A 72,089-nucleotide genomic window follows, 5' to 3' on the forward strand; every position below is an offset into this window, starting at 1 on the left:
ATAGGAGCAGTGCTGGCTGGAGATGCCCGGCAATTTTGGCATTGGCTAAAAGAGAGGGATTCTGCTACGGGAAAACTCAGGCAGAGGTTTTTTTCACCAAAACACCTTGTCCCACCACAGTTCGCATTTAAAACCACAGTATTCAAGGCTCTTCTGCCCTGTGCCGGCACAGGATTCGGGCAGCACTGTGTGAGAGCCTCTGTCCCACCGAGTCAGAAGAGGGGAGCGATGCTCAAACTGGGAACCGCCGGCCCGTTTGCGTGTCTGTTCTCTGCGAAAGGGTGACTTGGCCTTGAGCAAGACACGGAGCAACTCACAGAGTTAATAATATATTGTGCAAAATAAAAAATACATCAAAAAAGAAACTAGCCTGGGCTGAAGAGATGCAGTGCAGGGTGCAGGGGTGGAAAGCTCAGCCCGGAGAAGGGTGGTCCTGCCTCAGAGGCCGGATCCAGCCTTGCAGCATCTGGGGCTGCTCAGAGATGCACCATGAAGCTGCATTTATAGAATCATAGAATCATTAAGGTTGGAAAAGACCTCTAAGATCATCGAGTCCAACCGTCAACCCAACACCCCAATGCCCACTACACCATGTCCCTAAGCGCCTCATCTACACGTCTTTTAAATACCTCCAGGGATGGTGACTCCACCACTTCCCTGGGCAGCCTGCTCCAAGGCCTGACCACTCTTTCAGTAAAGAAATTTCTCCTAATGTTCAATCTAAACCTCCCCTGGCGCAACTTGAGGCCATTTCCTCTCGTCCTATCGCTGTTACTTGGGAGAAGAGACCAACCCCCACCTCGCTACAACCTCCTTTCAGGCAGTTGTAGAGCGCGATGAGGTCTCCCCTCAGCCTCCTCTTCTCCAGGCTGAACACCCCCAGTTCCCTCAGCCGCTCCCCATCAGACTTGTGCTCCAGGCCCTTCACCAGCTTTGTTGCCCTCCTCTGGACACGCTCCAGCACCTCTGCAGCAAGGCCAATGAAGCGGGAAGCTTTGCAGGCTTGAAAAACAGGAGAAAACATCTTTCAATCCAGAAACCAGTGGATATCAAATCCAAACGCGCTGCTGCCGCCGTAATGAATTCGTCTTGGAGCGCATTGGGTGAAAGGATAAGTAGATGCAAAGTGGGGATGATATTCTGGCAGCCGCGTGCAGCTCATTAAATCGATTGGCGGGAGCCAGCGTGTTTCATGCAAAGAAGTTTAATTTCTGTTTGGGCAGACAGATGCTCCGAGGTATCTCGGCGTGCCACAGACTGTGTTCATACTCTTGGCTTATCCAAAACAAGCGTGGATAGTTTTATCTGTGAGTCAGTGGTGACTCAGCCATTGAGATGCTGGATTTTTTACAGCTGTCTTACAAGGAAAATAGAGAAAAGAAGTTTGAATGCTTGTCAAATAACTGTGAATCTTAGCTAAGATAATTTAAAATGTATTTATGCAAGCTGTATACTGTATTTTGTGTCTGCATATAAACCTGTGTGAAGATATTGGTGTGCCAGCTCAAGGTACGAGCTGGATTAGCTGAATTACTGTAACACTGGAAGCCTTCTTGAAGCCCTCTTGTTGCTTGTCCATGAGATTATAAAAATAAACCAAGCTTGAGAAAAACTAAACAGTGGATAGATTTTTCTGCCCCAAATAACCTGACAGTGATCGAATAGCTTCTGCTAAACTTTTCTAGGATAACTCACCTCCAGCCATGGACAACCATAGCCAGAAATTGGCTTGAGGAATACAATCCACAATTAATATGTTTATAACGGTCATTGAAAATTAAGTTTAACTATGTGCTCTGATCAAATTGCACATACTTCACTGACAATAGGGTTTAAAAGACACCGTGAGTCAGATTTAGCAACAACTAAGCTGAAGAGCATGGTGTTTAATTTAGGGGATGAAAGGGGATGCCGAGCACGTCGTGGATGCTGCAGCGGTGCTTAGCTGAGCGCAGCTGCAAACGTGGCCCTTGGCAAGCCCTGAGAGCCCGAAGAAGTACAAGAGGTGGCACACAGGAGCAGCAAGAGGTGACACACATGAAGTCATCCCTGGAAAAGGGCTCCTGAGCCCTGTTGCCTACCTCCAGCTTCCTACAGGGCAGTCTGACTCCCCAGGCCGTTTTTATCTTAAGATAACAAAAATGGGACACTGAAAATCTTCCCTCCATACATATGCACATACACGAGCTTTACGTTGCAATCTCCAGCAGACGTTTGGCTTAGCTGAGCTCAGCTGCACAAGTTATGCTCTACAAAGCACTAGCTGGGGAGATGATAAGACACACACCAGCCACGCACCACCACTATAAAAACAATAAAAGCCGAAGCCTGTAGCAGCTGGGTGTAAACTCCTGCGGTGTGGTACCTCCTGCCACGTACTGATTAGTAATGCATGAACCTTGGCTATGCACGCTTGGGTAAATGACTATCTTTTTGGCAGCATCTTTTCCAAACTCATCCTCCAGCTTAAGCATCGCCAGCTGGGATTCTTGCTGAAATTCGGGGCAGGGATATGATGCCAAAAAAACAGGGTTCTTGCCCCAAACCCGCAACCTGGCCCCACGGAGCACTTTTGGGAACACCAGGTAGGAAACCATCGTCAGGGATAAATTCAGTTTTCCTCTGCAGAGAACTGCAGGGGCCGTGCACGAAGTTATCGGGGCACGTTATCCCCGCGGGAAGGCTGGAATTATTTTTGTCAGCTTGTTTCAACCTGTTCATTACCTTTAGTGAATTTTTGGAAATATTTATGACGCTGCTGAGCAGAACTGCGGTAGCTCTTGCTTTGTGCATCCAAGAATAGTATATAAAGTAATAAAAGCAATTGTAAGCTAACACTGCTTTTGTTAACCAGAGTTGTATTATTTCTGTAAAATGTTCTTATTCTATTTTTGCCTTCAAATGGAAGTGTTTGTTTTCTATTTCATGTTACTCTTCTATATAATTTTATTTCACTGTGATGTTTGAAATATGCGTGCACGACAATTGCTGTGATTTCCACCTTGAATGAGCTTTTTATTGGACTTCTCCTCTCAAGTGTTGTTAAATCACCACAAATTGGAGTCTTCAAGGTACTTGGTCAGAAAATAGATTGAATCATTTATTCAAAAGACTTCCCAAATAGAAGGATTATTTCCATTTTTCAGCAGAGCCTCTGGTTTACACATGACCTTGAGCTCAAGAAAACAGATCTCCAGAGATGTCTTGTTTTTAGACAAGGGCCTGGTAGTCTGAAGAATGCAAAAGTATTCTTCAGCTAGCAGAGCAGGAGGGATTGATATGTAGATGTTGATGCTATCCAGGCCATGAAAGCCCGAGTGAAGAGCTTTATGTTTTTCTCCTTTCAATTAATGTGATTCCTACACCTCTTCTCAAGGACAAAATCTTTAAATGCAAGCAAAGGACTGTTGTCATCTTCATGTTAAAAACCATCACATCTGAAAACATGCAAGAAAAAATATTTTAAGGATAAAATTTAAAATGGGAACAGGTTATACACGAGCTGCTGATAACCTCATGCTGCATCGTGCCACACAAGGCACCCCCGGAGCGTCTCCCTCTACCAGTTTTGCATGAATAGATAAATCTTTCTAAACAAATACGGAATTAAATGAGTGTTGTCGCTGGTTGTGAGTTCAAGAAACTGTCTGAATGTACTCGCACAGAAGACGTTTGAAAGGAACATTTTCTTGGATTGTTTCCTTGAAACTATCTGAATAGAAGTCTTTGTGCTGCTGAACAAGTCTTCATAAGATCACATTAATTTGGGGGTTTGGAAAGCTCAGCTGACTGCAGCAAAGCAAACAAGAGCCGCTCACCACGCAATGAAACGCCTGTGCCCGTTCGTAAACTCCTCGTGAACAATGACACATACGTCTCTATTTACTATTGATTCGAGAGCGTTAGACACCCTTATTCCTCATAAATTAAAACCAAACAGAGGTGGATACCCTCGCGAAGGCTTTATCTCCGCTGAGAGGTGAACAGGTCAAAATCTGTGTGCGGAGAGTTCTTCCAGAACATATGGTTTCATGAAAAGCAAAGATTTCTCTTGGGAAAATATCAGGTCCAGCCTAATACTTATATATTTTTTTCCTGCAGGAGATGTCAACACAGCCATTTTTACTTAGCTTTTATCTGAAACCTTGTGCTGTTGCGGTTGTTCAAAACTGGAGTCTGAGGACGTGCAAGAACTCTCATTTGTGGTCAATGAGGAGAAGAACCAGCAAAATGAGGAGGACGCTGCACACACTCACTGCCCTAATTCTTCCAGAAATGGCCTGACAGTTGCGTGTGGACTTTTGGTGGGAACCAGGCTGAGAGTTGCATGTGGACTTTTGGTGGGAACCAGTTTGAGGGTTGCATGTGGACATTTGGTGGGAACCAGGCTGAGGATTGCAGGTGGACATTTGGTGGGATTCCTGTAGCTCAGCACCCTGCCCAGCAGTGTTTCACCGTTGGGAGAGGGCTTTTGGGGAGCCATCTCCTGTCCTGCAAGGCAGAACGCCAGTGATGACGCAGTCCCTCTTGTGCCCAGTGCACCTTCACACTCCCATGCCAGTGCTCCATCCTGCAGTGGGAAAGTCTAATGTAAAGCCTTCTTTGAAGTTTTAAATTATTTGATTCATCTGCTTTAATGTTACGGCTCTCCTGGCCGTGTGGGCTGCGGGAGTGCGGGCATCGCTAAAACACACCAACATTATTTGCTGTTAAGGACAGTTAACATTGAGGTCCACAAGCTGACATTATACAAGAATGCATCAGTGTCTTTTCATTAAATTTGCATGTTATTTCTTTCCATTAAGTCTTAAAGGCCAAGTTTAAAAATCTCTTTTCTTTATCTTATATAGGCCTCCTTTTTCTGCAAGTACCAGAAACACATAAATGCAGATTATTTCTCCCTATGGCGGGAATTAGTAAAATCAGTAAAAAAAAAATCTGGAAATGATGTGTGGGTGCAGCATCTCTATCCACTGTATGTATTTATGCGCTCGTGAAAAAAAAAAAAAGGGGGATATTTAGTGCAATTGGATGTAAACCCTTTACACTAATAAAAGCAAAGTGGGAATCGGTGTGCCGGAAACACAGGAAAATGTGGCATTGCTTGGGACGGCTTTTGGTGGCACACCGAGATATTATTATTACAGTTGCACTTTGCACAGTTCTCCAGGAGTTGTTTTCTATTAAAAAAATCAGTTTTCTCCAGCCTTGATTTAGCTGGAGACAAGTGTTGGTTTTCCTCTGGAAGAGCAAGCGGCGGTGCTCGCGTTAGTGCTTCCTGATACGGAGATCGCGGGTCAGAGTTAAACCTTGTTGGAAGTGGAGGGGAAATGTCTTTCCCGGTGCCAGATCCGCGCTATCTTTAGCTCCTACCGGTCTCTGAAGTGTTTAAGGCTGATGAACTGAGTCCATGTTTAATGTTGAGATTAAATACGCTTCTGTGTATATCTCAAAAGTGCAAATAATAGTTTGCATCTCTCAGAAAATTAATATCAAGACCAAGTATGACAATCCTAATGTGAAAATTATTTAGCTCCACTTTATATTAAAGGCAGTCGAGCTACAATCACCAGAGCTGGGAGTGAGTTTGCTGTAGTTGGGGCTGATGCAAAGACCCTTTCTCATTCATCTTATGTGTTTAATAATTTATTAAAGGAAAAAAAATGGTATATTTAGTAAAATTTTGGCTTAGACTCACGACACTCGTTTTACTCACACTCACATTTCTAACTCACGAGGAGCAACCAGCAATTTTTCTAATGCTGTTAGAAAGTTCAGATCTGTTTCCATATCCTTTCAAAGTCCTTATCCTATTATAATTAATTAAGGGTTGATTAACTGTTATGTCTTTTATTGTCTCTTTGTCCCAGCTGCAGTCAGGAGAGACGTCTGGGCTGGTGTGGTCGGCGTCGCCGTGGCTGGGCGTGAAGCCAGTGGCACCACAGAAGGTCCCATGTCATCTTCTTGGGGTGGCCTTTCACTTGATCGCCATCAGGAGCTCGCTCACCTCTACTGCAATTTGAGATCTTTTGGGGGGTCTGTGAGCCTTCCTCTTCACCAACGGGGAGCTGAGCAAAACTAGGCAGGAGCACCCCTGAGAGCCACCCACTTCTCTATCCATGGGGTAAAGATGTGTCGAAATACCAAAACTACATTTTCTGAAAAAAAGAAAAAAAGTGTTACATTTAGAATTTGTTGGTCAGAAGCAGCTTTATCTCACCCAGATAAACACAAAACTGGTTTGCTAATGTGATTGTTGAGAGATGGGAGGGATGAAAGTTACGGTCCTCTCACCTGAACTCTTCCAGGCGAAGAGTGAAAAACCTTGCCCGGTAAATTTAGCATCAAACTTACAATGTCGGTTTGGGCTATAGACATCTCTTCTACAGCAAAACCTGGCACGGCTTGGCCAAAAACGCTAGGGAATTGACTCAGGGTCTCACCTACCCTCATGACTGAAGACGTGTGTCACCGGTAACTGGAGCGTGCCCAGCTTCCAACTCCAACCGTTGGACTTTGTTATTCCTGCTACCGACCCTCCGCAGGAGGAAGCCCCATGTGCAGCATCCCTCCTAAATCCCGTGGGGACCATAATGGTCCTCACCCAGCGAAGGCTTTTCTCGAGGCTTGGCGGCCGGCAAATAAAATCAATAGAAAAGCAAAGGGTTTACCAGGAGGTGGGAGGGAATTGGTGACCTTTGCCGTGCAGCCCCCTGCGATCGCCTCCCCCCGTTCTATGAACCCCAGGGTTAAACTGAGGGTTTTAATAAAGTTTAAAGGAAAGGATACAGCATCCAGGATGGGTAATTTTTAATGCGTTGGGGTTGTTCGCAGACAAATTTGTGTAATGAGCGCACTAGAAATGGAAAGAAGAGATTAAAGCCCTGTTTGTCATGTACAGAAGTGCTTATCAGCCCTTCCCAGCTGAGCCCGGCTCAGATTAAAAATGATCTGAGAGAACAAGGGCTGACTGCAGCCATGGGTCTTCCCTTCCAGGCTAATTATAAAGTGCATATTAAACACGAGGCCGACGATGGAGCAGCTGCAAAGGTCTTTATCTATATTAAGAGACTGTCCACCTACATAATCGGAATAATTATTAAGAAAGGAAACTTAAAAAGGAAATTGCACATAACGGCGCATTATACATTTCCCTAGTCCCACGCCTCTCTGTTACAGCACACGCTGCAGCACAGCTTTGGTTTGCATCGTGGGGCGATGCTGCGGGGCTTGTCCAGCCTCGCCGGGTGCTCCTCAGGGCTGCAGCCCTGCTTCTCGCTCCTGCCAGCAGCCCAGGAGGGACGCCTTTTTCCAGTATTGTTTTCCAGCTTTTCTTTTATTTTCATATGAGATATTCCTAACCAAAATCAGAAACTGGGGCTCAAGCACTTCTTTTGCTCAATTTGTAAGAGTTAAGTCCCCTGGATCCTGCAGTTCAGAGCTGCAAAGCTGTCCAAAGAGACACTAAAAACTGAAGGCTCTAATTAATGACAAATTAATATATTACCCTCTCAATCCTAGAAGGCTTTGCCAGCCCAAGACAATCAACAGAGAGAAAGATGTCGAAATATAGCGAAAATAAAAGAGGAGAGAGACCTACACCCCTCTCTTTCCTACCTGTTTTAGGCATTTTGGGAGCCCACTGACTCTAGCCCCCGCCTTTCCAAGGGGCTGCATGTGTGCGGGTCGGGATGTTGCCGGTTTATTAAGCCTGGGCGCTGCTGCACCCACTATATGTCTTAAGGAGCCCTATTTATGCGAGTAAGTCCGAGCCCTCTGGTTCATGCCTGTGTTTGCCCCCACATCACACAAGGACAGTCCGACCACAGCGATGTTTGCAGGAAGGGGTCTCGGACCAGGGCCAGGGGCATCATCTGCAAGAACAAGCAAAAGAGGGTCTTTCAGGGTAAAAGTTAATTTCTGCTGCATTGCACCAGCAATCAGATTTGTTTCAAGACAATTGTGTCTCCTAACAGTGCTCACCTCCATCATCTGGGGGAGAGCAGTTGGAAGCGGGATGAATTACACATTGACACGGGTGTACCAGCACATTCTGCAGAGGAAATGGGGATGGACTGGGATTTTCCCAGGTCTGGCTCTGCTGAGTTCCCCTCTCCACCCCATGGGAAGTACCCCAACTATTTTTGCCCAGATGCCTTTGCCACAGATCTTCCCAAGCAGTTAGGCATGAAGGTGCACGCTCACCTTTGCTTCTCTTCTCCCCCGGCGTAAATCAGGAGGCGAGTGAAGGCGGGGAGGGTGGCAGAGCCCTGACGGACACAGGATTTATCGCACCGCTCTGCACTTCATCCCGCGAGCTCTGCCTCCGTATATGGGGTGTGATGGGGGCTGAGCCACGAAGGGAAATGTTTCGGCTGACTTTAGCTTCTCCTTCTTCATGATCTACCTGGATTTACATCCCTCCAGGGCTGCTCAGCAAAGCCCCGTGCCACATAGCCCTGATTTTTGCCCAAAACCAGGGTGGTGAGGAGCCCCCCTGAAAGGCAGAGGGTCCTGGGGAGCCCCAGTTCAGCTGCTGTGGGGCAGTTTCCCAGGGCAGGTGTCTGCCTGGGGTGGCTTTCCCCAGGTGGCTGTAGCAAGAATGGCTTGTTTCCCTAAATTGAAGGGAAAGAAATGTTGTTTTGTTCCCATGAAAAAAAAAAACAAGCAACGGCTGTGGGAGCAGGCAGCGCTCCCGTCACATAAGCCCACTCACATTGTCCAGGAAGCCGCTGAGGCCAGGTTTCCTGCTGGCTTCTCCATGGATGTAAAGGAGGATGCTCTGCTCCTCCAGCCAAAGCCGGAGCACGAACACGCTCCAGGCCCAGATATGGACCATCAACATGCTCAGATGACTTTTAGGCACCCCCTGCCCAGGGCAGTGCCTTCCCCGAGATGGACAGTGCAGGGCTGGATGGGCAGTGGTTGCTCTTACCACTGCCCTCAAACACATCAGGGGTTTCGGACCAGGAAACGCAGCCCACGCTGCAGACGGGGCTGCCAAAGCATTTAAAGGCAATGTAAGCTCCCCCATGTGAGATGTGACCCAGTGCACATGTTGCAGGATGAGCATTTAAAGAAATGCCCCTGGGGTCATTATTTGCAGTCCTTGGTCATTGCTACATCACGCCGGTGTGTTTTGGGTGCCTCCGCTGTGACGGGCCACCAAACTCTTGGCTGAGGCTCTTTGGCCAAAATCAATCACCCTCTGGCAGAGGAGCTGCAGAGAATCGCGCCCGGCCGCATCCAGGCTGCCTTGTTTTTTCCAGGTGTGAGAGCCATGCGTCTGTCCTGGAGCTGTTCCTGGCAGCATCCCCATCCCGCGTGTGGCTGATGCTGCCTCTAGGACCCATGTCCCATTACCGACACAAGGTTACCCATACGGAGAAGCCCAGCACCCATGCGGAGAGCTCTTTACAAGCACAATTCTGCCTTTTGAATACAGCACCGCGCTGCAAATAATTACCCCCGAAAAACCCAGGGGTTTCGAGTGATGTTCGTTACCAGTTGCATTTTTGCACTGATTTATCTGAGTCGCTGCGTGGTACCAACTCCTACAGGCTGCTGCACTGAGTGCATTTTTTTGGAGGGACAAGCTGGCCATCGCCATCACAAGGCTTGCAAATAGCTGTCTTTTTTGGTTACATCCTACATGGCAGAATTTGCCCCCAAATCACCCCTGAAACCTAGAAAATATGCTTTTGCCTGAACCATAAAATGTGTTATTAGACTACAAACCCTGGACGTACTGATCCTTCAATCCTGAGTGTTGATAGTCCATAAATAGGGTAAAACTGGACTCCTGATGGGAGAGCACAGTGATGGGAACCGGGCGTCACCAATGCTGCATCCTTTAAAAGCAAAATTGCCAAATCCCTAAGACAAGAATAACTTATTCCTGCTCCTATGTGTGGCATAGACGCACCTTGACTTCCACTGGTCTAAGTACCTATACATATGTGTTTTGACCAGGTGTAATATATATAGAGTATACATTTATATAATATATATCAAAGTATACATTTAGCTTTGTATTTAAGTGTTTTTGATTTATCCCCAGATCACCACATTCCCTACACTGAGACAAATCTTGCTATCAAGGGGAAAGCCAGAATATCCCAGCTTTCCCAAAAAAACCCAAATCACACTGTCATAGGTCCATGTAAAATATGTAAACTGTTTTAAGCAAACAAAAATGTCTTTTCAAATGCCACATAAGTGGTGACCCTGCTCGGCATCAGGTGCTGAGGCAGGAGCGGCAGGGCTCGGAGGCTGCCCTGCCACCAATGTTTTGCGTGGGCCAGCCCTTACACACAAGAGAGGGTAAAAAAATATATGAAATGTTCTAGAATATCCGTAATTTCTAATATTTCAATAAAAATAGCCCACCAACCTGACTTGTATGGTACAGTTCCTTGGTTTCGTCTTGATGCCAGCATTTGCAGGGCTCTGAATTTACTAAAAATATTTTATCCTGAGAAGAAAAAGCCTTTTCTTCCCCTCTCCTGGAATATTAACATATTGCTGGGGTCCGAGGACACCATTCCCCACCCCAAGGTACACCCTGCACATCGAAGCCACGGCAGCAGCGCTTCGGGATGCCCCGCGGTAGCAGGGAGCGTGCAGCCACCCCGGCTCCCCTGGTCCCAAAGCTGCAAAGTGGTTGGGAACGGCCGGGGCTGGGAGAAGGACTGCGACACCATCCTCTTTGCTCCCCTACTCCCACCGGTGCCTAAAAAACAATGAATTACCAGCAAAAAAAATAAAAAAGAAATCTAAAAATCAGGCTGCACAAGCAAACACCAATCGCCACTCATATCTGATGTGCACATCGCCAAGAGGAAACTTGCTTGGTTTTGCAAAAGCTGCGAGAGAGGGAACTGGCCTAAAACTGCAATATTTATACAGTCTTGTTCATATATCCTCTGCTGAAACCAGACCAAGCCTAGGGGGATTTTCTTGGCAGACCCTGTATTGCAAATGGCAGATTTATTGGCACGCAGTGAAGCAATCCCAGGCTATCAGTGCCTGCACAGTATCTCCAGCGTGAATTGAAAACAAAGATTTGATTGTCTCTGTTTATCTGAAATGATTTATAAAACCGTTCTTCGCTTGGAGCTGGGGGAAGAAAAATATTTGTGTCCTTATCTGAGATCTTCTCTTTGGGGTTTTTTTTTGTGTTTTTAAGGAAAAAAATGTCGCATGGTTGAATCAAGTATCAAGGCAGCGCTGGCTCTCGTCCCCCGTCCCTGTGCCACAGGCAGGGCCGTGGTGGGGGAGTCCCCATCCTGGCCACGCTCCACACCGGCATCTCCATCTGGGTCATATTTGCAGATAACAAACTCTGATCCAGAACCTGCTGCAATTAATGAGAAATTTCCTAACGAGCTTGTTACGCTGCGGAGCCCAGCCCCGCTGCAAGCAGCACGTGCATCCCAGCGGGCAGGAGGACGGGGTTGTGCACTAGGGTTGTGGATGCACTTGGCAAAGTGGAAACGTCCTCTCCTTTTTCTCACTAAAATGAAAAATTAGCTGTGAGTGCGATCCCGGCGCAGTCCCGCTGCCGCCCGAGCATGGCTTTGGGGTCTCAGCCCTGGCAGCTGCTCCAGCACGGCTTTGGGGGGGTCTCGGCACACCTGGGTGGCTTTGGCAAACAATAGTCTATGGGCCAAAGGCTGGAAAACCCAGCAGGAAAGGAAATTACAGCATTCACGCCAAGGAGGGTTAAAATAACTTGCTAGCGGCAAACATCCTGGAGTCCCTGCACGTGGAAGCACATTGTCTTTAAGGGGAATTGTTCTCAGGTTGGTATAAAATGAAGCTGGTGCCCGCAATGGGCTCACCTGGCCAGGCTCCGCCGGTGCCACACGGGCAGCAATAAATACCCAGAGGAGCTGGCAAGAGCTGGAGGTAAATTATTAACACACAGCCCATAATGTTCCTTCTCAGCTGGGAGAAGGTTGCTGTTTGTTTATTTTCCCTGAGCACAGGTTAGTGAGTATATTTATTCATTTATTTATCGATGCTGCACAAATCTTAGTCCTATAATGCGTCTGCGGGGCAGCCGGCAGCCCGGGGAGCTCACGGCAGGGTCACCGGCCCTACAGCCGAACCTCCTCTCGGACTGCCCTCCCTATTCCCACACCACCTCCACACCACCTTACCTTTGGGTTTACACCTGAAAAAGCAGATGACAGAGGTTAATTAGGTAATAGGCTATTAATGCTGGTGATAAGCTGTTGAGGAACGTGGATGGAAGCCCCACCATGCAGCGCCAGGGCTTTGCATCGGGCCACGAATTCAGGCAAGACCTGGGGAGGTTTGCAGAAGGAAGGGTGATGGAAATGTTGGCTGTGCTGCACCGCAGCCTCCCGGTGTGCCCCAGCATCAAACCCCGCGGTTTCACAGCGGTGTTCCACAGCCTTCCTGAGACAAGTGCAATTCCCAGCAGGTGACCTGCAGCTGCTCAGCTCCCCCTGCCTGGATCTGGTCTCAAAACAGGATTTAATGCACCAGCCCAGCTTAACATCACCGCAAAAAAAAAGTCTCTCTGAAGCAGACTTGCTCGCGGGGTGCACGTAACAGATTTATACCTGTTAATCCCAGACCCATCCCCTCGCCCTGGCACTAGGCACGTCCTTCAAACTGTTTTTTATTGCCCGCGCAGAGCTCCAAAAGCAAATCACAACATTTGAACGCATCTCCAGAATTGCTGAGGAGCATCCAGCGTCGCCCTGGGCAGCGGCAGCCCCGGCGGGCAGGCCAGCCCCCTGTGCAAGGGGCATGCATCGTCTTCCCCGGCTCCCACGGGGCATCGGGGCTGCCCCGGCATCGCCACAGCCCCCGGCCTGGGCGGGCAGGGATGGTCGGAATGTGCTTCCTTCCTCCAGGGAGCAGCTCCGTGCCCTGGGGAGGGAGGATTATTCTTCTTCCTTCCTTCCTTCCAGGGGTGAAGCAAAGGGTATTTGCTGGCTTTTGCTGTGCTCCCACAGCCGCGGATGCTCCTGGCATTGCAATAGAACAAAACTTGCATTGCTTAAAATGTCCTCATCCCTCCCCGGGGGCTGGCACATCCCTGGGGCACGCACCCTGCTCGGTCCCTGCCCCACCACAGAGCCGGGAGCCAGCGGGGAGGGATGCACACCCCGGGGATGCCTCTGGCAGCCCCTGGGAGGAATGAGGACATTTTAAGCAATGCAACTTTTGCTCTATTGCAACGCCAGGAGCATCTGCAGAATATTGCACCTTTCAGGTCTCTGGAGCGTGCCTGCGACCCTGCTGTGTAAGACCAGGAGGTGGTCCTGGACCAGGAGGTCGTCCTTGATGGTCCTTCTTTGGACCACATGTGAAGAGTCTAGAGCACAAGTCTGATGGGGAGCGGCTGAGGGAACTGGGGGTGTTCAGCCTGGAGAAGAGGAGGCTGAGGGGAGACCTCATCGCGCTCTACAACTACCTGAAAGGAGGTTGTAGCGAGGTGGGTGTTGGTCTCTTCTCCCAAGTAACAAGCGATAAGACGAGACGAAAGGGCCTCAAATTGTGCCAGGAGAGATTTAGATTGGATATTAAGAAAAATTTCTTTATCGAAAGGGTTGTCAAGCCTTGGAGCAGGCTGCCCAGGGAAGTGGTTGAGTCACCATCCCTGGAGGTATCTAAAAGACGTGTAGATGTGGTGCTTAGGGACATGGCTTAGTGGTGGACTTTGCAGTGATAGGTTAACGGTTGGACTTGATGATCTTAAGGGTCTTTTCCAACCCAAATGATTCTATGATTCTATAAGCTCGATGTTTTCTTTGGTGCAATTTTGCCTGATGAAAACAGTTAACAGAAACACAGGGAAGTTTCTGAATTCGGCGAGGAAGAACGGCTGTTTTGCAGCAGCGTCCTGGCCGGCTGCTGAAGCTTCACGTAACGCCGTGCTCGCTCCAGCAGGATTTAGCTAATGGAAGGCTGAAGCCCCATTCCAGGGTTTTTTTTTTTGGGTAGCAAAACAATGCGAAATGCGTTGGTGGACGGAGGTTTATTTGGTTTTAAGGTGGTATGAGGTTTGAACCTGTCATTCTTTTCCAGCTAATGAAAGGTGAGAAATACCATGTGTTTCTTCATAGAAGCGATGCACTTACCAGAAATTGAATAAATCCCATTAAAAACACAGACGTGAATAGGCTGTGTGTGCAGACCTTTGTGCTGGCTTTGCTCAAGCGCTTATTTTTATACTTTTTCCCATCCCATGCTACTTCCACCTTTAAAATTCCCTTCCATAAAGCCTCCTTCTGCCCACCCCACAGAAAGCAGACACTTTCTATTAATTCATTAGTGCTGTGCCACTTCTGAAAACAAATTACCAGTGCAAATTATTATCTACCCTGATGCACTGTAGCTGCATTCAATTACTCCCAAGCATCATTTTGTTGCCTTGTGATCAAAGTCCATTTTCCTGAACGATCCCGAGTAATAACTTCCTCTTAGGATATATTTCTTTTTGCAAAAAAACCTTGGCACTCTGCCCCCAGCGCTCCTTGGCATGGTCTTAAGGCAGGGACAAGTGATAAAGCCATGTCCTCAGCCCATCCTCGTGCTGCAGAGGTCAGAGGGAAGTCTCACGGTAAGCTAGGTAGGGTAAAGCTACTCCGAACGTCTCCCCAGCATCGTATGAAAATCGATGTTTAGTGCAGAAAAACACAGGAGAAGAATGTCAGGAATGGTTCAAATAAAAACATCACTGAAAACACAAGGTAGTTAAAAGCCACGTTTTCTTTCAGACTGTATCCACTCGTCATAAAATGTTCGTTTCTGAAGTGGGCTAGCTTTTTAATGAGAAGCAGCCAAAATGCCAAAGCCCTGGAAATGTGGGAAGTGTGACGTGGTACAGAGCAGCATCAGGGGGAACAGCGAAGCCCCCTCGCTGGGGAGCTCTGACTTCTAGGGTCAGCAAAACCCTCCACATGTTTCAAACCCAAAAGAGCAGTTGCACAGAAGCCCTTTCTGTGGCTCCAGGAGGTGAATCGCACACCCTCAAGCACAGCTTTTTCCCCTTTACTCACACTTGTGCTCAGGGATGCTCAGAGGCACCCACACAACTTAGACACGCAGTCATGTTTGCATATAAGTGGCCTGAAATAGGATGTTTGTCCCAATATAACCACTTGAGCACATCACGATGTCCTTCATGTCACTGCTACCTATTCACCATGGCCATCTCCATCTCCATCACCTCTATCTGGGTCAATGGTTCCCACTCTCTGGCCAGGGATGCCACCGCTGATGCTCCTGGGCGGTCCCTGACGCTCTCCTTACCTGCCTTGTCTGGGGCTGGGTTATTTAAGATCATAGAATCATAGAATCATAAAACGGTTTGGGTTGGAAGGGACCTTAAAAATCATCTAGTTCCAACCCCCATGCCATGGGCAGGGACACCTTCCACTAGACCAGGTTGCTCAAAGCCCCATCCAATCTGGCCTTGAATGTTTCCAGGGATGGGGCATCTACCACCTCTCTGGGCAACCTGTGCCAGGGTTTCACCACCCTCATAGTGAAGAACTACTTCCTTCTACCTAATCTAAATCTACCCTCTTTCAGTTTAAAGCCATTAAAGCCATTACCCCTTGTCCTGTTGCAAGAGGCCCTCTAAAAAGTCCCTCTCCAGCTTTCTTGTAGGCCCCCTTCAGGTACTGGAAGGCTGCTAGAAGGTCTCCCTGGAGCCTTCTCTTCTCCAGGCTGAACAACCCCAACTCTCTCAGCCTGTCTTCACAGGAGAGGTGCTCCAGCCCTCTGATCATCTTCGTGGCCCTCCTCTGGACTCGCTCCAACAGGTCCTTGTCCTTCTTATGCTGGGGGCCCCAGAGCTGGAGGCAGCACTCAGGTGGGGTCTCACCAGAGCAGAGTAGAGGGGCAGAACGACCTCCCTCGACCTGCTGGCCACGCTGCTTTTGATGCAGCCCAGGGTACGGCTGGCCTTCTGGGCTGCGAGCCCACATTGCTAGCTCATGTCGAGCTTCTCATCAACCAACACCCCCAAGTCCTTCTCCTCAGGGCTGCTCTCAACCCATTCTCCGCCCAGCCTGTTTCTGTGCTTGGGATTGCCCTGAGCCATGTGCAGGACCTTGCATTTGGCCTTGTTGAACTTCATGAGGTCGGCACCTCTCGAGCCTGTCCAGGTCCCTCTGGACGGCATCCCTTCCCTCCAGCGTGTCGTCCGCACCACGCAGCTTGGTGACGTCGGCAAACTTGCTGAGGGTGCACTCGATCCCACTGTCCATGTCGCCAGCAAAGACGTTAAACAGCGATAAAGATATGCTCAGCTGCCTGGAGAGGGGCTTTTATACCCTTCTGTGTTCGGGAGAGCGTGCCCCCAGGATACCAGTGCTGGGGAATTAGTCTAATGCAGTCTTCCAAATTCAGTGCTGAAGTCAGCTGTTACAATTAATTAGCTGTGTTGCTTAATCCTACTTTAAGTCCCTAATGATTCGGTGCTTCATTGGAAATCTAGTAATGTCCCCTATTGCTGCTCAGCCTCAACTGCAGCGCAGAGGAAAGCGGAGAAGTAATGCAAGCGCAGCATGGACCGAGGACGCGCGTGATGTGCTCACTGGTGGGAGCCGCTGCTTCCCAAATTCCCATAAAACAGGTTATAAAACCCCGTGCCAGCCTTCAGAGCGTGCCTGGCCACGAGGAGCTGCCGGTTCTCGCTGGAGGTTTTGGCTAACCCTTGCGAGGCAGGAGGATGGTGGGGGTGCTGCTTGTCAGCACCAGTGCAGCCGCTGTTATTTAAGGCGACCTGCGATTTGGTCACAGGGCTCAGCAAAATAAATGCTATAACATAAAAGTACATTTCCCAACCCATCAAAAAACTCCTTTCCCAACATTTCTGTTTTATAGGTACTGGTTTATAGAGCTATATTTTAACTTCACCTTTCTTCTTTTATTTGTCTGGCTATTGTGTTGTTTTATTGTGGGGTTATTTTCCAAGTGAATTAAATTCTAGCTGGCTGCCCAGGGGTTTACTCATGCAGGTATTTCTGTTGCCTACCATGGCTCTGCCCTGAGGAAAGCTTTCCTGTATAAACAAGGATTTACAGATGGGTGAACACACCTGAATCTGGCATCTCCTGGTATTTACGCTCATGCAGCCCTTGCTCTGCTTTTCAAATCACTCGTGGAGGGGCAATACCCAGCATTACAATCTCAGAAAGCCTTGCTCAGGCATAAGCCCTTAATCAGGCTTTTATTTAGCAGAACTGATTTTATAGGTATTTACCAGACTTACTGGACTGCAAATGTATGATTTAAAGATGCTGGAGCTGCCCATCATTCCCAATGGGGGAAAAGCCTGTCATCCCCTGCGTGGCATCCCAAGGGGAGATGAACCCAGGATCTACACCGTGCTGGGAACCGGCTGGTTAAATATGTGCGTATCATGATATTAAAAATATGCCAACCTTCCTCTCCTCACTAGGAATGAAGACCCCAAAAGTAGGTCCCAAGAGCAGCAATGGTAGGAGAAGACGGGTCATGGTGTCCTGCGAGCCCAGGTCTGTGTCTGTGCCGGTGCAGAGCATTAGCAGGCGCTGAGCAGCTTGAGATTCAGGTGTTGCATCAAGAAACAGCTGCGGACAGATAAGAGAGAAGGTTATAATCATATCAGACAGCGGAGGCTGGTAATTCTGCTTGGAAAACACCATTTAAACCTGCCCTCGCCTCCATGCTAAAATCAGCATTTTGAAAACGGAGATCGTGTCGCCCAAACTGTTTCTCCCCAAGACCTCCTCCTCCCAGCACGTCATTTCTGAAGCCAGAGCATCCCGCGGGCGAGGAGGTACCTCTCGTAACCTGCGCTACATTGCAGCTGCGGGTCGTGGGGAACGCTTTCGGCGGGGGGCTGATTGGGCACTTAATGCTCACAAAAATCACACACCCCTACCCCAGGGCACTTCTGCAAACCTGCTCAGCGTCTTCCAGGCTAAGCGTCACCCACGGGTGGGAGCCGTGTTACTACCGAGCTGCGCTTAACTCCGACCCTGGTGTAACCAAAGATGAAACACCAACATATGCACTGTATTAATGATGTCAGCTGAGTCTCAGGTCACACTTAACCGGATTTTAATATAGAGATGGGTCACAAAGTCTCTCTGACCTGAGGCTAAGAGAGATGAAATGAGATTTTTCCTTTTTTTTCTCCAGTATTTTCTTAGCTGCGAAGCTGAGCTGCCAACGGCCCAGACCCGCTGGCGGGGCTGAGCATGGGTAAAACCGCAGTTATTATAGTGATTTAACTTTTATTAATGGCTAAGAAACATCTCCATGAGCCCTGTGCCTTGTATAACAAGACAGGCTATACCACAGCAGCACAAAGAAGTATGAAAAGGTGAATGGGTTGCCCAGCTCCCCCAGCTTCCCTCAGCACCTGAACACATTTCCATAGGTGGCTGCATTTGGGTGGGTATTTGTGTACATATTTTTGTAATGCATAGGTTTTTTCAGCCTTGGCTTTGCTATTGCACTTCTCTGAGGAGCAGCTCGAGATGATGCTGAGCCCCGGGAAAGCCGGCACGGGAAGATGCCGCGGCCCCGGGGAGCCTGTGCTCCCAGCTGTACCTGCCACAACTTTTTTTCTTTAGCTTTTTACAAATGGCTAAACTGTTGAAAACGCAACAAACACTAAAATCTTTCCCATATTCTCGGGGTTCGTGCTACCAAGCCTCTCATTTCATCTTTAGTATGACTTTATTAACTATCCTGCTTAATTACTCCTTAGTGAAGGTAGTTTTCTGAGCTCTCCAGAGGAAAGCAAAGCGTCAGGAATGGTCAGCAGCTCTCCCCAGCTGTGCGCTTTGCCTGGTTCCAGATGTGCAAATAAAAGGAAAGGCTGATGACAATGTGCTGTCCTAGCACAGAGGAAATGAAATGCACGGCCCGTTTCCGAAACCCGACCCCGGCCTTCCATCATCCAGCACCAAAATCAATATTTGTATTTTAAGCCTTGCTTAATTTTAAAGATTATGTGTTGGATAAAAGATGGAAAACTTTGTGGCGTCCTTTGAAGTTGATTTATTTTAATGAGATACCTACAAGCTCTTGGTATCTCCTTGCACATCACAAAAAAACAGCCGCATGCCAGGGATAATGATGCTGAACCAGTGCCATGCACATGGAGGTAATTCCTCGTGTTTAACACACTCATGACGGTGAAATGTTCCTGCAGAAGCGTGGGCAGGTATTTGTAGAGCAGGTGAAGTCCACGGTGCGCCAGCTGGGCTCCAGCTATCAAATCCCACTCATGCAGCCGGAATTAGGAAGCAGAAACATAAAAACTGGCAGGAAACCACATAAAAAATCATCATTCTGAAATTAGGACCAGCACCTTCTTTGTGCAGGTTTAGGGACTCCTCACAAACCCCTTTAAATTTTCACCCTTTGCCAGGAGGTTAAATCCCTCTTTACTCTACCCCAACTGTCTGGAAACCTCAAATTTGCGTTATCCCAGGCTTTTTACTGTGACCACCAAGATTTACACCTGACTTAAAATGCAGCGGTGAATTTGGGTAATTTGGACTCAAACCCAGTGTTGGGTTGTCCTACAAGACAGGAACAGGGATGTGGCTAAGGGCAAAATCTCGCACGTGTGTTTTTTATACTGCTTCTTGCAGGGAGAGTAAAAAGCTTTGAATATGAGATGTGCTGTGAATGAAGAGGACTATTTTTTTTTGGTAGGAATGGGAGGCTGAGCAGAACACGTAGAAATCGCCGGGAGCTGCCCTGACACATCATCACGAGTGCTCCCTGCAAATAATGTCCCGCGTGGGACTTTTTTCCCCATGTCTTCTGGAAGTTCCTGGTGGGGAATTCAAACATTGGGGTTTCAAGGAAGAGGCAACCTCCTCCTGCCTGTGCTTCCCTGGCTGGCGGGGGGGATGACGGTGCTCCTGAGCACCGCGGGGAGCCCCGGCCAGCGAGGTGGGAGCCAGCGGGTACCGGTGCTGCTGGAAGATGCTGCCCTGTAGCGGTGCATTCAAAGGAGATGCGCTTCAAGAAGGAAGGACGGGCACTGCCTGCATCCAAGGGAAGAAGGAAACCCACTGGCTCCGCGTGCTCCAGCCACCGCACACAAGCGTGTGATCCCGCCGTTGCCATGGTTATCTCTCCAAAATTATTGGCGAGCCAGGCAATTAGGCTACCACAATGCATCTAATTGCTTGTATATTTTCCAGCATGCTCTCCCCACTTTTTCAGTGGGGATTTCCCCCGGCAGTGCTGAGGCGCAGCCGTTTCCCCACGTCCTGCACCTTCCCCACCACTGGCTTTTGACAGTCCCCTCCCCACGAGGAGCCTCCCAGGATAAATTGCTTAACTCCAGGTGACAGATGCTGCAATAAACCCACTCCTAATTAGCTGATATCAGAACCCGCTCATTCATAAAATGTTGATATTACCAGCAGGACAAATGTGCTTCCTTTAATCACAATGTATTATATTATGGGCTCAGAGCCAGCTTTTAATAGCCGCAGACTGGGAACGACACTTGATATTGCCGGTGAAATCCTTCCCAGCACACCTGAGGATGCTCAGGGTTACGCCGGCGGCACCGCAGGGATGATGACCTGTGCTGTGTAAGTACAAGGGGCAAAGCAGGACAGCACTGAAATCCTGCACCCCACCACCACCTCCGCAAACCCCAAAATCAGGGATGGAGGTAGCACTTTCCCACTTGCCAAGAATTTTATCCCCAGCGCTGAAAATGGCCGTGCTGCAAAAAACCACCATTCCCGAGCTCGGCGCCGGGTACCCACAGGGTTAATGCAGCCTGAACGCCTCTTTCAAGAGCTGGCAGGAGGGGATTTGAAGTGGAGCAAGGGGAGGATGTGAAAAGAGTTGGAGTTTCCACCATCTCACATCATGCCGGAGAGAAAAGAAAAGAACATCTTTTCTTAAAGCCTTATTTCATTGTGATTTTAATGAGCATTTCAGGTCAATTCTTTCTGCCTTTGAGCCATCTCTCTGCCTGTACGGTTGTTAGGGTATGAAATATTCAAGTCAGCTAATTTGAAATGAATTTCAGGATTTTTACATATTGCTTTAAAGACGACTTTCATGATCAGAGTTTAGCATCCATTTCAAATAGATGGGACTTCTGTGACTTCTGGCTGTTTTTCCTGCCGGCACAATACCTCCAGATTTCACCCTGGTACATTAAAAAGCCTCGTGACACCACATAAAATACAAATAATTACTAGCGAAGGCACCTATTCAGGTCATAAATTTATTAAAAATAAAATTATTTAACACTAAAATTCCCAACCTATTAGAAAACCTCTGTGCAGTTACCTTTCCTCTCGCATCCCACTCCTGTTTAGGGTGGGCGCACCTGAAGAAGAGTTACCCCGGGAAACCTTCTTCTTCTTGGGAGGGAAATTTGCTGCAGGGAATCTGTCTGTTCGGGAACGTTTTTGACGGCGGTTTCCCCATCATGGGTTTTGGGGTGCTGGGAGCAGAGGGGGACCGGGGCCTCCTGCATGGCTCAGGGTTCTTGCTGCATCCCAGCAGCAGCAACATCCAGCTGTAAAGCTGTAGCGCTCGGGCAAGGAGCGGCCCAAATACATCTGCTTGAGCTACTTCCATTCATAGTAGTGGAAAAATTAAATAAGATGTATGATTCGAGGCCGATTTATGGGCAGAAAAGGAGTTTTTGGGGTGCGTTGGTTTCAGAGAAGGGTTCGCCTGGTAATTCCCCTGGTAAATGGTGAGCGGGGAGGCAGCCAGACACTGGGATGTGCTGGGGGGACCAGGAAAAGCAAGAGCAGTGCTGCCTTGCTGAATAATTCATGGACACCCAGGAGAAATGGGGCTGGTGCTCTCTTGCACAGCTGGCAAGCCCTGCCTGCCCTGCCTGCCCTGCCTGCCCTGCCCTGCCTGCCCTGCCCTGCCCAACCGCAGATGCTCTGGCTGCATTTCGGACCCAGGTTTGCCCCGCCGAGGGGTTCCCCCACTTCACCTGCTCCCAGCCCCGTGGATTAACACATCCCCAAGAGCAAAAGCCCTGGGATGTAAATGAAAAGCCGGGCGACAGCGACATATTTCTTCTGGTCATTGGTTCCGCGGTGCCAATCTGCTCCGTTAGTGGGCAGGATAATAAGGGTAATGGCCGCGCTCCTCGTCAGGGCTGGCACCAATTACCAGCTGGCTTTTTAATATTACAATGGTTATTGCTGCTGTGATTGTTCATGAGTATTTGCATGCCATCTATGCATCCTTCGCCAGCCCACGTGAAGGATAAGTCATTTGGCACATGAAAAAGGGTGTGCTTTGGATGGAGAAAAGCTCCAAATCCCTGTGGCCAGTTCCACCTGACTGCTTCATCTGGGGTCTTACGAGCCTGAATATGGATAATGCCAAAATAAAAGTTATTACCATTCTATGTTGGCTTTGCGGTTTGGGAAAAAAAGAAATCACCTCCATGAACTCATCCATGGGCTGGCTAATGGACTGATTGAGGACATTGGCTGCACTGCACCGCGTACAGTTTTCAGACCAGGAAAGCGATGTTATAAAAACCTTCCTCTCCAACGGTGAAGGATGTACCATCATTTCTGGGCCATCCTGCTACCCCTTAGCTCAATGCTGGGAGGTAGGAGGTTGTTCAGCCTGCACCACGCTTTGCAAAGGCAACGACACATTTGATGCAACAGGCAGTCTGACACCGCTCACTTTCGGAGATGTCTTGTCTTGAAAATTCGTTAAATATAAGCCATGGGAAATGCAAAGGAAGCAGATTTACTGTATGTACTGATGCTCCTAAAAGTCTCAGCACAGAGGCATGAGAAGAGGAGTGTAGCGCCCACTTTTTTGGCTTGCAGCACACGTGCACCCCGGATTCAGTAGGACCAACATCAGAGAGGGTGGAAACAACAGGGCTGGGGCAGGACAGGGCGGCCAGTTCCTCAACATCCCTGTTTTCAGCCGTCATGTAGCGAGAGGCAATACCCAGCAATGCAAACCCAGCATCCACAAGGCAGCATGGGGAGAAAACCTGGGGGAGTGATGAGAAAACCAATATATTTTCCTTCCTGGCAATATTTACTTCATGGTAGCAGGATAAAATACAAAGGAGCAGCAGGCATGGACTTTGCTTTCTCCTTTCCTGCAGCAGGGTCTGGATTTCACCCACACGAAGCATTTAAATTGCTCGTTTCCCACCTTTGGCAGGATCACCGTTAAAAATAACAACAGCCCGGTATTTTCATTGCAAGCCAAAATTGCGCAGCTGGGTTGGCACCAAGAGTTTTGCCATCCAGATGTGATGCTTCTCCTCCGGCCGCTCAGCATCACTCCTGGAGCCGCAGTGTACGTGAACAAACACACAGCTGGATGCTCCTGGGTGTGCAGCATCCCCCGGCCACCCCCCGTGGTCCTGGGTTTTTGGGGGGGAGAAAGCACCCAGTGGGTGCCCCGGGTGAGAAGGCACATTGGTTTGTGAGCAATTAGAAGGAATTTGAAAGTGATCTGGTTTCCCAAACGAAAACCTGTTTCTAATTAGAGGTAAATGTGTATCCTGGTAATGCTGAATTTTAAACACCGTTTTCAAATGTTTATTGATTAATCATTACTATGGGAAAACACGAGCTCTCACACATAAATCTTTTGACAGGAGCTGTCCGTCAAAAATAATGATCCTTTTACAACTCATGAATAAATAATAATGCAAATCTATTTTACACAAAATACGTACTGCTTTCTATCCCAGCCACTGGGATGAAATACAGTTATTTAAAATAATGATTCTACAATGCTTCAATAATGAGCTATTACGCATGTAATTCACATGACTCTTTTTTTTCTGGCCTCTGGATTATTACTTTTTCAAATTAAAAAATTACATTCCTTCAGATTCTTCTACCCTAAACGCCTCGCCTATGACATTTTTTTCCAGTAGGTTAAGGAGAAGATGGCTTAATTTGCCATGGAATCATATCACTTGGGGCACACTTCCCCATTGGTCCCCCAAAAGTGCTGTGGCACATGCAAAGCCCCAAGGCTACCGGACGACTGAGAAAAAAGTGCTGAGAAATTTTACTTTTGGACCACTTCAAACATACAATTTGCTGCAAAGTGCTGAGTCAGCACTTTTGCTTGGCGCCAAGGTTTGCACGAGGTGGGAGTCTGGCATCTGTGGGCATTTGGGTTGAGAACTAATTAAAGAACCCCTCCAAAAAAGTTAAATTTTATTAGTGTGGAAAGAAGTTATCTATGGGTCCAACTGGTAGGAATAGGTCCGCCCATTTGAAATGTGCAAGTGGAAAAAGAAAGAGAAAAAGAGAAAAAGAAAAAAAGAAAAAGAAAGAGAAAAAGAAAAAGAAAAAGAAAAAGAAAAAGAAAAAGAAAAAGAAAAAGAAAAAGAAAAAGAAAAAGAAAAAAAGAAAAAGAAAAAGAAAAAGAAAAAGCAAAAAAGAAAAAAGAAAAAAGAAAAAGAAAAAGAAAAAAGAAAAAGAAAGAAAAAAGAAAAAACAAAAAAAGAAAAAGAAAAAAGGAAGGAGAAGGAAAAAAGGTAAATGGAAAGGAGAAGGAGAAGAATGAGAAGGAGAAGGAAAAGGGAAGGAGAAGGAGAAAGAAGGAGAAGAAAGAGAAAGAGAAGGGGAAGGGGAAGGAGAAGGGGAAGGGGAAGGGGAAGGGGAACGGGAACGGGAACGGGAATGGGAACGGGAAGAGGAAGGGGAAGGGGAAGGAGAAGGGAAGGGGAAGGGGAAGGGGAAGGGGAAGGGGAAGGGGAAGGGGAAGGGGAAGGGGAAGGGGAAGGGGAAGGGGAAGGAGAAGGGGAAGGGGAAGGAGAAGGGGAACGGGAAGGGGAAGGAGAAGGAGAAGGGAAGGGGAAGGGGAAGGGGAAGGGGAAGGGGAAAGGGAAGGGGAAGGGGAAGGGGAAGGGGAAGGGGAAGGGGAAGGGGAAGGAGAAGGGGAAGGAGAAGGGGAACGGGAAGGGGAAGGAGAAGGAGAAGGGAAGGGGAAGGGGAAGGGGAAGGGGAAGGGGAAGGGGAAGAAGGGGCCTCGCAGAGATGCTCAGGGCAGTGAGGGGGGCTCCTTCCACCTCCCCCAGCAGGACCCGCCGCCTGCTCCCCGGGGCCCCTCCCCAGCCCGCGGAGGGGCCGGGGTCTCCCCAACCCCCTTCCCTCTCTGGAGGCGTTCACCTGGGCACGAGGGGGGTTGAGGCAGCCCCAGGGGCTCCCGCAGCCGGCGCCTGCGGACACGGCGCTCACCGGGGACCTGCCTTTGATTTTCTCTTCAGAGGATTCCCTCCCTCCGCTTGAAAGGGTTGTTACTTTGTAAAGAGGGAGTACGAGCAAAGCTTAAACACAGACTTACATATGGAGTCACTCCTTAATGAGCGGAGATGTGAAAAATAAGCCGTAGTCTGGTCACAGAAGGTCTCTGTTGGCTTTTTCTCTTTTTTTTTTCCTTTTTTAATTGCAAATCTCTCCAGTCCCAAACCTTCAAATAATTTTGCGTCTTCTTCCATCTTCTTCCATATTTAAACTGAGTTGCTCTCGTGAGTATTTGGAGGTGGAAATGTGCCACTGGGGCCCCAGCATCGTGTCGTGCTGTGCTGCTGGGGACACGCACGGTGGGATGTGGCACTCCTGGGAGCTGCTGCCCCGCTATCACCCGGCCATGAGCATTTCTGCAAATATCAAACAGCAAAAAAACCAAGAAAACAAATGTTTATAACTCTACCAGCAGCCCTCTTCCCAATCTACAGTGAATTTCTTGATTACAGCCTTCCTACATTTCCGCTGGGAGAATTTCTTATGGTTGAAGCCTGTGTTTGAATTCCAAGTAATAACATTTTAGAATAGGCTCCTACTGAAAAATTGGGGGAAAAAATACAAAGAAATCATTTACACAAATTGTTCTCCTGAGCTATTTTCCAAATGGCCTCACTGCAGCTCTTTCAGATGTGATTTCTTTGCCTGACATTAGGTACACTTACCGCTCACTTGAAAGCCAGGAGAAGAATTGCAGATGTTAACAGGCACCTCCAAAAATATTAAGATTTCCTTTAACACGTGCAAACCCTGGGAGAAGGCGGGGGAGAGTTTGTTATATCCTGGCTGCACCCATATTCAGATGCCTAATTACGCCTTGAGGGATAATTATGCCAGTGGGACTGGAGGTCTCCCCTTGAGAGAGGCTTTTCCAGACTCCTCATGGTTTTCACCCCGAGCCCACTGACAAGGAGGAGAGGGAGGGTGAAGGCACACGTGTGCCAGACCCAGATTTTATTTATACGGGTGTAAATCCAGGGCTGCTGCATCGCTTGTCACTCGTGTGCTATTGTCAGCTTCACGTGTGCGTTTGTAATCTGCTCAAGTTACAGCTGACCGAAAATCTGCTGTTAAACTACTTTTTGAGGAAAACGGTAGGGCAGGCGTCCCCGTGCAGCCCTGGCCCCGGAGCCGGGGATGCCGCAGAGCATCGCACAGTAAATCCCCCTCCCAGCCCGTGCCTGGCAGCCCCGTCGATAACCCCCCTCCCTCGCTCCACCTCCCTGCCCAGAACCTCTTATTTCTGCCATTTCCCAAAGCTATCTTTCCACCTTTATCCCCAGAAATGGCTCGAAGGAGACACCAAGGTTTACACAGTAGCGCAGTATTCAAGCCACCGAGTCTAAAAAAAGTCCGTAAGACGGATTTGCTGTTTCCCCCTTTCCCTGGCCAGGCACTTTATTCTGCTCCTTTGCACGGGCAGACGTCAGCCGGGGATTAACTGCTCTTCCTCACGCTCCTGCTATTTGCAGACGCTCCCGGCACCTGCTCCCGAGGGAGTAAGTTAAAGTTCCCATCGTATGGAAGCGCTGGCCGGCAGCAGAGACGCTGAAGCATCCCGCCATCCCTTTGCAAACCAACCTGCAAGCCCGTGGGGTATGAAAGCTCCGATTCTCCGGTTACCAGCCAAATGCCACAATCCCTCTCAGGAAAGAAAACATGTTCTGTAAATAGAAAAAGGGGACAAGAAATGATATTAACCTTGGAGAGATGGAAATCTGGGATCAAGAGAGAGAGAGAAAATGTATTTCAGAATACCAACAGCAGAGAATTGCCTCCTTGTTATTTTAACCAAGGGTTTAACCAAGCCAGATTTCCTTTTTGAGGTCTCTTTTTGTGGCCGTTGCTCCCAGCAGAGGCTGTGGGCTTCACCACGCTGCAGGCAGCTCCTGCCCGCTCTCACCCCTGCACAGCCACCCTGAATGAGATGAGAAAATAGAGGCTCATCCGCATCGCTGCGAGCTGACGTCAGTCTGATTGCAGTAATAATTTTCAGACCGTACCTTGGGTTAGGTTCACTCCTTCCTCCTTGGCTTGCTTTGAGCTGGTTGTAAGGGTCGGTGCTGTCTGGGATGGCTCTCGAGGGGAAGGAGCCACACCAAGCTTGAGCTTGCCATGGAAATCAGCGCTGCCTGCTGAAAGCGTCGTGCGTGAGCAAAACATGACAGGTCTGGTGGGAAAACAGGAGGTACTGGGGGCAATTCTCTGGCTGGGATGCTCCCGAGCGGTTGGTACCAAGGCAGAGATGGTGGCAGGGGCCATGGGGAGGCACCAGGTCTGCGCAAAATCCTTTGCATGCAGAAGCGATATCCCGCTGCACAACCACATTTCCATTTCATAGTCATAGAATCACGGAATAGTTTGGGTTGGAAGGTGTCCTGGTTTCGGCTGGGATGGAGTTGATTTTCTTCCTATTAACAGTTATAGTGCTGTGTTTTGGATGTAGTGTGAGAATAATGTTGATGACACGCTGATGTTTTGGTTGTTGCTAAGTAATGTTTACGCTGGTCAAGGACTTTTCAGCTTCCCGTGCCCTGCCAGGTGCACAGGGGGCTGGGAGGGAGCGTGGCCAGGATGGCTGGCCCAGCTGGCCAATGGGCTATTCCATACCATATGACGTCATGCTCAGCATACAAGGCTGGGCAAAGAAGAAGGAGGGGACGTTCAGAGTGGTGGCGTTTGTCTTCCCGAGCAACTGTTATGCATGATGGAGCCCTGCTTTCCTGGGGATGGCTGAACACCTGCCTGCCGGTGGGAAGTGGGGAATGAATTCCTTGTTCTGCTTTGCTTGCGTGCGCGGCTTTTGCTTTCCCTATTAAACTGTCTTTATCTCAACCCACGAGTTTTCTCACTTTTACCCTTCTGATTCTCTCTCCCATCCCATCGTGGCGGGAGTGAGCGAGCGTGGTGCTCAGTGGCCAGCTGGGGTTAAACCATGACAGAAGGGACCTTTAAAGGTCATCTAGTCCAACCCCCCTGCCATGGGCAGGGACATCTTCAACCAGATCAGGTTGCTCAGAGCCCCGTCCAACCTGACCTGGAATGTTTCCAGGGATGGGGCATCTACCACCTCTCTGGGCAACCTGTGCCAGGGTTTCACCACCCTCAGCATAAAAAATTTCTTCCTTAGATCTAGTCTGAATCTCCCCTCTTTTAGTTTAAAACCATTCCCCCTTGTCCTGTCACAACAGATCCTGCTAAAAAGTCTGTCCCTTATTATAAGCCCTCTTTGAGTACTGAAAGGCCACAATAAGGTCTCCCTGGAGCCTTCTCTTCTCCAGGCTGAACATCCCCAACTCTCTCAGCCTTTCTTCATAGGAGAGGCGTTCCATCCCCCTGCTCATTTTCGTGGCCTCCTCTGGACCTGCTCTAACAGGTCCATGTCCTTCTTGTGCTGAGGGCTCCAGAGCTGGACGCAGGACTCAGCAGAGGTGGGGTCTCACCAGAGCAGAGCAGAGGGGCAGAATCACCTCCCTCGACCTGCTGGCCACGCTGCTTGTGATGCAGCCCGGGATATGGTTGGCCTTCTGGGCTGCGAGCGCACGTTGCCAGCTCATGTGCAGCTTTTCATCCACCAGTACCCCAAGTCCTTCTCGGCAGGGCTGCTCTCAATAGTCACAAAGACCTGACTCAGAGGGAAATGAGGACCTTGATGCTTTCATGCCTCCATGCATGGTTCGCCTGGCAGCGCGGTGGGAAGGAGCCAGCGTGCCTCAGCACCGCACCCGGCAGGACCCTGCGAAAAGGCTCTTAAACTTTCCTTTCCCAGCCCAGAAAGAGAACCGAAGCCCCACGCCCAGCACCCCTGCGTCTCCCTGAGAGCTTCCCTCCCTTCCCAGGCAACCAAGACTGATGCCAAAATAAATCCTTCAAGCTGCAGTTTCCGAGAGCATTCCTCTGCTTATTGCTTACACATGGGTACCGCTGGAGAGCTTCCTCCCGTCCTCCGCGCTCGCCCTCGGGAAAGAGGCTCTTCCAGCAAATACCGAAACTTCTGCTTTTATAACCACAATATAACGTCCTCCGTCAACATTAGGAATCATTTAATGAGTCTGGCAGGGATCACCCACTTCAGCTGCTTCATAGCCAGCCAACCAAAATAAATCAGTTATTATGGCAAAGGGAATTTCTCTGAAAGCCGTATCTCAGGCAGTGACAATGGGGTATTTTTTTGCAATAGTAAACTTTTAATCCACCCCCCAGAAGAACAGAGCATTACAAAGGGCTGGCCAAGGTCTTCTGATTCAAAGTGGTGCATAAATGGGACCTGACATTAATCTCCTCCTGCCCGGAGCACTATAATGGGACACTTTACAAGCAGTGAAAAATTTAAACTAGGAACGATTTTCTGGTGAGAAAAAGGAAAAGAAAAACAAAAAACCTAGGCTAAAATAGCATTAATCTGGTTACTGGGGGGAGTTTTTGCATCAAAGGACATTCATGAAGCACAACTCCAGCTATTGGGGTCTTTATAGATAAGGGCCCTCGATGGCCGCGGGACGGCGAGGAGCGAGGCAGCCGTCGGGGCTCTGCGTGGGGGAAGGAGCCAGCCTCAAAGCACTGCCCTTCCTAGCACCGTGACTCATTCCTTAAAGGACTAAATGGAGCTCCGTGCTCACCGTGGATTAATTTTTCCCCACTCAAGGAAACAAGCTTTACACCGGGAAGTCCCTGCAGAGAGGTTCAGAGCATCCCCTGCCGCAGGCAAGCAAGCCAGGCACTGCGGCAGGAGCCGGCAGCATTGCAGGGATCCATGCAAACCCAGAGCTCTCTCCACGGGTGGGACAGGGTTTCTTCTTCACAGACCCCTCATAATGGCTGGGCTGTAGCCATCAGCAGGGGAAGCCTCTCGGTGTGCTATCAAGCAGTCCCAGGTCTTGGCTTTGTGCCCCCCATCCTCTCCCCAGGTGTCTTGGCATGAAGAATTTGGAGAAGCCTCCACAAGAACTGAGATTTCATCACTTGTGGACACCTATGAAATATGAAAAATTATCCAGCTCCCAAACAGAGGAACAAAGTAAGCATCGCTTGAATAAATAACCTTCATAAACACGGTGAATGCTCACCTTGCAAAGGTGCAAGATAAATTGGACTAATTTCTATGAAGCAGTCCTGGGAGTTTAACTTCTGCTCTTAGAATCATAGAATCATTTAGGTTGGAAAAGACCTTTAAGATCATCGAATCTTGGACCATCCCGGGGTTGCAAATTACCTTGCAGAGCCTGCGGCTTTTTCTGCATTAATTTCATGGACCGTTGCACGTGACTCAGTTCAGCTGCTGAGGTTTGCACCCAGGTTTGCTCCGGGATGCACTGGGCTACATCCTCGGAAACACCCCGGGGTGGGAAGCAGCCGGCACCGGCCCTCTCAGACACGACAAAATAGCTCAGGGCACGTCCTTCCCGAGGCTGGCTCTAACCCCCCCACAAAGTGCCCCAGAGGGGCAGGGAAATTGGGGCAGGGACTCAGTTTTAAGCATTTATCAGTTTGCCTAGGTCAGCTCAAGGGTTGTTTTGGGGGGGTTATGCTTACGGAGCTGTGTGTCTAGAACAAAGTCCATCACAAGGGATAACATGGATAAAAGCACTGTGATGATTTACCGATGGGGGAAAGGGACCTGGATTTAAAGCTCAGATCCTGCTCTCAGAAAAGCCATTATCAGCTTTTTTTCTGTTTATCATAAGATGTGCCTCTAGCGGATGTCCAGCCACCTGCTGGGCTGGTTCTGCTGTTCAGGTCACAGAGTTGGAAGTAAGGATCTGTCCGTCCAGGAAAGCCGAGAGCTATCAATATGTCTCTGCGCAGTGACACCTGCATTAACCAAGTCCCTTATAAAAATTACAGTGGGCAGAAACGTGCTGAAGGTCAGCTGCTTGTCTCTGGAAACGCGGAGGGGACCCAAGGCTGCTCCAGGAGACTGGCTGGTCCAGGTCCTGCAGAGGAGGACAGGAGAGGTGGCACAGCGTGCGGGAGCTAGGGCATGGAGCAGTGAAATGGCTGAAAATCCAATGCTGTGGTTTTATATTGATAAAGGATGGAGCCATAGGTTTGAGGAGAGAGCAGGAGGGGTATTTTCCCAAATCCCGAGAACAAATTATCCTATATGTGCTGATGGGACCTTCATCAGCATTTCTCCATGCATCCAAGGGTGCCTCTGAAGGATGCCCAGGAGCACTTTGGTCATACCCTACTAAGACAAACACATATTGGTGTCTACAGAATTACTGCAGCACAACAAAATGTAAAATGACAACCCTTCTAGTAGTCTGCTCCCTGGTGCCAGACAGTTGGCCCCATGGTAATATTCACCGAAATCATCCAGATCTCAGAAATGAGCTGATTGTGGTCGTGATGAACATACAAGAGAAATAAACAGGGGGAAAAAAGCTGTAATCATTTCAGGCTCCATTAGGAATAACTAATAAAACTCAGTGTTTGCCAAGTGGAAAATAACTATCTTGATAAGGGAAAAAAAAAAAAAATTAGTTTTCAACATCACAAAGCGAATTTGGCAGCAAAAAAAGCCATGCAGAGTTTAAAGAAATACCAGAGGAAGGACCTCTGTTAATAAATGACTTCGTATGGGTTTATCTGGCTCTTTTTCATCCAGGCTGTTTGTTGTTATGTCTAAAATCATGTGTCAGTATATTATATCACACATAAGCACGGGCATTTCACGGAAGTGCAAAAAAACACAAGTCGATGCTTGAAGAGCATGGGCTTGGAAAGCAAGGAGAGCTCAGCAGCTTCACCCTCTGATTTACAAGCAGCTACTTCCCTGGCTGAGGACGGTCCCTAATTCCAAATACACTCAGGGCAGTGATGTTCAAGGGGGTCTTTTACTATAATTAGACTCTCAGCTTGGAGCAAAGGGCTCCGGCGCTCTGGGAGAATTATTCCTAGTAAGGCAGGAACAGATCTGCCCAGACTTGTGGTAAAAAACCATATCCACGCCAAGGGGCTGGTCGACTGAAGTCTGTAGATGTGTGGGCAGTTGCCATTTAATTCCACATCTCGGCTATTTTTCAATTACCTTTGGGTAACCTCTAATGGAGATCTGAAATTAAAATCAAACAGTATGGAGGAGCTTTAGCTGTGAAGACCCAGTCATGCTGTTTACCTCTTTGTTTCACCCAAAAACCTTTTCAAGTCCTTATACTGTTTTTTTTCCTTACTTACTTTCCCAAAGTGAATTATTTATTAGCAAGAAGTATTTTCTGTACCCTAATCCCACACATAGGACCACACTTTCCATTGGTCTGAGGAGTAAATATAAATCGATCTGGCTTCCAGTCTGGAAAAGATGCCTTTAACACATTGATATGCTGCATGGCAGATTTGTTTCTAGAAATTGTTCTTCTTTTGCTCCTCACTATTTCTGTATAATTAGACTTTTTGCATTTCCACTGGAAAATCCATATTACAAATCATTCCTGGCTGGAGAACTTTGCAGTGTTAATGAAAACCATTTGACACAATCTCTTCTTTCTTTCTATTTTATTTTCTACTTTTTATTTTCTATTTATTTTTCTATCTTAGTTCATTAAATTCACATCTGGTCATATACTGAGCCCTTGGGGACCGGCCCTGCCTTCTCTCTCCCCTCTCTGCTTGGGGAAACACATCAGTTTACGCTCTGTAGGAAACACCATGGTTGGAACCCACCATCCGTTTGAGTGCCACCTTCTGCTTGTAGCTCCAGGAGATGCAAGGCATCCTGGGCCAGGGGTTTGGGATTTCCCCCAGCAGCAGCCTGGTCCAGCTCCTGCAGGCTGGCGTGCATGGCAACACCATGGCCAGCTGTCCAGCTGGAGCTCTTGGACTTGGGAGCATCTCCATTTTCCATAACGCATAGTATCAGCTCATATTATTTTTTAATGTCACCACAACCAGTCTTCTAGCCATATTTAATCTTATTTGGGAAGAAAATCACTTCATCTTTTTATTTCTAGCCTGAAAACCACCATAAGAGACATCACCTTGGAAGGTGACCATGCATTTTTTTGGGGTGTGGGATCACAAGGACCACAGGATGTCTGTGCTGAGAGAGCATGGGACATACCACATAAGCAGTCACGCAGGGCTTTTACGGGATTATATTTATCCCAGTGGGGTTTGAGTGAAGGAAAGGTCTGCTCCCAAACATGGTACTCATCATACTCCTCCTGCAGGTCCTTGAGAGTTTGGTCTGAGAAGCAGGAGCAAGGAGATGTCCTGAGCTGACATCTTTGCTGAACAAGCTGCATGTATAAAGGGTGAGAGACCCAAGCAGGAGAGTCCCCTAAATAACGTGTTTCTCATGAAACTCCATGGCCTTATAGTTCCCCTGATGCTATTTCCAGCTCATGACATTGTTCAGTTCACCACAGTCTCCTGGCCAGCCAGCATGGAGGTCTTCTGGGCAGGTTTTCCTGAAGGATGCCCCTGGATGTGGTGGTGGCTGTGACCATGGCAGTTGTTGGGCTCCCATGGGCACCCACTGCAGCCAGCCCACAAAAGGGGTGCCCAGCTCCCGGCACTGGCTCGCTTTGGGGAGGGGATCGTGCCAGGGCAGAAGGATCTGCCATTTGGGAGAACGTGTGTTGGAAGGAGACCTGACGAAAGGTCACTGAAACCACCTCAAAAGCAATCTGGAGAGCATTAAAAAAGCTTTACATCACAGGATCCCATTCCACGTAGATCCCTCTGGCTACAGTGAGGCAAGAACTGTCATTCCCTCATTATCAAAACCATCTCTGCTTGGGTGTTGCGAAACAAAAGAAAGCACTTTTGCAACACAGCCCTTCTGCTAAGGACAAGAACATTGCTGAAGATGCTGCTCCTCCCCGCTCGTCTCTGTAGGCTAGCGTACAGACCATATACTCCCATCTGCCTTCAAACTGTTTTACTTGATGTCTAACTCAACGTACACTGTGGTTTTTTGGTTGAAAGCCTAGCACGAAATCTTGTGTCTATTGAAATCAGTGGGGGTCTCACCTGTAGAGCTGGGCAATGTCCCCCCCCCCAGGTCTGTATCACAGGAGGGTTCGTGGAGCGTGGTACAGGTCAGTAGGGATGAAGTGACTGTTGATTTTCCTGCTGCAGTTCCTATTTACTCAGTATCTAAACTACTGCTCTGAGTTGCATATTAAAAATGCCATTCAGTGAATCTCCATTTGGACGTGATTCCTGGGCAGGTTATGCAGTTTCAGATGAATCGCACCGCGCTTTGCAGACCAGGACCTGCTCCACACCGAGCGAGCAGTGCCCAGGCTCGTTAGCCCAGGCATGGCACGGCACAGGCAGAGCTGTGCCACATCACACCCCAGCTTGGACTCAGATTAAATTCAGCAGAGAGCCCACGCTAATGAACCCCGTTGGATGAGTGCAGGTTGCTGCAGCACCAGCACCATTCTCACCACCTTCCCTGGAGTAATGGAGGGCCACGACTCCAGATTTGATGGGCAGTGAGGACTGTCTGCAGGCGTGTGCATTTGTTCTTGGGCAACAAGATTCGATTAAATCAAAAGGGACTGGTGTGAAAAGGAGAAAATGAACCCCAGTGCCCCCATCCTGAGCAATGGCTCATCCAGTGAAGCCACCTACAGTCCCCACGCTCACACTGTCCCCAGGTGGAGAGTGTTTGGCTTTGTCAGGTGACCGTGAAATCAAAAGAAATAAATTAGATGTTAAGAGAAAAACAGCTTTCCACATTTCATGGGAAAATAAAAATTTTTTAAATAATAGATGTCCTGCTAAAAATATTCTATAGCACCAAATAGTGCCTTGTCTGTGTTTATGCCACAGCTACAGGAATGAGACCTGAAGGCAAATGCTCACGTTGGTGTAAAAGGAAGACACGTGCATAGCAGCTGCGATCTTAATTTTTTAATTCTTAGAAGAACCTTTTGACCAAATGTGCGTTTTTCTGCATTAAAATCTCCGGACGCGGGTTGCAGCTCCCTCGCCGCTCCGATCTGCCTCCAGCAGGGATCACATCGTGGTGCCGCGGCTCGCGCTGGCTGCCAGCATCCGGCTGCCGCTTGGCAAACCGCTGGTACCCAGCACCGCGGCGGGGAAACATCGCTGGCCCTCCTCCCCCCGCCAGCTCCAACGCCGCTCGGCCCGGGGGCTGAATTTTGACCGGTTTCTTGGGGAGCTAAATGGCCCGTCTCCTTACGCGGGGAACCAGAAGCTCATTACGAAAAGTTGTTTTGATATTCCTGCTGGAAATCCTCGCCCAACAACACATTTGATAATCATACACGGTCTCATAGCTAGATGCACTCCTGCCCATCTGCCGGCATGGCAGTCTGCCCGCTCACCAGATGGTACGCTTGATTCGCAGGGGCAGAGGTGCCAAAAAAAAAGATGGATTTAGATGACACTGTTAGTGCCACCTCTTCTGCCTTCCCTCCGCGGTGACAGCTCAGACAAATTAGTGCCACGGCAACAAAGAATTCCTCTTAATAAAACGCAGGAATTAGAGATGGAAAAGACCTATTAGGTCATCTACTCCATCTCCTTGCCAATGGCTGATCATCACATTAATCTTCCCAAATGTGAATATCACCGTGGAAGAAAAAAAGACAGACTGCTTCCAGATATCGGCAGTTGCCAACAACACGAGCAAGATTTCAGCTTGTGCCTGAGAGAACCATGGGGACCATATGGGGTGTCAAAATATATTACACAAAAGTTCAGCCTGAAGGCAATCTACGTGAGAGGAGGCCTGTGACAGACATAAAGAATGTTCACGTTTATGGGAGGATCTAATGGCAACGGTGGAGCGTAATGCAGAAGATGTCGTCCTGGGGACTAGGGCAGATATGCAACAGCGGATACCTCTGTGTGCCTTGGGAGGCTTGGAAAAGAGGATGTTCACAAGCAAAATAAATAGCTCGGCACATAAAAAGGGACATAAATGGCTCTGAAAGGACAGGTCAGCTCCATAAGCTCCATATTTCCTTCCTCCCCCTGCCATCATCCCAGTGCTCCATCATTATGTTTTGAGATAAAGGTATTGGGGCTCTAAACATTTGATGTGGCAAATACCAAGCCACCCTAAGACAAGCTTCACAAAACAGAAGTCCTTTCTTTCCAGTTGGGTTGGAATAGCTTTAACAGCATCCATTTTAAAAACACAAACTTCCTAAAGCTTTTCAAAACTTTACAAATCCAATCCAACTCCCATTTCAAGTCTCCTGGCCAATGCAAGGGGAACATCAAATAGAAGTATAGCCACATTTCAGGGTGAATATTCAAAGTGCTGCCAAACATTTAACTAAAAAGATGGAAGAAATGGCAGAATAAAAGGAGTTCTCCTGAAATGTTGCCTTGAACTTGAGATGAAAGTAGTTAACGTCTCAATTGTATGGCAAAAGACAAGGGTGGGTCTTCTACGAGGTTCTTGGCTTTTCCATGAGCTGGCTGGTTTTACACTCTCATTCTCATTTTTCTCTCTCTCCTTGGTTCCACTGTCAATCCCTAAGGTCACGTAAAAAACACAAAGAAAAGACAGCCATTCAGTTGGTGTTTTTCTGTGATTTTCAGGTCTTATCTTTCCTTCATGGTTTGCAGAAACCGTAATTGCTCAATTAACCTAATGAGGTGGATCTTCAAGATTTCCAAGTGCTCAGAAGCTCAGCTCTTGAAACCCCTCGAATACCTCTGTCATTTACTTCCATACCGTATCTGTGACAGGAGTGATACCCCCAACCGATGCTAGACAGTAAATAAATGGAAAGGAAGGAGGAGCATCCCTGGAGAGCCAGGACATCTCCCCGATGGTTTGCAAGGGGAAAGGAGAGAAAGTTCCTGAGCTCTGCAAGGAGGCAGTGGCACAGTGCCCTGCATGAGGACCAGGGAAGGGCATCGGCACTCAAGGTCAGTGATCAGGGGTGAACGGTTTAGGAGCTGGAAGGAAACAAGAAGGCAGACCTATTTTTTTTTTTCTCAAAAATTGGAGATTTTGCTGTGGTGACCCGCTGACCTCATTTCTTCCTCTGCAGCAACAGTTAGCCCAAAGCGAGAGCGAGGACTTTGCTCCCCATAAAAAAAGGCATCTAGTGGTGCTAAATGCCTGCAAACAGCTGTGATGTATCACGTTTTCCATGTGCTGGTGGAGAGTTAAAAACAATTCTTATTGAATCCTATTATTTTCCATGCGACTTTGCGGTAGTAGTACATGGCAATAATGAAAAGGTAAGGCTCTCCCGTTGTTTTACTCTCTTGGCAGAATTTATTCCAAGCATAAGGTTAAAACAGCATTGATTTTTTTTGAAAGAACTTTGGGAAAAGCTGCAGAAAGACTTTGGAAAGGAGCACTCAGTCTTTCATGATGTAATTAGCCAAAAATACTGCACAAAAATATCCATGAAGGAGAACACAGGTTAGGAAGAAGTGTTCTTTAGCTGCTGTGTTATTGGGTTGTTATTTTTTTCTCTTCACTTAAGGCAAGAGGAGAAATTCCTTGGTTTGCTCAGCTTACAAATAAATCCCCATTAAAAGGAGCAGCTGAGAAGGCACAGCTCCGAGGGACCCCCCGCAGCGTCCCACTTCGCTCCGTGCATCCCTGCAGTGCCCATTCCCCTCCCGTCGGACGGGGGCCCCGGGGTAGGCACCACTTAGAGTGGATAAAAGTGGCAACATCTGGCCCGTAAGGAATTTGCTTCACCAGGCAAAGCCGAGAGGGTCCCTACAATGACCCCACGGTGAGACAGACCCCGCTAGGAAGAGATTAGGACACTCTGCTGCCTACAAGTACAATACAAGTCCATTAAGGACAGAGGGAAATTGTCCTGTAATTGTATTCTCTGGCCCATACCTAGTACAACCATCACCCCTGCGACCACTGGGTATATACACAATTATTGTTCCATAACTGTTAAAATGAACAGCAGATTGAACGCGGCGAGTTTCCTCCTTTTTCTTTGTTTTGTTTTGGTTTTTTTTTTTTCCCATGAGGAGAGCTACCTCTCCGGCAGTGATGCTGAGTGCTCCGTGGCTGGCTGCCGCGGAGATGTGCTGAATGGGATGCTCTTCTCCTGGTCCTTTCTTATTTTTTACGCTATGTCACTCCTGGAAGCGCATTGATAGGAGATGTCAGTCGGTGATCATTTACAAAAGCTGGTGAGAAGGCTGCTCATTTTGTGTCTTGGGAAAGGAGATGAAGAAGAGGAGCAGTCTCTTTGTTTTGCTTTCATGAGCAATAAACAGGAATATAAAAACTGAAGCCATTTTAAAGAATGGCAAGTTTCCGAAACACTAGCTAAGAAAGAAATTTAAAAACACAGTGAAGCATTGCAGCCATTGGATTTGGAAGTGGAAAGTCCTTTCAGTTTAGCAGCGTGCCCTCTGGGAATCAGGGTTTACAGGAACAATTAGAACCTCACCAAGATAAACAAGGATGAGAAAAGGGAAAATGCATCCTATATTCCAGTGTGCAAAGTGAGGGTTACGCGGGAAAAAAAAAGAGCTAGCCTTTAATCTATGGATAAGCAAAAGAAGCAGCTTTTTATCCAAAGAATCGAGATGCTTACCTTGGCTCTCCAAAATGCAACATTAGCAAAGAGTAGCGGTTGTTGGGATGACCATGGTCAGAGAGCAGGGGTCCCCTCCACATTGTGTCAGGGGTTATTTCTATATGTATTTTCTTTTCTGTTAAAACGTTGCCCCTTATTTCTAGTCCAAATTTGCCTTTCCAATTGCAGGATCTCATGCCATTTTCCACTGGATTAAAGAACTTTCAGAAATCTCTTCCACATGTTGCCATCCTGAGCCCCTCGCAGCTCACCTCTAAGTGCGTGCTTTACTAAGCCAGACAGAGAAATTTTATTAGCCAGATACTATAAGGTACGTTTTTGAACATTCACTTTATTTTTATAATTCTTCCTGAGGCCTTTCCACTCTCCAGAATGAGGCTTTTCAGCAGTAAATAAACTCAAAGACCTTTTACAGTGGAAAGCAACTCCCGACACCCTCAGTGCCTGTGGATGCAGTGAGCGTTCCCTGATCCAAGGCTGAAGCCAGCGAGATGATTAACGTGAATGTTGTCCCTTGGTCCTCACTTCTCCTTCAGCAACCACGTGGGTTGGAAGATGCTCTCCAGCCTCTCCTGCGACCCACCAGCAGGTTCACCAACCTCTCGATGAGAAATTCAAGTCAGCTTCAACCAGTCTCTGGAGATGCCAAAGGTATGGGACTGGGCACCCCGAACTCCCCACGGAGTGGAGCATTTCCAGATGATAGACAAAACCTTGGGTGGGCTTTGTCTTCTGGAGATGCCCCTCTTGTCCGCATGGAGCACACAGGGCACCTGGAGTGGCATTTCAGCTGGGCACCTGCTCTAGGCAGCATCAGCCCCTGCACAAGATACTCCCCGTTTCCGCACTCTCCTGCCTATTTCTGACAAACAAGGCAGGGCAAAGCAAGGCGTTAGCTCTAAAATTTCCATTTCTTCCATGATCTTCTGCAAAAGCTATTTTTGCAAAACAGGCTTCATTTTATTTCCATACGTTGCTCTTGCTGCTGAACACAGGGTACCGAAATCAAGGAGAAGAGCGTGAAATGAACTTGCATCGCTTAAAAGAACATGATTGATATGAAGTAAAGCATTTCCCCTTGAATTCACAAAGTGGAGCTAGCATTTTTAAATCAACACTCCTCTTTATGAAAACAAGTAATTATTCTTTCATTGAAGCCAGAGCCAAGGTCTGGCAAATTACTAAAGTTAGAAAAGTGCAAATGTTACATTAGTCCGGAAGACCACGGTTATGTTTCGTTAACTCGGACTCTTTCTGTACATACATAATGTATTTTCCCAGTTTATTTTTGTGGTTAACTGAAGCAAAGGTCCACCTCAGCCTGTTGGTTCAACAGAAAAAGGATGGGTGACCAGGGAGGACATGGATCATCCCCCGGGGATGCTGCAGCCCTTCCCATGCTGGGGACTTCCAGGGGCAACGCTGCCTGCCCGAGCTTCCCAGGGTTTTGCCAGCCTTCCGAGCCCCCTGTACGCTGCAGGGAAGGGGGAATGTCAGGCAGGGGTGTCCTGTTAGGAGAGTGCCGGGTGATGCCACCCCCTCCGCTGCTGCGGCTGCATCAGTAGCAGCTTGTTACCGCTCGGCTGAGCTAAGTCAGGCGGGGTGGTAAAATAAAGACAGATGGCAGCAAGTTTCTCGTTCAGGACTCATGAGTCACAGCTCATTCACTGGGATCCTTGATAGAAGACACGCTTCTTTCCAATGTTTCATTTAGCGTGGAAGCACTTTGCTTATGAATACACCCCCGGAGCAGCCTCCTACAGTGTTTCTGCTGAGATCTCCTCCTCCGCGATGAGGAACTCAAGCCGGTTTGCTGGCAGCAGAACATCGAGCTCCCCAGGGAAGCTGGGAAGTGGACGGACGCTAACAGCACTTAGCTCACAGGCATGTGCCGAGGGTTAATTAATGGATGATCGTTAGGTGCTTTCAGGCCCTGGAGGTGAGCAGGGCATACACACATGTAATGGGAGCGGGGCAGCACTGCTGGGCATCCCGGCCAAGCCCTGGCCCCAAGGACCTCCAAACCCAGTGGAACCTCCCACGGTCAGCCAGCCCATCACTCCATCAAGGCAGCGATTTGCCACATAGCTATATGGTTCCATACAAAGCCATATAGGTGGTGGCCTGAAGAGCTATGTGGGAAGCCCAGGCTGCAACCCTGCTCTGCTAGAGTCACTTGAAAGTAGTCTTTGAAGTATTCATTTGATTTGGAAGTTGCCTGTCATGCTTGCTTTATCTGGCTTATTCCATAGATAGTTAATTAATCCCCTTCCTCAAAAACAATAACAACTTTATTGCAGTCTGAGCGGTTTCCTGTTTTATCCCCGTTTGGCGCGAGGGCTGGTGGGGAGAGCTGTGCCCAGCTCCCACGCCGCATCGGCACGCTGAGCTCGGGGCTGTCCCCATCTTCCTTGGGTTCATGCTTCCAAACTCGCTTCTGCTGATGGGAAACTCTGCTGTGAAGTTAAGCATTCGTGGCCGCGGCTCTCCCGAGGGCTGCCAGCTTGCTGATGGAGGACCATAGACCCAGCACCAGCTCTTCCCTGCCTGGATCGGTTATTGCTCCTTTATAGCAAGGGAAAATAAGCTTCTCTGTGGAGGCACTGAAACGCAATCGCCCCTGTGCAAAAGCTGTTACAGACTTTATCGCTAATTTAATGCAAGTCAGTTTAGCTCATAACATCTGCAATCCAAACTGATACTAGCTGGGAGCAATGGAATGCGGTTTCCCTGACCTCATTGGGAGTAAGAGAGCAAATCCAAAGGAGTAAATGCATTTCCTTTATGACGGCCTAGAAACATGTAAAAGCAGTGGCGTTATCTTTACGGATGCTCGTTCTCTGCTTTCCCCACGGAGGAGTGGAGCAGACGCTTTCCTCCCCTTCTCCAACCAGCCAGGGCTGCTGCTGCAATTACCGCAGCGAGGGCGCAATTAAAGTGTTTATTGTCAGCCTTTCTAAGTGTCCATATTTCTGGCATGGCCATACTACTGCTCATGGGCCTCAAGGGACCTGTGTGAGATTGAATTAATTTTTCCCGAGTGCTCGGGGATGCTCAGTTAGGAGATGCTATATTACAAATGTGCAAAATACTTTCATTATTATTAGAGCACCTGATCCAGTGCAAGGACCATTGCACTGGCTTCTCAGGGTGTAAAATATAGCTCTGTGTTGCAATGCAATGTGTTAGAGACCGCTATCCCAAAACTGAACCTCATCTAGACTATCCAATCGCCCAAGCCTGGTCCTGACTGATTTGGTTGTCCCTATGAGAGAGAAGCGTGATGAAGAAACAGGATGCAGTCACCTCTTGCCCATAAAAGACAGAATAGTATATTGTATATGAGGGAATCGCCGTGCCAGGGATGTAAAAGCCACATCTCCATGTCTCTACAGAGGATGAATCCACAGCAAGAGCAAAAGGCCGAGCTGTTGGAAACGAAAATAAAGGGCTTGTTGCTGTTAAGTTTCATTTAAAGAAACTTGACATTCCCAAGAAGAGCAGTTGCAAGCCGCCGAAGCCCTCTTTAAATGGTTCCCAGTGCTGTTTGTTATTTTACCTGTTGTTTACATGATGTGTTTAGTGTGTTTTAGATTGAACAACAGCTACCGCAATCTGTTTATAAGCCTTCCCTTCAGAGCCAAGCTTACATTTCTAATGACGGTGATGATGCACAAATAAAGAAGCTACAGAGTGAGCTTGGCTGCTCTCATGACAGATAAAAATGTAAGGGGAAAGGGCTTAATTCTGAAGCATGGAATAGTTAAAAATCCAAATAGACCCATCGCCTTCCCACCTGAGAAGACAAGACACCCCGGCAGGGAGGAATCGGTATAACTCACCCCGATTTTACAGGGCGGCCGTTTCAAATGTGCTGCACTTAGCATCTTGTGTCTTTTTATTGCCCGTCCCTTTCCTGGTTCGCTTTTAAGACTGGAAAATTGTGATGAACTGACGGGAAGCTTTCAGACGAGTCCCCTTCAGAAAGCAAATTCCTCCATGAGCACATTTGCACCGCTAAGAAAAAGTACAGAAATCCTCTTTTATGTGCTTGATGAAAACACAGAGCAGCAAAGTACGGGAAGAAAGACCTCAGATAAAATTTTAATCGTACTTGCAATAAATTAAGAGCAGGTGAGGGTTGCACTGAACTTTGGCCCCATGACGTTATTTCAGAATGAAGCCATCACATGAGAATCCCTTTAGCGATTACGCATTTTGCTGATTTTAGAAGAAAAGGGTACAAAATCAGGAAAAGTGGAAATGCATTGCTTACAAAATTAAATACATATGGGAAACATAAAAGAACCAGCCTGAAGAGCAAACTGTGTACTCTAGGATTACCTTAATTGCACAGAGACACCAGCCATACGTGTCCAAAAACGAAGACCAGATTTGATCCGAGCTCTTTGGTCGGTTCGGATTTTATAGGCTACTCCAACCATCACAAGCCACATAATTAACCAAGAAAATATAACCAACATTTTAAAGTATATTGTTTCCTTGTCAGTTCATTTACGAGGTGAAATGGTAAATTTGCTCGAATTTCCAAAATCCACTACCAATATTTACCAAGAGAAAATGAAAGAAGTTCAGCCACTAAGCACAGAAGCCAACATTTTTGTAAAATGACTTAATTGCAAACACTTTCCTTTTGGGAGCCACTTCGGGAGACACCTTCAAGGGGATTTGTTTTCTGAATGTGTCAAGCATTTAATTTCTAAAATAACATTTCTTGCCCTTGGCACTCAAAATGATGAGTCACTTGTCAAATCCTGGCCCACGCTGCAAAACGCCGTAGGAAAAAGAACTGCCTAAGAGTGTGTGCAAAAGGGAAGGAAAAAAGCAGAGGAGGTGGCCAAGATTCAAAAGAAAAGCATCCTTTCGTTGGAGCCCCAATTCCCCAAGCACAGGCAGGTGCAGACGGGGATTTCAGTGATGGCAGGAGGGGCTGCGTTTCCATCCTCTCCCATGGTCCTCTGTCCACACTCTGCCCCTACTATGGGCAGTGGTTCCCTGCTGATCTAAGAGCATCGTTCACATACCAACACGTGGAAAAAGCAAATTTCGTGAAGGATTTTCTTCGGGATGCATCTCATGGAGCATCGCCAGAAATGCAAATTCCCTATGACAGCTTTCACTTAACCTACGGCTCAGTTATAATTAAAGGGGGGGAAAAAAGACACTCCTGTGGGTTTCACATCCCAAAGCCGGACATAGCAACCTCTGTCACTGCTGCCACCCTTAGACACCGAAACACAAGATTAAGACACTGAAGTTAATAACATGGAGGTGCTTTGCTGGTCCATGGTCTCATTACAGAACATCTCACACCACCATTTGCTCCACTGAACTCACTGGGATGGCCCAAGAAATAAGGTCCCTCACAGCGAGCCTGCGAGGAGCAGAATGAAGTCCATGGGCATGAGAAGAGCAAGGTCGCCCACCTGCATGGTGCCCACGGTGGAGAACATCAGTAGCAAGCTGACTTGTAAAAATTTTAGCATATAAATGTGCATCATACTGAGGCATTCAATTCAAGAGGAGTAGGTTTTGGCAGACTTTCTTCTCGCATGAGCTATTTCTAACTTCAGAGTCTAACTTGGGGTACCAGTGACATCCAATATGAAATCCTGCCATTTTAGAAGCTGCATTTTTAGATATTTCGGAAGATGTCTCCATGAGGCTTTCCCACTGAAAGAAATCTAAGTAATCCTTTAGACCTGCTTCAAGAGATTTTTTTTTTTATAATTTTTTGAGATGGCTTTAATGAATAACACATGACTCCACCCACAAAAAGCTTGAATCAGTCAACCGGTCATTGCATATTGAATCTTTTCTCTTCATGCTTTCCTTCATATTACTTTTTTCCCAAAATAAACGTGGAATAAGTAAATAAATGCATTTCTTTTAAAGCATAAGTGATCTCTCTAGAAGATTACATTAATACAAAATAATAGCCTAGTTGTATAAAACACAGAAAGTTTGGAGCTGGAAAGCCAGCAAGAAGCAGGATGGAGATCACCCCAAAATTGTTGGAAAAAAGGTTAGCAGCTGGAGGTTCTCGAATTGCTCATTTGGAAGTACCAGGGTGGACTCTCTATTCTGCCACAGTCACCACCGTCATGAGCCGAATACATTCACCTTAGGAGAAAAATATTACAGAGAAGGCCAAGACTTAGTCGAGGCATTCAGAAGACCAAATCCATTGAAGTTTGAACCCAACAGAGGGTTGCAGAGGTCACTGCTGGGCTTTTGGGAGGTCTATGCTGTGGCGAGACTGGGGCTTGCTGTAGGAGCACTGCCAGGAGACCCACACTGGCACCTGCTATTTCCAGACCTGCTCACGATTTTCCACTCAAAAATGGCTTTTCTGGAGAAATACTCATCTATTTATTTATTCTTAATGGGAAAATGTCAATTGTGGTTTTAAAAATACGGTTCCTTTATTGCACGGGAAAATTTTGAAACCAGCATGTTTGCCTCAGTTTAAAGCACTGTCTCTCAGCCTTCAGTTTAAACAACTTCAAGTTGAAATATCAGTCATAAAAATGACTTCCTGATATGTTCCAAGAGGTTTTTTTTAACTGTAAGAAATATTAAGTCAAAGCAAACTGGCTATTCCAAAACCATTTTGACATATAGTTTCAAAATACAGTGAAGCAGTACAGTAAAAATTGACAGTCCTATTTTTAATGCAATTTAATGCATTTTTTAAACGTTTGAAATGTACTGCATAAAGTTGGGCTTTTGCTAAGAAGAAAAAATGAAGTGAATGGAGAGTTGTTTCACTTTAGTTTTTGAGGTGTTTGCCTTGGTTTTGCTCAGGAAGGGTGGGCTTATATCCAGGTACCACCAGCATGTCCTGGGTAGACCATGTTTCCTAAGTGACCTTAGGAAATTAATTTAGAGACTGATTTATTTAATTAAAAAAAAAAAAAAAGAGCAGCCACTTTTTTGAGTGTTTTTTTCCCATTGCCTATTTGCTTTGGGTAATAGTAGCAAGTGCTCTCTGTGATCTGTTACCCATATCCTTTGGAAATCTCTTCACCACCCCGTTCCCCTGGTTCAAATGGCAATAAAAAGCTATTTCCAGCAATTTGCGCTGGGAGAGGTGGGGATGGGTCTGTAAGGGTCAGGTTCATGGCCATGAAACCCCCTCCAAGCCCACCGCAGGAGTGTGTGGCTGGCCCCCGGCTATCAACCACAGGACTGCCCCAGCCTCTGCCTTCTGCTTTAGGCTAGCTTCTATATACATATAAAGTAATTTTGACTAGCAAGAACTTCCCATTTGGCCTAGATTTCCTGGGAGTCTTTTATAAAAGGAATGGTGTCAGTAAGGATTTTGCGGGAAGAGTGGCTTTGCTCCGGGTTTTGTACTGCATGAATTCTGGCTTGGGGCAGGAACCGGTGCTATAAAGATATGAGTCGTCCATGCAGAAACCTCAGCAGATAATCCTAATCAGGAGACACTCATTAAACCCTGTTTAGTATCGTTGGTTCTATGGATAATTAATAAAGCAATCAGCTGGAAGAACCCATACGAGGTATGGATGGTTTAATATAAAAAACTCTTCCACATGACTGGCTGAGTAAGGGTTTCAGCACCGGAAAGGTATGAGAAAGCCATAAATGCCTCTTATTTATGCAGAAAACGGACAGCCAGCCTTCAATAAAGAAAAAACTCAACTGACTCATGTGGGCCCCCAATATGTCCCCAGGAGGAACCCCTCTAAAGGGGCACTGACGCCTTTGGTGCTCATGGCACATCTCCACTGAGACCAGCATCCCATCTCGACTGGGCTACAGCGGAAACCTCCGTAAACGAGGCGGCACAGCGGCGGCAGCATCCATCAACAGCCAATTCATTATACTAAATCCAGAGAGGATAATGAAACCCGCTGAAATATGGGACTAAAGGCCAAGGTTGGGTTTCCCTGGAAACCATAGCATTGTATTCGCTAACTTTTGTTATTCGCAAATGTTGCTCTCGGTATTTCGGCGTCGCTGGTCTGCCAAAGGAAATGTAGGGGTCTGCAACGGCGTTTCCCCTCCCTCCCCTCCAGCCCCACGTTAGGACTACTGTAGCTTCAGTAATTTCTTACTAAAAGGATAATAAAGGGTTTTTTTTTTTCTCCTTCCCAAAGTTTTCCTTTTATCTTAATAAAGACACTGTTATATATTCTCATAAATATCTTGGCCCACATAATATCTCCTTGGCTCTTGCCGATCGCTAGGAGAAAATAAGTGACCTCAGTGGGGCTGTGAAGATAACGTTGGTATTTATCAAAAGAAACTCCTACGAGTCTTATTTTCATTTTTACTGCGGTCCAGCTGGGGTATAAATCAAATAGATATCAGGACCGTTCATCCATCGTGATGGATCTTAGAGCTGCTGTCACCACGAGGAAGGACATCCGCGCGGGGAGATTTGTGTGTATCTGTCTGCTTTTGCCCTGCCAACGAGCGAGTTGTGTCATCCCTGATGGAAATGTTAGCACGCAGGGGGGATATCTGGAAAAAAGGGTTTTGCTCACGGTCATAAATTACTTAGCCAGACCATTCATATTGTCTAGTCATAATTTTCAGTCTTTTATCTATGTGTCTTTAAATGGCAAGGGAATTTCAGGGCTTTTTACAGACTATTCTTTAAACAAGACAAACTATTTTTAGCGACTGAGCTTTAGAAGAGGGAGCAGAGTGAAAACGAGCTGGGCTTCCCAGCACAGCCTCGGCAGCATTTTTAATGCTCAGAAACACTTATGCCCCCGTATGTGGACCCACAGCCCCCCAAAGCAGCACCAGCCAGCCCGGCGTACGGGAGATGCTTCTGCAACCTCTGCTCTATCAAACCCGCCATGCGCACCGGCTCATCTCCCTTAGGTAGAAAATAAAGGTGATTTTTACTATATTGTGTAGATAAAGAACTGCCTTGGGCCCAGGGATGCGCTCTAATAACAAGCAGCCCCAGCCCCCTGCGCAGTGGGAGCCTGCTAAAGAATGGAAAATGAGGCTAAGACTATGTAAACATTAAGTGACGGATTAAAATATTGCCACGTTTTACGAGAATGCGCATAAATATCTTCCAGAAGTTTTCCCGAGCTGCTTTATTTTACATGTTTTGTCTGCTAGCTCTCCCCCTTGACCATAAAGGCAGCTGTAAAAACGGCTGCAAACAGGCTGGCTGCGGGGTGAGTGACTTCTCTGCTAGCACTCAGAAATGCAGGAAATATTTAGCATTCGCCAGCAATGCCTGTTCCTTCTTAACGGGAAGGAAATTCCCCGTTCTTAGCCCACATCGCTTCATCCACCGTAAGGACACTGCTCTGGTATGAGATGCACCATCCCCTTAACAGCCCACTGCAGCATGCGAAAGTTTAGCCACGTTAAGATGCAACCCCATGGCAGGCAAGTTGTGTATGTGTCTATGTGGTTTTATTTTCAAGCTTTTGCCTATTTTCCCTCTTTTTCAGCATGAGAAAAATGGGGGTGTTTTCACACCCGTAGCCCCCACTAGCAGCCTGCCAGCCAGCCCTGCTCCATGGGGCACAGATAATTCCCCCTGTGCAGCCTCGCCCTGCAAAGATGGGCTTATTTTTTAAAACAAAGGAGAAAAAAGATGCGTTTTGCAGTTTCCCACATTGTTTGCATTTCCTTTGTCCCATCGCGTTCTCATTTTGCCCTCCAGCGGGTCCCACCGGCCTCGGCAGCCCATTGCTGGCTCTCAGTCTGCCGTTGCTCGGCAGGAACCGCCGGGGAGCTCAGCAGCACGTCCCGGGAGACTTTCTGGTCCTCATATTTAGATTTGGATTGCAAGCAGTTGTCTGGAAGCCTGAGTCTGTCCTCCCTGGGCTTCGGGCTCTACTCCTACATGCACGTCACGCCTGCGTGCGTGGGTAGCTCCTCTAAGCCAGTGGTGTAAAACTGGTAGGAGGGAGGTTGGTGGCTGTGCTGCAGCAACAAAGAGGGTTTTCTGGGACATCGTCACTGCCCAGCATCCTTCCAGCTCCCCCGGGATGGGGAAAGTCATTTCAGCTCTGCTGGAAATGCTCCGGGGCTTGGGCACTGTGGTGAGGATGCGATCAGAGCCCTCCTCTCCAGCCCCAAGAGTAAGGGAGCAAGAGGTGTAAAATAACCACACTGGGGGAAAAATGTCCCAAATTTTGGCACTGGAGAGCTTCTACCCCCTGTACACACACACCTTGCCCCACCAGCGCTGCTGGGGCATCTCAGCCTGAGCAGGTTTGGTCCCCCCCAACCAAGCAGTCACTTGGGGTGCTGGATTTTACCAGGGATGGCTGGAAAACGGCCGATGGAAAGGGAAGCACGCAGGCTGGCACGGAGAGGGACGTGTGGCGGAGGAATTGTGCTCAGCCGGACACGCACCGTGCAGAATCCCACCAGGATCAGGTGCCTCTGCCGTCGTGCAGGACCTCGATCCCTCCCCTTTGGGGGACATAGCCAAATCCTTACAAAGAGCAGAGGGTGCTGCCGGTGCAGGAGGGATGGGGAGTCCCTCCGAGGCCAGCACATGTGCTCACCAATTTCTATAGGCATGGATGGAGGGGGGGCCCTGCGAGACAGCATCTGCCTTTAATTGCCTTGTTCCCTTTCTCATCTCTCTGCCCATTTTCCCTTTCATGCTTCCCCCATTGTTTCCTCCCACCGTCCACCTTCCTCCCTCGCTCCTCGCACCTCCCTAGGCTTGCACCCCCTCTTCCTTTCATCGCCATTTCAAATGCCCCAAAGGGTTTGACTTTTATTTCACCGTGTTTCTTGCTTCCCTGAATGTCCCCCACCCCAGGAATAACACCGGGGTCTCCCCTTTCATTCACGTCTGAGCTGAGTTAAAAGAAATGGGATGTTAAACCCACACAAAGCCACTAGCGCCCGGATTTCTTTTTGATCTTGACATCCGCAAGTTGTAATAGAACCAGAATCAAAACAGTCCAGAAATTTGGCAGAGCGAGGGCTTGGAAAGAGCAGTTGAAAGGAAGATTTCCAGGATTTTTTTTTTTTTTAAATGAAGGTTTGGGGGAAATTTTGCTTTGAAACAACGTCTTGCATACAAAGCCATTCCACCCTGCCAAATGATTTCCAGTTTCTTGTGATAAGCAAGCTGATAAAGGAAAAAAAAAAAGGGTAAAGAAAATACTCAGCTTTATTTACCATCACTGGGTTCATGTAAACATGCTCAAAACCAAACCACCCTTTCACTGGGTGTACGGTCCACATTCCTGCGGTCCCTACTCCGGGTGCCCCTTGGTTTAACCCTGCGAGACGGTGGGAGACAGCCACTTGCACATCGCTCCCGGGACCGGTCCCAGTCCCCTTCCAAGCACAGGGAATTTTGTTTTGGTTTTAATACGTCTAACGAGAGGTTCTTGGCACAGGCAGCCTGCATCGCTGTCATTCCTGTGGTCTATGAACATATACACTCGCCGAGCTGTTTACACTCTCTGTCCAGAGATATTTTTCTGATTAACCACCAGCAGTTATTGGGATTTATGTTTGCCCACATGCACAGCTGGGAAGAGCAAACAGCAAACACTGGAGGGGGGCGGACGGGCACCCTCTGTGTTTCGGCTGTAGGATGCACAATTCGAGGTGAAGTGGCTCCTTGCTGCCGCTTGCATCGTCTCTGCTAACGACCGAGGACATGACGATGCTCTTTTCAGCTGTTTCACCACTGCTTTATTGGTACTGTAAATTCCTGGAAGAAGAGCGTGCCTTTGTATCCATCTGGATAATGCATCTATCATCTGATTCAAAACAGTAATTACTGGTTATTTCCTCAGCGCAATCAAGTATTTATCAGCAGTGGGTACTTCTGCACAGAAAATTAGATATTAAAGGGCATTGTGTTACAAAAATCAGCACACATTAAATAACTTTTACTTTGAGCCTAAATATATGCTGTAACATCTACCTCCGAGGCGTGTATATTTAAGTGTGCGCACACATCACTTTAATTAGAGCGTTGGTGCTATCAGTAGGAGAAACCAGCAACCATTAACTTCTCATTTTCATTTAAAGCACGCTGCTTCGTAACAAGAAAATCAGATAATGAACAAAAGTCCAGCTCTTCTTTCAGTAAAACCTCATTTCTTCTCATTTCAAAGCCTGCTGCTCTCTTGGTGGGGCTCACCTTAGGGGAAGGGCGCATCCCCCAAACCTCGCACCCCGGCTTCTTCCACCTCCCTGGTTTTGGGATGTTTGTGGGAGCCTGCGCTCCCATGAAGCCAGCAATCACTATCACATAATAAACATCATATTTTTATATAAAAATAGATGTATCAGCTATTAGACACACACCAGGCTCCAGCACTAATTTCTGTACATCACTTCTCTCCCACCCTTCGCCCCTGTGCCAACGCTCATCGTGAGCAGCAGCTCTGACCTCTGCTGCCATTCACAGCTGAGTCATTTCTTGCTCTTCATTCATGTAACGCAAAGCCTTGGCAGAAGGAGCAGGGCAATAAATAGTTTGAGCTCTGGGTCCGCGTGCCCGTGACACGAGCCCTGCGTCGGTCCCGCAGCCCGAGCAGAGCCTCACCGCGGCCCTTGGCTTGTCCTTGCTCTAAAATCTCTCTGCATGAACCAGATCGATATTATCAGCCACTTTCCTACTTACCTGATTTGCCTAAATCACCAAGCTATCTTTTTCAATACTCAAGGTCCCTGACCAGAAAAACCACTCCTGTAGTTACGATTGATTTATTCATTCAGGGGAGGTGCCATGCCCAGCGAGAGCAAAAAAGAAAAGCCAGAGGCTGACTAGTTATATCTCATTACTGGTAACTAATTCGATGCTTTTCCAGCTTTAACAACTACCTCCAAATTATTGTCTGGTTGCAATGCGATTTCCAAAGCTTTAATCTCGTACACAGCTCCCCGCACTGCCAGAGAGAGACTCTGCAGAGCCTTGGTGCTTGAGCAGAGTCCGACCCGCAATAAGGATTAAATACAGAAAAACAATAATGCACCTACTCCTGCCCGCTGACACCAACATACATTTCCCTATGCGAGCGGTGAATAAATACAGGATGCATTTGCCACTGATGTGGCCCGTTGTACACGTCTGGGCACCCTGGGAGGGAAGCCGTTGTCTCTGCTGTTAGACGATATGCAGCCTCTTGTCCCGCTTGCCGTGTTTTCACTGATGAAAGACCAAAGTGTGCAAAAATCAATGGCCTCATGCATAATACAGAGAATAGCGATTAACTCTTTGCTGCGATCCTCTGTCTCCCACCGCCACGACGCTGACTGACTACAAATGGCTCTCTGCCTCTGCCGGGGCCGAACTCTGCCAATTCTCATCATCGATCAGGCATCCTCCACCTATTCAGCTTTCAAAGCTGCTTGAGGTGTCTCTTGCTGTTTTCCCCCTCGCTTGGCTGGCAGACACGCATGGAAGTAACTACGTGTCCAATCGCATTATGTTCTCCCACCACGCCGCTTATTATTCTAGCTGCGTTTGCAAATCTGATCCCTGGTGCACGGGCCTGGAAGCTTGTAAAATTTGATTTTATGAGTCCAAGCCTCATCCCAGTTTGTTCCCCATCATCACCAGACACTGCTTCAGGAGTTAGGGACTTCGTCAGGGTTGCCACACTGTCCAAACTTCTTGAGAGCATCCTTGTGGTCCTCTCAGCCTCCTCGTTCCCACATCATCCTCCTACCATGGACCTTGGCAATGCAGGAATTGACCAACCCATTGGGTTCACCGTGGTGTGGTGAGTGTAGGGGTCCCCGCGAGAGCTGCCTCTGAGCAGGCAACACCTAAATCATCCCTATAGAGGTCAATCGAGGAGCAATAAAAAGAATTGCCTCTGTGAATTTATCTTCTATCGTGCACGAGACGTAAGAAGGGATGGCTGTTTAGGTGTTTTGCTTGTGTTGCTGATAGTTAAATGGGAGAAAATGTTAATAATAATAAAAGCAGTAATGGACAGTAGCAGCATCCTTTGGCGTGAGAATTTCTTGGAGCCTTCATCAACTGGGGGCAAATGGCCTCCGCAGGAGGGGGGGTTTACAGCCCTCCTCAAGAAGTCCATCATGGAGGAAATGGAGCTGGGACCCAAATCCTTCTCTCCGGTGCCTCGTGCTGAAGTTTGGTAGCTAATGACTGAGCTACTTTAGATGTGGTGGTGGGACTACATCCCTGAGTTCCTGCTCTGATGGGCTGAACATTTAATGTCCATAGGCGTGTAACCATAAGCCCAGTACTCATATAATCCTATCCAAGCACAGCTACTTCACAGCTTGTCAAAGATACGATCTTCACCAGGCTCCGGAGGAAAAATCAAGATTTTCTAGTGCTTTTTAAAAACCCACACGTCAGTTTGTTTAGTGAAAGGATGCAGGGATGGTGAGCGGGAAGGCGATGGGGCCCCTTGCTCTAGATTAGACCCAGATGGCCCGCAGAGGTGGGGGAATAGCCTTTGCCTTCTTGATGACGAATGCACAAATCCCTTCTGCAGCTATCTGAACTGTCGTGTTGTGAAATGGATGGTGATTGATTAGGAGAGTATTAACCTTGTCATTTGTAATAGGTCATCCGGTGATTTTATCACGTTTTAATCCATATTTTTTTCATACTGAGCTCCTTCCTAAGGAAAGCATGTAGATGGGAGAGCTGGGGACGGATGGGGGCCGATGTTCAGAGAGTTTGATGATAATTTTTTTAATGCTTGCCTTTTCTGAGTCACTTTGTTTTGGTAGCTCTGATGGTGGGGTGAGATGACCATTTTCCAAGATTTATATGACCAAATTAGTGACGTGTATTTACTGATGACTGAGAATTCCCTGTGTCCTTGAGGTGCTGCAGGCTTAAGGGAACAGACAATAGGTAATAGGTTTTTAGGCTCTTGCTCTACCCGAAGCCATGAATATCTCCCCGAAGTCATGAGGAGTTTGCTGTGCCTATCTGAGGGTAAAATCCACTGTAGATTTATTTTGCGGTTTGTGAGTACAGCAATCATTTCTGGTTTATTCACTGTCTTATTTAAAGTGGGCGATGAGCTGTGAATACCCAAGTTAGACAGTTCCTTAATTAAGTAAAAAACACTTTTTCTTTAGTACAGATTGGTGAGCCCAAGCTTGCAGGCACCTGGTGAGATTTTCGAAAGCACCAAACACCAAATTTCCCATTAGTACATCTTCAAGAAAATCTGTCCTTCTTCCCTACATCTTCACCGGAGACATTTCAGGCCATCTCTGTTTCCCACCTCTGTTTTCCATCTCTGGGCTGGGTTTCGGTTGTTTTATCAGACCTGAGGCTGAGCAGTTTTCGTTCAGCTACACACCCTGACGCGATGCTCGGGTGGAAGGAAGGATGTTATTTCAGTTATTTATATCCTTTGTTTCCCTGATTATGTTGTCTGGAAGGGATGACTGTGGCCTTGGGTCCGGTTTTGGTCCAGGAAGCAACGTCTCAGCTGGAACAAGACCTAAAATGGGCTCCCCCAGTCGATGGAGATAATTTAATGGGTTAGTAACTGTGGCTGCAGAGTCAGGCCGTGGCTGAGGACGAGGCTTGCCCTGCTTGGCTGGCACAAGTTAGGGGTGCAGCAAGAAGAGAGTGAATCGGGGCAACCGTCAAGTGCCAACTGCATTTCCGTGTCCCTTAATGATGACATTGAGTTCAGCTTGGTGGGTTTCTTAGCTGGATCTGCCACTCCAGTAAAGTGCTTAGAAAGGGGCCAAGCGTGATGCTTGGGTTTTGATGAAAGAAGTAGATTAAAAACATAAAGAAATCCGTTTTTAGGAGAGAAAACCAGAAAAGAGGGAGTATCGCAGCCCTAAGAGAGGAGATGGGTCCCACCCCGAGCTGCCTAAGAGGCGTTGGAGGTCTGCAGGCACATCAGGCAATTGGAGGCTCAGTCTTGCGCTCGCGTGGTCGCTGCTATTACCTACTGCGTGTCTTTCCATCTGCATTACAAAGTGAAATGAGCTGAAATTTCCCCAGAAGGTTACATCTGTAATTACCGGTATCTGCACGCCTGTGCTGATGGGGACATTCCCGTCATAGTCTATCATTCTGTGCAAGAGGAGAACTGGACGCTATTGCCCTCGGATGGTGCTTTCTGGGAGCTGATCTCAAAGCACGGTGCAATTTTTTAATGCCTTTGGCATCAGACAGAAAAGCAGGGAATATCTGTTCCATGCTCACACCTTGGAAAGTTGAGGCATTTTGAAATTAAATAAATTTCTCAAGCCCAGTGAGGAAATTTGTTGGTATGATGATGCACTGAGATGCATTTATGTGCTACATGTCTCAGGAGCGAACTCCGGGATTTAGGGCACCTCCTCCCTGGAGCAGGGCTCTGTACACTGAATCGCATGCTGTACGATGACTGCAGCCTCTCTCCGTTCTGTGGAGAAAAGGGGATTTGCAGCAGCTAAATTTACCTTCGGGGGGAAAGACAACACCAGCCTCTTGTCCCAGATGGAATTATCTTGGGTAACCACATTTAACCCAGGCTTTCACTTTGTTTCAGTTCAAACATCACTGAGAAAAATATGTGTGTATACATGGGAGGTATTTACATAGTGTTTATTTTTAGATTTAACTTAATAGAGAAACGGGGAAAAAAAAAAGGGGGAAGGGTACAAACGTATTTCTGAGACATGCCTGAACCTGCTGCACCTCTTAATAAGATTTGGCGAGATCAATAGGTTGATACAATATTCTCTGGCCTTGTCTAGTTCAAATATTCAGAGGGGAAAGTGGGGCAAGGACGGCTGCGGGCATTTGATGCCTTCAGATCACTGCTGCAGAATTAGCAGAAATTTCCGTTCCAGAAAAAAGATCAAGCTTAGGCTTTCAGTTAGTGAAAACCCAGCATATTCAGGAATTTCATATCCTTGGCGGGATGAAAAACTTGTAATTCTCTCTTTCTGATGCAGCATTTGCTCTTTCTGAGGGCTTATTCTCATTTTTCTGGGTTTGATATGAGTGAGATCAGGATCAGGCACCTTTGGCTTGAATCATCTGATGTGGGCTGGGAAGGTTAAACACCAGAAAGGGTGGGTGTTCCCCAAAAACGGCCAGGAGATTTCCAGTGCCAAAGCCATCCTGCCTCTGCTACAGCAATTGAAAGATGAGTTCAACCCAGAAAGCAACACTCTTCTTGGACTCTCAGCAATCTTTTTTGTTGAGCATATACACTTGGAAAATACTTTCCAAATATTGACTTTCAAATATTTTTAACTATGCTATAGTGTTTTACAAAACAAGCTAAATTTATCCCTTGGTGCTTGTTTTGCAGTACAGGCTGACTCAAGGATTGCCAGTACAAGCTGAGTCTGCACTGCTGCTGGGTTGTGTTCTATGGAGGCTTTGCTCTTACCTGATCTGTATGCTCCTACTGAAGATGGAGACATTATTAGCTATTGCTGCAAATGCTTTTTTTCCAATGCCTTTCATTAAAATCATTTTAGACACAATAAATAAGGTAATTTACATGAAATCTGAGTAAGAAACCACCATTTTTGGAGTCTGGTAGAAGACAGCACTGAAGGAGGGTGTTGCTGGTGTTGCACATTTGTTATTATTGTTGGTACTTACAGTCTGGATTGTGAAAAACAGATTTTTAACCTGGAAAATAGAGGCTCAGCCCCAGACAGATCAATGCCTCCGCCTTTCCCAGGAGCCTGCTGCTGTGCTGCCTCCCAAGCCCCTTGCTCAGTGCTTCTGACCTAGTAGAAATAATTGCTCTCACAAGAGAATACAGCTGCTTACAAAGCGTGCTGGAAAGTTTAGGACTGGAAATGCTGGGAAAATCTACATCATTTACTTTAACGTTACTAGCTTTAACATGGAGATACAGTAATTCGACCGATCACGTTCATTTTGACAACTGGGATGCGTTTTGTCAAGATAAAAGAAATAGTCATAAAAATATACCTGTTATTTTGCTGTCAGCCAAAAATAACCTCAACACTAGAGTAGATTAAAAAACGGAGAGAAGTAAGAGCAAGGTCCAAAAAGCATGAATTCTCTGCTAATAGTACGAGTGATCTGCTTTGCTGGAAGTCAGTTGAAATGGAGTTTGAACACCCAGTCTCTGTGCACTTGTTAGGGTGTTATTTGCTATACCTGCCCATACCGTCATGCTGTGCGAGGCCGCGACCCGCACCTGATTCAGCCTCCTGGCAGAAAATTAGTGAAACTTCATTGTTTTTCTTCAGTTGGAGCCCACGCCTGTAAGCGATCAAAAGAGAAAACCCAACCCAGGCACTCCTGCCCAAAACTAAGGTCTGAACCTCAAACCATCTGCATTTTGCGGCTTCAGTCCCTTTGTGTCTGCTGTAACAAAACTCTTCCAAAAAATAGAACAAATAAACTTGTTAAGAGAGATGTCTGGGGTCACTGCACGAGCTGTCACACTTAGTCAGCTCCAACATGTCACTGCAGGGCGTATTGATGGTCCAGCATGGATCAGTCCAGAGGCTGGGACAAGGTACTTTGGAAGGAGCTATGGATCCTTCCATTTTTTTCTTGCACCTAAATCCAGACTAAGTTCATCAGAACTTTACAAAACACAGCTAACAAGGGAAGAAACAGGTACAGGAAAAATCTAAAGCAGAAATTCAGTTTTTAAAAAGGATATAACATAGAGAAATATGTTACAGACCATTGTCTGGCCAAGGGCTAAGTCAGCACCAGATGAGTATAGTAAGACCATGCAGGAGCTAACGCCCACAGCGGTGTCAGGGCTTTTTTCCCACCATCCCTTTTCCAGTTCATCCTTTCTCATCTGAAACCGGCCTTTTTCAGAGTGGGGCTCAGACAAATAACCCAACAACCCAAATAACCCAGGGCGGTGGGACAGAACGCAGCCTCACGGCATCAACCTACCATGACGAGAGCAACCTCCAGGGAGCCGGCGGTGGAAAGCAAAGCAGAAACCCATGATTTCTCTAGTGCTCTCAAATCAATTACCTTTTACTCAACTTTATGAAGCCATTGCATTTTTTCCCTTTATTTTCTCCTCTTGATTAGCCCACGTCCCACCACGGCTCCCGTCTCCAGTTGCCATCTGTGAGCAATCTACATTCCCAGCCTCATCATTAATTTGTGTCATTTCTTGAAAACAGCGCAATCATATACTCGTGGTAAGTATTTCATTCTGATTCAGGAGAGCTTAAAATGCCTCCATGTGTGCCTGCCTGCACCAGCTGAGTGTCACCAGACCACAGCCCTGGCTTCTTTTTATGGCTTGTATGAAAAAGCCTCTGCCTCACGCTCCCCACGAGCCACAGGCCCTTTGCAAGTGCCCAAGCTATGCCCAATTTTTCACTGGTTTGTTCTGGGGTTTTTTTCCCCCCACATATGGTAATAGTTTTTCATGAAAAAAAAAATGTCAATGACATTTTCTACAGCACAAAAAAAAAGAAATAATTTTCTTTCAGAAGTTCCCTTTTTGGAAAGAAAACAATGCTGTCGAAACTTTTATTTTAAAAACTTTCATTGCTCGTGTAAGCCTGAAAATATTTGGCTTTATTTCAAATGCAAGGAAAACAATTTTTGAAACATCCATCTTTACAGTAAAACAGGCATTCCAGCCTTCAGACAGCTCCGGATCCAGAAGGTCCTTAGAAACATTTGGGACAATCCATCCCAGAGACAACAAGCCACCGTTTAGCCATTTCAGTGGCAAAATAGGGACATTTCTTGGACATCTCTCTGCCCCCCAACCACAGGGTTTGCTATGCACGGGCAAATAACTGATCTGTTGAACACAAACGCCTCTCTACGGTAGGATCTTGGACCCTGACACACCTATGCCCCTGGGAAATAAATGCAGGGGAAAGTCTCTCCTGAGTATATAACTTGAAGAATCCAATGTTAGGCTGGTTTTACTGAAGGGTCATTTCTGTAGTGAGATTTCAGACACAATGGGACATGGGACAACATCTAAGGAAGAAGACCTCACCCAAAGACTACTCAATATTCAACTTGTTGTGATAGGTACCACCGGCTTCTGTGCCTCCTGCTTAAGAAATTCATGTAAAATAGAGACAAAGGGGCGCGCTGCTGCCTTTGACACACATCCATATGTGCCACATGCCGCTCACATTAACGTAATTAACTTAATTTGACAAACTGCATCGAGCAACAGGCACGGTTGTCTTGGAGCCTATTCGCTCTGTACGGTGACTACTCCCCAAACCATCAACATGACAGAAGAACTCTGTCTAATTAACACTTTCTTAATACCTCAACAAATAACAAACCTGCTGTTGGGAAAAATAGTTTCACACTTCCTTATCAAATTAGGGCAAAATCACTCCTAATGAGCTAAAATCAATTAGTGCGACACCGAAATGAATGTATTTATGCTGTCAGCAAGCGCTATTTGCATAACAGTTTGCAAGGGCAGGGAAGATGCTATAGCTTCTCAGCGCTGCTAATGAGGAGCTGCTGCGGGAAGGTGCTACCAGAGAGAAAATTGTTTTATGCAACCTCCATAGAGCACCTGGGCTGGCACCCAGGGCCAGAAGCATCACAGGGGATCGTGCAGGATTTTGTTCTCAAAAAAACCCAAAAGTCCAGGTAAATGGGGCCCAGGGGTGCATCCTTTCTGCAGCCCCAGGAGGAACGGGGACGTCCCTGCCGCTCCTCTCCGCCACCACGGCATGCACCGCCTGTGCCGGTGACCGGGATGAGCTTTCTGGCCCCACCAGCACCTTCCCCACGTGCCGTGGTGCTGATGGGGAACCTGGTTCTTCCCTCATTTACCCAGAGAGGTAAAAGCTTCTTCAATGCCTCTTCTGCCCATGCAGGGAAAAATAAACAGCTGAAAATGGTACAGAACAAGACAAAAATGCCTTCATGAAAATCATCCTTAGTTTTCTGTTGTTGTTAAAACCTTTAATCGAATTAGAGGACTGGTTCATGAACAAATGGCATGGAGACAGACGGCAATTGATTTTAATCATATTTATTTTTTATAGCTACTTAAAACATCTTGTTGCAGTTCCGGCATATACAAATGTATTCTTGACCTTGGAGTTAACTGCTTCGAAGCTGTGCTTGTGACTAATGCCTACGTGCCCACGTGTCTCTGCCTCTATCTCAATGCCATTATAGTCATGCACGTCGAAATAAATATATAAGAGGAAGGATGACACAACAGGGACTGAAATAACTGCATGTAAGCTGGTGCAGCTGAAACCCTTACTAAGACACTTGTAGCAAATTATGTCATCTTTTTCTGAATTTAGGCTATCATACAGACAATAGTTGGATGGATAAATAACTCCACATCCTGCCGCTTTCCCCGTCAGAAGAAAGGATACACGAGTGGAACGTGGGTCCAAAAAAATAAGTGCGAAGAGAAGCAAATGCAGGGAGGGAGCAGGAGGAGCGTAGGGGCGAGCAGGTTTGAGGAGAGGAAGCTGAAAGGTGATGGCACACCTGGATGGGCAGAGCTGGGGTGGGGAAGGGACACGGTGCATGAAGCCATCAGCACCACAGACCCCAGGGGATGGTGCTGCTTCCCCTCGCAAAGACTTTACAAGGACTGAGCCGCTCGAAGTCCTTCTGGTCTTCCGCTGAAAGACTTTGGGGAAGGATGCGGTGGGAGGTAGATCAGGACAGCTCTGGTCAGCTCTCTGCAAGAATGGGCACAGGGGAGGTCTGATGCCACAGGCAGTGGGAAAGGAAGAACCAGGTTCATCTTGAACTCCTCTTAGCATATACATGCTAATGGCTATGAGATCTACTTACTTTTCAACACACTTTCTTCTTTAAAATAGAAATGGTCAATTCTATAGTTTGGGAAAATTTTGTCAGTACAAGACAGGACGTTTTCCTAGTAAAGTAAAACAAATTTTCAGACACGTGGGCAGGGTGATGCTCTGTGATGATCCTCAGCTTTTCACATTCTCAATATATTTTCCTAGAACAAAAATACTGGTACTCATACAAACCCATTAGGCACTATATTTCCCACTCTTCTAGAATCACTGTTCGTTGCTGGTTTCATTTTACCTGGTCTATTAAAAAGGTGTGTGCATTGAAGAGTGTTTTAATCTCAAAAAACTGAAGCAAACAGTCCCTGTTTATTTAACGTCCTTGGAAAACATTTGTAGCAAATATGAAAGTAAGCCAGGCTTTTCAGCAGGGGACACATCTGCATGGGCAACTTCGGAAAAACATGGGGATTCAGCCCATTTTGCTGAACCTACACCTAGAAAAGAAGTATTAACCGGGTCAGGGTAAAGCCTCCGGCTGCTGCCGGGTGCCGGTGGGTCCTGCCCATCGCCCCCAGGCTGGGGAGCGGATCAGGAACAACTCGGTGTCAGCAGAGCCCTCCTGCTTTGGATGCAGCCAAAGCGGACGCAGGAATTCCTGTCCTTAAAACTTGTGCAAAGCTGTGCCCAAAGTACGCGTGGGTCACCCGGCTGATTAACTGCTCATTAATTGACGTGGGGCTGCAGCAACGTTAGTGAGTCGTGGTTGCAGCATCCCCCAAAAAACACATTGGAGGTCATACCAGAGAAATTTCTCCAGGAATTTCTTCTTTTCTTCTTGAACCCCTCACACCTTTTGGAAATATACTTTTTACTCTCTTTTCTGTAGTTTTCTCAGCAAACAGAGCAAAGACTTCATTTTACCCGCCGTAGGGTTTCCATGAGCGTGGATCTGCCCAGGACCATGCAAGCCGCAGGTGTTCCCGGCGTGCTGGGACTGCAGCCCGTCCACTTAACATAGCTTCACGCATTCCCCGGCATCGTACATCACCTCCCACCACCCCACCAGCAATTTCAGCTGCCTTGCGGGAGCCCCACCGCCAAAGATAGCAGATCCTCTCCGCATGCAGAAAGCACATCAATCACGCGGGAAGCACATAGGTAATGGGCAGCACGGGATGGAGCCGTGGCTCCTGCCCAGCAAACTGCAAAAAAAAAAAAAGCCATAATATTTTAACTTTCTGCTCTAGATACACTCTGCTGGGGTCTAAGGCACTAAGCATGAATCTGTTTCTTATCTTTGCTTTTTATCTGGCAGCCATGGGGAAAGCATTTACTAATGCAATCAATGCACTCAGAAAAGTTTTAAACAGACTTTCTGGATTTCTGAAAAAAACAAAGACTTTGTCACGTGTTAGCATTAGTGGTTATTGTCACTAGGAATTTTTGGACAAAGAGGACTTTATCTGCGGCTGGGATGTCTTGGCCAGAGCCGCACGCGCAGGCACCAGAAAGCCCACGCCGGGGAAGGTGGACACCCCGGTCCATGACACATCTGGAGACTCTTGGACAAGTATAGAAAATTCCCCAAATCTTCACAGACAAAATTTCCAAATGGAAAAGGAGACATCATTTGTCCAAGAAAACTAAAATTGATAGCAGCTTATCACAGAATTTTACACAAAATAAAGAAAATTCGATGGAAACAGATCTTTCCTCTCACATCACTCCATGGTCGGTTGAAAGCTTTTTTCTCTCTGAAAAATATGTTCTCGTATTGTATCTGAGTATAATGTATAATTTTTACATTACGACCGGGATTTTTGAAAGATCATCTGAAATAGGGTTGCAGTGTAATCTCCCGGAAAGGATGGGAGTCTGCAAGGGCAGTGAGTAAATGAGATGCGAGCATATAGGCAGCTAATGAAGCAAACAAATATTAGTGAGAAAGGGAAGAAAATAAATAGGTGAATAGCCGAAGGACTGAAACCGGAGGGCCGCCCAGCCGTGTGGGCTCTGTACAAGCACCCCCAGGCCACGCAGAGCATCCCCCAAGCCTGGGACATGCCTGTCTCTTGGAAAACCCCATCAGCTACTTCTCAGCAGCTTTTAGACACCTTCAAAGCAATTTCACTTTATACATGGAAAAATTGGCGGGGGCAGCTCCTTGGCTTGTGCAAAGGAGCTCCAGGGACCCACCCAGGGCTGGACCCACTTGCAGGATAAATAGCTGGAAAAGACGGCGCTGTCGGAGCCAACGTGGCATTAACGGCACTGAGCAGCTCCTCTGGCAGAGGCATTACCTGCCACGGTAATAAATGCAGGACAAGCACGTTGTGCATTCGTTCATCAAATGAGGAATTTATACGGGCATATTAAATTATATCACATGTAATTTTTCATCTATCACCGCCTGAGGGGAGCACACGAGCCTGGTTTACAAGGAAGTGCTACAGAGACACCACGCAGTGGGCTGTGAATAACGGATTTTTTTTTAGATTTTCAGTCTTTAAATAGTTCTACAAGGCAGCGAAAACACCCTTGCAAAACCAAATCTCCTGTGTATCGCACCCTCATGGTGCGCGGGGATACAGGAGTCCTGCTGGGAGATGTTTGGCAGCCGCTGCTGCTCGAAGCTGGTTTGCAAAACCTTGCAGATGTTTTGCTTACCCGGCAGTGAGCGAGGACGTGCTGGAGCACAGGCACACTGGATGGGTTCACCCTGGCACTTCGCAGAAGTTTAATGCTCTCATGTGCATCCTCTCCTCCAGGGACGCTCCAGGAGTGCTCCTGGACCTGTTGCATCAGGCTTATCCTACACAGTTAATTCCATATTTATTGTCTCATCTTCCAGTCGTTCCTATGGTTGTTCAAAAAATCTGAATTCCTGGCGCATGATGCACAAAAGTCAAATTTGATCATCAGATTTTGAAGCTCAGATTTGGATCAATGTCTCGCCCTGAGTCTGTGATGTACAACAGCAGCCGTGGCTAGAGTAGACCACAGACTCATAAAGTGTCCAGAAATTAGTACGATGTGACTAGTCTCAGCCCTAGAGGGTATAAGGAGGAAAAACAAACCCTATTGCAACTCTACACCCCAATTATCGCAGTTATAGGGGGAAGATTGCTTTTCTTGCCAGCTCAAAAGGAAAAACGAGGCAGTACGAATGCTACGTCCAAAAGCAGGAGGACATGGAGGGCCCGAGTCAGAAGCCAAGTCACAGTAACTAGTGTGTATGTTTAATATTACCTGGTAAAAATCTACTTGCTGTCACGATAGCCTCAGAGAGGTGTTGCATTTTTTTATTCTGATCCACATTCAGTATGAGATCAAGAGGGCGAAGCAAAATGTTTCTTTTGATGAGCTTTCTGCTTTCCCAACCTCTTGGGAACCACAGCAACAAAGCTCCTTTAAGACATTATGATCTTGCATCACGTTGAAATGTCATGGACTACCACAAGACAAATATATCTTTTGTGCAATTTAAAGGGCAATCAGGGAGCTATTTTTTCTGATTAATATAGGGAAAGTTGGCGGTCACAGCAGGGGATTGATGAGGCTAATCCGTCAATGTTCTTGATAGTGGTACGCTTGATTGCTCCAAGCCAGTGGAAGTGCATAATGACGAGGAAAGGCGGTGATCAGAACCAGGGTACGCCGTCCCTTCTGCTCGAGTCATTTGGATGTTTGCACCCCAGCCGGCGCTACACGAGATATTTGGATGGGCTCTCAAGAGGGCATTGCTAATGAAATTAGGAGCAGGAGAGGATATCTACGTTCGTGGGAGATCAGACGCAGTCCAGAAACACGACAGATGAAAATTAGGATACTTGGTTATCTTTGGCTCTCCGTATAAGCAGAGATGGACCTAAAGAACCTCAACACATGAATAGCTCCTGGATGAACTTGTCCTTCCAGTGCTTTTGCAGCAGATACCTGCCATGGCCAAGTAACCACAATTAAATGCATAAACAACTGCCTCCGCTGTCCTTTTTTCAGGGAATTTGTAGCCTCAGCAGGGAGCAGGAGAGAGGGTTTGAAGGGTTGCCACTGACCACTCTTCCCTCTTACTCTCTGTGGGACCAGATGCTCGTGGTCCCAGGAGGGTCCTGCCCGGAGTGGCTGAAGTTCTGCAGTTTGCTGGCTCAGCAACTAGCTGCTCACAAGAAGAGGTTCAACGGCTGAGGTCCAAACTTGCATTTTTTTCTCCACCCTTTGAAGCCAGTCTCATCTCTACCTGGGTTTCTCAGAACTCGTAAAGGTATCGACAGCGTGAGCTGCGGGTGTTTAACACGCGCAGGTAGGCAGGCAGGGAGCCTGCAATGCATCACGCCGCAGTTGCCCACTGCATCCCTGCTGAGAAATGAGAAATTTCATGGCTTACTGAACACTGCAAATAGTCACAACAGATAAGACACAGTCCCAAATTATTTGATTTTTTTTTTTTTTAGTTGTTACACATCGAGGAATTCCCATTGTGCCACAGCCTACAAAGCCATACTTGCTTTCCTCCTCCCGAAACGCAGCCGGCTTGGTGCTCTGAGTTAAACAGCAAAGCCTCCCGTGCCCCCAGAGAGGACTGCAGCACAGCTCTCCACCTCCTGGAGCTCTCCTCACCTTCTGAAAACCAAGGACCTCATTGCACTGGCAGCAATTCTAAGGCCCCACGTTTGACAGCTGACCGCACACCGCTAGCGGTGGTTGTACCCCTAATGGTGGCATCTTCCACGGAGGGCGGCTGGCGGAGGGTCTTCCCAGTTAGCATTTCATTTTGAAAGCTGTGCACATCTCCCCAGCGCTTGCAGGCTTGCCTGCTTGTTGGGGGGCTTCTCGGGGTGCAATGTAGGGATCGGACCCAGGGTTTCCTGAAGGCAGCATTTACTGTCGCTATACCAGCCATACGTACGATGGGCACATCCGTGTTACTTCCCAGGGAGTGGGGAGAAGGAATCATAACCAAAATAGAGCTATTCCTTATTTTTGCTCTTTATGGCATACAACCTTCCTTGACGAATAGTTCTGCTTTACCTTCTGACCCCAAAGGCCTGTCCAGACGATGCTCTTTTTTATGGGCTGCATAAACCAGGGAGAAGCAGTTGACCTTGAACTCCAGTTGTGGCATCTTCTCCATACGTTGGTGTGACTCCTGCCCTCCTATGGGGGCAGATCACCTCCAAAGTACATACATCAAAAGCTCCACCAAACTGCTAAGGATTATTTCCTATTTTATTAATTTTTATTCTAAATGCTGTAAACACTCAAATGCAGAAAGTCTCAGGCCTACATAATGAACTGAAATGGCTTCAGCTACGTTGGATAGAATTTACTACTATTTGAAATAATACATAGCAAGTGATAACAACAGTGCAACCAACACTCATGTGATTCCAGCTCATTTTTTCTTCAGAAAACAAAATATTCCTAGATTCAGACATCCATCCTACTCTGGCAGCCCGTGGAAGGGTGTGAAGGGGTCACAAGTGCCCTAACGCGTACCAGCGACCCCGACACGTTACACAGCTCGGCTGCCATTTCAAGCTAATTTTCCAGTCCTGCATTGAAACCATGCAATTTGACTCAGCTTTCCAGCAACTAGATTGCAAGAATGCTATCAGGCATCATATCCTTTCCTCCAGCCCTTAGTGCCGTCGATTTTGCAGCACGTTTGGTCATAATGGCTACTGCCAAGGAAGAGAAATGTCCCACGAGCCCAGGGTCCGCTGTGCCTTGGGTGAGCAGCACCCAGCCCCGGATGGGGTATGCACCCAGCACCGGTTTGCACAGGCAGGGTGGGACGCCGGCTGCAGAAGACCACTCACCATCTGCTCATTTGCTGGCGTAGAGCAATTCAAAGGGAGGCACAAATTTGTAATGACCTGAATATTTCAGTGCTGGCACATTTCTAATTAGTATGGGCTAATTTGCTTTCAGATCTTTTTCTCTCCTGTGAAGCTCAGCCTGCTTTGCAAGACAAATGATCATTTTTCTGAAATACCTTTCTTCCCCTTGGATTGCAAACCAACCAGCCCTAGGGCTCAGCCTCCAGCAGACTGCAACCCTGCCACCTTAAGATAGCTTTGGAAAACTGCAGGCTCCTGCTGGCAAAACCAGCCCTGAAACCCAGGCGTGCACTCCTCCATCCTCTATCCTCCACTCTCTGTCCTTCGTCTTCCATCCTCCACCCTCCGCCCTCCACCCTCCACCCTCCATCTTCCAACCTCCATCCTCCACCCTCCATCCTTCAACCTCCATCCTTTATCTTCCAATCTCCACTCTCCATCCTCCATCCTCCACCCTCCACCCTCCACCCTCCATCCTCCCAGCTTTCCTGAAGCACAGAGCAGGAGGGCGAGCCACACCTGGGGGACGCCTCCTTGACACGTGCGACGCCGCACACCGCTGACTTGTTTCCTGCTGCAGATCCTGGCATGGGGTTGTTAGACTTGGCTTTCCGCTGCTGGAGAGGGATCTTTCCAAAAATATCCCAACAGAAGAGTTTCGCTTTGTGCTGGAGGAGCATCCTTCCCAAACACGCCCAGCCCCTGTTCCTGCATATCTTGCAGATGGCAGGCACTTTTCCTCCGGGACCACCGGAGGTGTCCCCTCAGTGGAGGGGACATGGTCCTTTCAGTGCCATACTGGTACCAGCGGTGGGTAACACTGCCTGTAACCACGCTGCAAATCAGGACTCGACGGAACAGACTCAGTCCATGCACCCGCTCAGCTCAGACACCGGGAGAGGAAAACTGCAATTCCAGTGGCCCCATGGGCGGACGCGTGCCCCTTCCCAGCCCCCCGAGGCTGCAGGAAAACCATCTCCCTTCAAACACTGCTGAGAGCAGATAAAGCGGACGGATTGTACCCTGCAGGCACGCACGGGCTGCTGCAGTGTCAGAAACTGGCTCGGCCATTGTCATTTGTGTTTCTAAGCCCTGCGATAAATTAGTGGCCCACATCTTCATTTTATCAGTAGGCTTTAATGCAGTGATCCCGATTACCAGCTGACTATCCAGCCTTATTTTCAACTTATTTTGCAGGGGGAATAATAGTGCAAAGACAAGAAACAGAGTAGGACACAAGTGAATGAAACTGCTGCCCAGATGTTTCTCCGCAGGCAGGAGGAGGAGGGAGATGTCCCCATGGCACAGAGCTCCTCGTGGCCGGCGCGGTCCTTGCTCTGAGCTCAACGCACGCGGGAATTACCAAACATCCCCAGGAGGGACCCCGGGCTGAGCACTCAGCCTCAGAAATATTGGTATGAAAATCAGAAATAGAGGCAGAACCAGCAAGAAAAGCACCTGCCCACATCCCAGGCAGCCCTGGGGAGGTTTGTGCTGCAGCGGTACCTAAATCCTACCCAGCCCCTGCTTCAGAGGTGTTTCTCAATGCTGCTTTATTTCTTCTGTGCGGTCTCGGAAGCACAATCCTTGTTGCATGAGCATCCCTGCACCAGGAGAAATCATCCGCCGGCAGCATGGGTGGAAGGAAAGCTTTCCCCCAAAAAACCCCACTCGCGTGTCCCCAGGCAGCTCACCTCCGCAGCTGGCAGTGTCCTCAGAGTTTAAAGCTGTAATATAAGAAACAGTCGTAACAGCTCTGTAGACCATAAATATGATCCTACAGAGCCACAATTAAGCATATGACCCATCAGAAAATATTTAATGCTTGCAACAGGTTTTCCTTCTCAGCCCCGTTAGATAAAGAGATACTGGTGGGAAAATCCAGGGAGGCTGTTGCTGGAGTTCAGCAAAAGGGCTAATGAGACAGCAAACAATGTTCCTTTTAGGCCCTGGGCTTCAGGAGTCCCAAATTCCCAACATTAGAGCTAACACATTTTAAATTACTTCCCAAATCCCAGCCCTGAAGTCTGTTTACATTTTGGAGAGCAGCCAAGAGGTAGCTTAACGTCGGTAACGAATCCGTGCTGAAACAGGACGCCTTCCCGGCAGGGCTGCCCCCGGGTTGTCGCTGGGGCTCCAGCCCTTGGCCCTGAGCTAACGGGGGGACACGCTCGGCTCTTCCAACACCTGAACCCGGCTGTTCATCCCCAGCGGTGATAAAAGCACGCACAGCCATGCCCCGGCCACGAAGCATGGTGGTAGGAAGGATGTTGGGCAGCAAGTCCTTCAGATCGAGCCACGTACCAGGGCAAGTCAGGGTTGACCGCTGCCAAAAGACAGCTGTGCTTCTTGGAAGTCCCTGCCTCTGCAGCGGAAAATTTAATACAAGTTTTGGGTTGGGTTGGGTGGGTCTTTTTCTGTGAAGGTCGTGAAATTTGACTGCATTAAGGGCCAAGTTAGATGACTTTCATGATTACATCTTTTCGTATAAGGAAGAGGATGGAGATGGTTCAGAAAGAGAGGAAGAGAAAAACCACTTTGAAAAAAAAAAAAAAAAACAGAAACCATCTCACAATTCTTCCAATTTTGTTGTGCGTGTTAAAGGGAGGAGAGCTGTTTCTCACGAATCTTATCAGATCCCACAGACTTAAATAATGGTCATGACCAATGTCGTTTTTTCAATAGGTTTTGATGACTTTGAAATTCATATTTTCTTCTGATATATGGAGGTTTATATGTTTTCAACAAAAAATTTTACGCGTTACCTTTATGCAGAAGCAGTGCTCCAGCATTTACATACCGTCGCAACACGCAGAGTCTAACCAGTCATTCAATATCTTCCCCCAGGAGCTGGGGCCATGTTCCCCATCATTTCTTATACTTCACTGTAGCCTTGGCTGACTTGGGTGCTGAAGTTTAAATATTTGCCAGTTCGCAGGAAAATTCAGTTTGTACGTCTGTAGTTGCTGTGTGAGACTATGAGTTCGCATCCCTACATTCGCATGGACGTACTACTTGTCAGGGTACTTGAGATGTAAAAAAGAGGCTTCCTCCAGACCTGGGTTATGTTTCAGCCTTTTCAATTACGTATTTTGCATGCATTAAATAAGGTATTTATTTGCTTTTGTCAGATGCTCTGTCTTACTCATTTTCCATCAGTGTTGCTCTGAGTGTTTTAAGCTGTTTATAAATGAGAGGACTAAAAGGCTTATACATTTGTTGCTCAAGGTGCTCATCAAAGATGTCAAGATACCTTCTCAGATGTATTTATTTTTAAAAAATTCAGTATATAGGAAGTATATAGCTACGTTTCCAGAGTCTCAGGTGGAACCTGGACAGAAAAAGGTAGGTGTTGGCAGCCAAACACCACACGGGGGCTGGACAACTCCGAGTATGATAAGGTGCAGTATGAAATACTTACCCTAGGACATGGAGCTGATACAGCAATCTGAAATCTCATACTTTGGAGAATTAGGTCATCTAAGGTATCCCTGCTGTCGGTGCAGAACTACCCCTTATATTTTCAAGTCCGTCCTCCAGTGTACCATTAAATAATGCAATTAATTGGGGCTGTAGGCAAAGATATCACGGAGGCTGTTTGGGGACATCCAGAAGCAAGAATGATTTCTCCCTTCCCTCATATTTATTGATACGAGACCAGTTTTTAACCAGTGGATTGAGGGGTGCCATCAACGGAGATGGGCACCTTCCAGTTTACAGCCCAGAACTGCATTTATGCCCCAGCTCATTTCAGCTGTAAGGCTTCTTGGGGGCCCAAATCCTGCAAACAAGAAGAAGATTCCTGTTGTGATTCTTTCTTCTGGCATCAATTTATACCCATCCGCAACGTCTAAGATGACCTTCAGTCTCTCTGAACTTTTCCCTGGGGAGCAAGACGAAGATGCATTTGCATGCCCGACCCTTTTTTCCTGACATTTGCTGGCATGTAGATAGAGCTTCGTTAGTTCTACGTTATTTATTTGATCTCACGATTTTTATCCTTGGCTTTGATTGCCCAATACACTGGAAATTATTTTGAAGGCTACAAGGGGGTTCTTCATAAATAAGAAGCCTGCCACCTGACCCTCATTATTCTCTGCTTCCTTCTGCAGCGCTTCATTTTACATATGCAGAACATGAGTGAAAATATAAAGGGGAATAAACCACGAGAAACGATGTCACGCAGACAAGATGCACACGCCTGCTTCAGCTTTCATGTACGGGAACGCCGGTAGCCCTCAGATGTCTACGGGAGCTTTGCATGCCGAGTTGGTACAGCACGCTGCCGTGATCAATAGCACCATTAATCTTTTATACGCTGCCTTCTTCCATGCCCACTCCGCAATTAAAAACTCAGAGCAAAAAAAAAGCTGCCAAAAAAAAACCCCCGACCCAGCAGTGGGTGCGTTGGGAAGGTTTTGGTGGAGCTGGCAGCAGCGACCGCGCCGAGGACGGCACAGCCCGAGCGCGAGCAAATGACGCATTAGTGAGCTAATGGCAGCAATTACTGTATATCGTGCTCTTTAAGTATTATTATAAGTGTTATTTAAGAGACGTGCTGTCCTCAGATAGATCCCCATCTCCCTGAGGAGACCGCTGGAAGCTGAGGGGAAATGCACCAAGTAGAAATGACTTTATTTAATAATCTTAAGATTTAATGACAAAGCGCGGTATGTGGAAGAAGGAAGAAAAGGGCAGGGTCATGACACTAAAGGCAAAAAGGAGAGGAGTACACAAGCCTGGGATCTTGTGGGAGAAACAAAGCCAAGGAAATATGGGATATTTTGACGGGAACTTTTTCCAAATAAAACAAAGCAAATGCTAAGTTATTACTTAAATGCAAAGCTCTCATCTGACAACTTCCAAATCAAAAGCCAATTAGAAAATAAAATAACCCTTCATGTTTTTAAGCTGGGAACGACCCCGAGTTACAGGTATGGCACGCAGACGCCGCGAGCCCTGTCCGGCTGGCGAGCGCTCCCGGGGAGCTGAACCAGCAGGGATGCTCTAAGCCTGAGCAGCATTTCCAACAAGTAGTAACGAGAGAGAAAGACAGGGTGAATGCACTTTAACTAGTAAGATTCACAGTCTGTAAAGGCTTAAATTATACCCACCATAAAGCCGGGTGGGGGTAACACCTCGCGTGGGGCTGCGGCTGTGATTTATGTTCCTGACGCTGCCCCAGATGGAGCTTCGGGAAGGGCTGGGCTCTCGCTTTGCTGCTAGGCTGGAAAACCGGGAGGGAAAAATCACTTCAAGTTCATTCACTCCTTCATTGTCAATGTTAAATTAGATTTTTTCCCCATGAAAATGAAATAGTTCCATAACGTCTCCTCGTTGGCATTTTAGGATTAAAATAGGCAAATGAAATGCTGTCTTAAAACCGAGTATCAGAATGATGGACTTGGGAAATGCTGAAATGAACTTTACAGGCCCCCAAAATACCTTGGTAAGTTACAGAAGACTGTGCAAATAACGTTCACGGATCTGATTTTACATTTTCTCTGAGGAGGAAGTATTTGACCAACAAATTGCATGTGGCTCCACTTGGGAAGATGCAAGTGGTTCAAAGCTGACTGAAAATACTTTGTCTCGCCGCGAAGTGGCTTCCTACACCTGCAAGGCAATAAAATGGGAAAATAAATGTCACGTACAGGGAAAAACAAACATAACAAACACCAAAATTCAACCTCATTATTTTGCAGTGGAAACAG

This window comes from Calonectris borealis, chromosome 6 (genome assembly GCF_964195595.1).
Source record: "Calonectris borealis chromosome 6, bCalBor7.hap1.2, whole genome shotgun sequence".
Lineage (NCBI taxonomy): Eukaryota > Metazoa > Chordata > Aves > Procellariiformes > Procellariidae > Calonectris > Calonectris borealis.